Below are 69795 nucleotides of genomic sequence, written 5' to 3' on the forward strand. Positions count from 1 at the left end.
GGACTCCGCGCAAGGCAGAAAGCAGCTATTCCCCACCCCCACCCCACAACCAGCACCCCGCATGTGGCCAACACTTGCCCAGGCTTGTGCTGGTTCCTCTAAAGTGAATGGCCACATGGCTACCTGCTCAAGAGGGACAGCCCATCTCAGCAGTCCTGCCTTGCCACTGTGACCGGGGTTTCCAGGGAATCAGATTTCAAGTTGTGTGGATTTCACATGACGGCCCCTGGAGATGGGACCCCCACATCCTACCCACCCCCTCCTGGTTCTCCCACCTCATGTTGGGGAGGTCTGGCTCTCCCTCCTTTCTTAAGCAGCTGTGGATGTTGACCTGAAAAAAGCAGACCGCCCTCTTCCAGAAGCTGCCTCCCTCTTTCCAGCCCATTGCCCTGGTCATTTTGTGAATCGGGACTTGGCAGCCTCCCACCTTTAGGTAAACCTGAATGTTTCATTCAAAAGCCAGGAAAAGGAAGAGCTGAAAGCAGCAGGAAGATCGAGTCCGTTCCCCAGCACTTGGTTTCCAGCAGGATATTTATGAGTAATTTATTGTTTGCTATGTACATCTCATTATTTTCTTACTTTATTTATACCCCCAAATTGTATTTATGTATGTACATGAGGGGTTTTTTTTCTACATTAAAGTTTGTATCAAAAATTGCATTCCGCTATCCAATTAGAATATTTATGAGGGATAAAGGGGAAGGCTGGGGGCGAGGGGGTGACTTTCTGAGTGTTTGCTGTGTCTGGGACTGTGCTCAGTGATAGAGTTTGTGCTTAGCACACACAAGGTCCTGGGTTCAATCCCCAGTACTTCCATTAAAATAAATAAAACCTAATTCCTCCCCCTGACAAAATAAAAATACTCTTAAAAAAAAAAAAAAGAAAAGCCTGGACTGGACCCAGCTGCCCTTTGTGCCTGGGTGCCAGGTTCCTCCCGCCACATCTCTGCCAAGAGTCGGTGGTAAGGACGCCACTGTGTGACAAGCGTCTTCAGCTGCAGGAAGAAAACCCCAGCTGACAGTGGCCTAAGTCGAGGTGTCTGTCATCCCGCTCACACGTAATTCTCTGTTGGGGGCAGGTGCTCCTGAATGTTCTAGAATAAAGAGCAGCTTCCCCGCCTCTGATCACTATATGCCGGTAGCACCCCCCCCCCCCGCCCACCAGCATGACAAGATGCTCCTGCGTGTCCTTGAGGGGCAAAGTGACCACTGATTGAGAGCCACTGGCCTAAATATGCAGGGTTTCTTTTTGTCCAGTGTCAAAGCAGGCAGCAACATCGTTCAGGACCTAAGGGTACCCAGGCTGTGTTCTCCGTCACCCTGCTGGGGTCTCTGTCTTGTGGCTTTGTGGTCTCAGCACAGCTGCGGTGCCTTGAGCTGAAACGTGCGGTTCTCAAGCCGGGAACAAGGAGTCATTGCTGCACTGGCCTCTTATCTGCAAAGACACAAGCTTTCTTAGACCTGCCAGCAGGTGCCACTTAACCTCCAATGAGCTACGATGCCCCCCAGCTGCAAGGAAGGCTGGGAAAGCAGGTGTTAGGTGGGACACGCTGCCATTCTGACCAAAGAGGGGATCTGTTAGCATAAAAAAGAAGGGGCTGGGGGTATGGTATCTATCCATGGGATGACGTTACACAAGATCCACATCCTAATGCAAGCATGGGGATGTGGAACTGGTACTTGAAGTGAGCGTTAAAAGTCGTGACTAACTTAGGGGCTGCCAGGGGTTGGGGTGGTGTGTCTGTGAAGGTGATGGTGGGTCCACTTTGCAACTCATGAGGTGGTTGCATCACATTTACACATGGGATAAAATGACAGAACTACACACATACTGGACTAATATCAGTTCCATACACATATGCACACGCATGCGTGCACATGAGTGCACAGTCTTGTACACAAGCCCAGGCAGGTCTGCCCTGTACAGTTGTGCAGGCTGTGTCCTGCACAAGGGCTCTTTTGCCTGAAGTCCAGCCTGCCCACCGAATTGGATGCCAGGTGCGGGGCTGAGTCTGCCCAGAGCTAGGATGCCCTGTTCTCAGTTACAAAGGCACCGTATAGGCTAGTGGGGGCAGTGGGCATGGTAGGAGCCAGGAGCCTTGGTTCCCAAGCCCTGCTCAGCCTCAGTGAGCCAGGCTTGCTTAAGATGTATCCGTTGGGGGAAGCTGGGCCAAAGGGACAAAAGACCTTTTTCTACCGACCCTGCAACTTACTGCGGATCTACAATTATTTCAAAATAAAAAATAACCCCTCCAAACCTCAAAACAAAAACAACCTGTTCCCTGGCAACATCAGAACCACCACCGTTTTCCCCCTGAGAGCCCGTCCAGGCCGCAGATGCAGCCTGGCTAATGGTGCAGGCTGAGGGGCTTGGCCAGTCCCCTACCTCCTTGCTGTTCATTCTTCTAAGCATCAATTTCCTCATCTGCAAAGTGGGCCCAGGACGGGCCGAGGACAGAACAGCAGCACGCTGCCTGGCGTGGGCGAGTGCTTGCGGCCCTCGCTCAGCAGGGGGTTACCAGGTGCTTAGGTCGGCCCCTAAACGATTGAGATCATTGTTAAAGACTATGAAAGCCATCTCACCAGGCACCTCGCACCCCACCGACAAGGGGGCCCACCCTTTAAACCATCGGTCGCGCTGATGACACGCCCGAGGTGCCCAGAGATGGCCCCTGCTGCTTGCTCCCCAAGATGTCCTCTAACTCTTCAATGCCCTTGCCGTCCCAGGCAGGCAGGACTGCATGACACTTGCTGACACAGCGTCCTCTAGCCCTGTTTATGGATGCAGGAGTGCAGGACCCGAGAAGGGAAGACACTGACCCAAAGTTGCACCGCCCAGAGGCAGCATGGCAGGAGGAGTATGGGGTCAGGCCATCCTGGCAATGAATCCTCAGGCTGTTAACCAGCTGTGTGACCTTGAGTCAGTCGTGTCACCTCTCTGAGTCTGCACCCTGTACAAAGGGTGAGATGAACAATGTCTGCATTGCAGGGACTATTGGGAAAATCAAGAGGAATTATGTCTGCAGGATGCCGGGTACAGAATGGGCTGCCAGCAACAGCAGCCCTCACCCAGACTAGAACTCTCCACCCTGAACAATTATTTCCACTGGTTCTCAAATTCGGCTAGGGCTGAGGGAATGTCACCTGCCATTATCAGTAAACAAAGGGTGTTTCGGCCAAGCCAGCAGTCACTGCAGCCACCCTGACTCTGCAGCTGGAGGGGGCTGAGGATGGAGAAAAGCAGGATTCTGGCCCTCGAGAGCTGAGGTGCACATCAAAGGAACGATTTCAATGAGCCCAGACTCTTGCCTCTTCCCAGACATCGAAAAACGCGCTAAATTCTTTAACTTGAGATGTCGGGTTTTTCTTTCATTAACAGGAATCTTTTGATGTTTAATGTTTTGATGTGCCTACCTGGGCTTTTTTTTTTTTTTTTTTTTTTCCCAAAAACTCCTACATCTCCTGGCTCCTCCCTCACCTCTTCTGAGCTGTCCCTCAGAGCAATCTGAGAGGCTTAAGTCCTCAGGAAGCCTGCGGAATAAAACGTACTTCCCAACTGCTAGGCTGTGCATTTTTTTCAGTCGACAGGCTGCACACTGGAATCACCTGGGGTAGGATAATGAGACCCCACCTCTGGAGATCCTGTTTTCATTGGAGTGAGTGTGGCCTCCACATAAGGATTTTTTAAAGCTCTCCTGTGGTTCACCTATGCAACCCAGGTCGAGAACCACAGAGAAACATCCAATCCTTTGTACTCTGGAGACAAACATTTCAGGGGAAAGTGAAGTGCCTTCCTCTCTGGAGTCCCCTCCCTGTAGCACAGCTGACAATAATGAGTAAATGTACAACTTTGTAAAGTAATTCATACTAGAATGTGAGAGGTTAATATGTTTTTGCTCCAGGTCACATTTTCTCTTCACCGGGCTGCCAAAGTCATAATAACTGTCTCTATGGATACTGTGGGCTCTCTGGCCAGAAATGGGGAAGATTACTTTTTAAGGCTGCATCTTAGCACCCACCCCTCTGCCCTGCCTCCTCATAGGAAGGTGGCCCTACCCTCTTGCTGTGTTTCCCTTCCCTGCCTCAGCTAGTGTTGTCAATGTTAGCAAAGAAAACTCAGCATGCCATTAATGTTTTTTTAAATTGAAGTATAGTTGATTTACAAGGTTGTGTTAGTTTCAGGTTACAGCATAGTGATTCAGTTACACACACACACACACACATATTCTTTTTTGGATTCTTTTCCATTGTAGGTTATTACAAGATACTGAATACAGTTTCCCATGCTATACAGTAGGTCCTTGTTGTTTATCTATTTTATATATATAGTAATGTATGTATCTGTTAATCCCAAACACCTAATTTATACCCAGTTAAATTTGAATTTCAGATCCGCAATACCTGTTATTTAATTTTTTAGTATAAGTATGTCCCATGCAATACTTGAGACATACTAAGAAAGTATTCATTGTTCACCTGAAATTCAAATGTAACTGGTCTCCTGTATTTTATCTGGCAGCTCTAGCTTTAAATCCACACCACTGATGTGGGGTCAGATACTGTGGGAGCACCAGGGCAGAAGGCTCAATTGAACAAGCTTGTCCAGTGGTCAGAGCCCAGCAGCAGAATGTCAAAGACCCGAGGGGCAGGGCAGCCTTGGGAGATTCCCACTCTCTCTTCGGGCTGGTTCCCGCCTGTGAAGTGCGAACCCCTACACCGCTCCAGGCCAGTGGCCCGTGGGGCCGGAATCCGGACAGCATCGGACGTCACTCCTCTCTGTCTCTGTATCCAGGCATCTTCTCTCCTTGTGATGACAAGACGGTCCCCAGCAGCTCCGGCTTCTCTGCTGTCTCAGCAGGGGTGACACACCGTTCTCTGCCATCAACAGCTCCAGCAAGAGTGTCCCAGAGCCAGGTCTGGTGGACACGTATCACGTCCAGTCTTCATTCCCTGCCAGATCTCAGCAGCCAGGGGCCAGGATGCTCTGACCCACCAGCCCTGTGTGCCTTCCTCCAGCCGAGACGTTCTGGGACTGAGCGGGGTTGGTCACCTAGAGGAAAACCCAGGGGGACAAGAATTCCCTTGAGATGTCTACAGTCACCATCCAGTGCTAGATTCACCTTCCCTCTTCTGGATGAGGACGTGCCACCTGGAAAGGACCCAAAAGAAGGGGAAGTCCCAGGGGCGGGTGGGTAGAAGGCCACCCTGGATGTAGAAATGGCTCAGCCCGTTACAGAGGGCAGGATATCCAGCCTTGGGCTCAGACCCACCTCCTGCTATCAAGTTCACCAGAAAGTAGGCTCCACTCCAGGAATGGGGAGGGGTGGTGTATCTTTTGCAACTGAGCAGAGAGAGAGACAGAGTGAGAGAAAGACAGGGAAAGACAGTGAGAGAAAGAGAGAGACAGAGAATGGGGGGGGGTGTAGGGGAGGGGAGAGGGAGGGAAGGGTGGGCGAGGGGGAGGGGGAGAGTTTTCTTAGGGGCTGTCCTCTGCGTGTCACAACACACACACACACACACACACACACACACACACACACACACAGTTATCAAGAAAGTTAAGGGGGAGGGATGGAGGAAGGAAGGAGGGTTGATGCTGGATAAATGGATGGATGGATCCTTTGCCCGCCCCACTTTCTAACTACCACCCTCATAAGTAAGTACTTCCTCTGTGTCCGTCCAGGGAACACATCAGACATTGTTACCATTTTTTTCCCTTTTTAAAAGTGAAGCATAGCTGATTTACAATGTTTCAAGTGTAAAGGGATTCAGTCATACATACACACATGTAAATCTATTCTTTATCAGATTCTTTCCATTACAGGTTCCTAGAAGGCACTGAACATAGTCTCCTGTGCCGCACACTAGCTCCGTGTTGGTTATCTGTTTTATATCTGTTCATCCCAAACTCCTAATTTATCTCTCCCTCCTCTTCGCCTTTGGGAACCATCAGTTTGTTTTCTATGTATGTGAGACTTTTCTGATTGGTAAATAAGTACATTGGTATGATTTTTAAAGCATTGTTACCATTGTTTCCTTTTTTTTTTTTTTAAGTGGAGGTGCTGAGGATTGAACCCAGGATCCCACGCAGGCTAAGCACACGCTCCAGCGCCGAGCTCTACCCTACCCCTCTTCGTTGTTACCATTTTTGATTCAATGATCAGTATGATTTGAAACCTCTCACGGGGAGGCTAGTCTCATGGCTCTACCCGGGTTTTACCAGCCTGATGTTCCTTCCTTTCTGAAGTTCCAAGGCTTCGTCTTGTTTCTCTCTCTTCGGAGAACTTCCTTTAGCCATTCTTTCCTGGTAGGATTGCTAGTAACAAATTCCATTCGCATTCCTTTGTCTGAGAAGACCAAGTTCTCCTTCATTCTGGAGCCACTTGTCTATGGACATTTTGGAATTCTGTGATAGGACAGCCCTGCTAGACTAAGACAGAATTCAGCCACTCCCCTTTTCCTCCCCTATCCTTCCTTCCCTCCTTCCTTCCTTCCTTCTTCTTGATATTTACTCATCCACTCATCTATCATCATCCATCCATCCATCCATCACAATCCATCCATCCATCCATCCATCCATCCATTTATCCACCATCAATCTTCCTTCCTTCCTCCCTCCCTCTCTCTTAACTTTCTTGATAACTTTGAACTACCTGCTTGCTTTTTCTTCCTCCCATCTAGGGTTTAAGGCAAATGTCACCAACTGTTATCCTTTTCAGAGGCTTATGTGTGCAGGGGACATCTCCTGAAGGAAGCACAAGGAGGGAGCACCTGTAGGAGGCCTGTATCCTGTACGTAAACCTGTGTGTGCCAAGGACTGAAGTACGTTCCCCCAAAGCCCTCTGCTGACGCCCTAGCCCCCGGGTACCTCAGAACGTGACCGCATTTGGAGCGAGGGTCTTCCAAGGGGGCAAGCAGGTTAAAACGAGGTCATGAGGGTGGCCCCTCACCCAGCATGGCTGATGTCCTTGTAAGAAGAGGGAGAGACACCAGGGATGCGTCCACAGAGAAAAGGCCATGTGAGGACATGGGGAGATGCCATCTGCCAGCCAAGGGGAGAGGCCTTAGGAGGGACCGGGCCTTGGACTGGTGGCCTCCGGAACAGGGACAGTACATTTCCGTTGTTTCAGCTCCTCACTGGTGGGATCGTGTGGTGGTGCCCTTAGCAAACTGACAGACAGCACCACATACTTTTCTGAGACTGAGGCTGGATGAGAGAATGTCACCTGGACTTGGCCCAGGGAGCCCCCGGGAGGCCAGCTGCAGGCCACTCACCCGAGAGTGAAGCAGGGACAGTCCAGGTGAGGAGGGCTCCTCTGGGCCAGACTTGGGAGGAGGAATTTGGAGTCCTGGGGTCCTGCAGGCCCCTAGGAAGCCAGTTCACCCTGAGGAGCAGACGGGAAGGAGGGGTATGTCACCACAGGAGCCCCATCCACCCTGCTCCAGGACACGTGGGCTGGGATGCAGCCTCCATGGCTGTGGGGGCTGACGGACAGCTGCGCTGGGGAAGCTTGCTGAGGCGCCCTCACGGGTCGCAGCTCTAGCCCTGGCAGCAGACCCCCTTGGTCTTTCTGGGCCTCCACCTTACCGTCTGTAAAATAGGGGTGTGTGTCAGACTTGTGTCAGACTTGTGTCCTTGGAGTCCACATGACATTCCTTTTAAAAAGGTATGTATTACATGCACCCAGTGTTCACATCAGCACTATATACAATAGCCAAGACATGGAAACAGCCTAAATGTCCCTTTTCAGAGGACTGGATAGAGAAGTTGTGGTATATTTATACAATGGAATACAACTCAGCCATAAAAAAGAATGAAATACTGCCATTTGCAGCAACATGGATGGACCTGGAAACGTCATTCTAAGTGAAGTAGACACAGAGAAAGAAAAATACCATATGATATCACTCATATGTGGAATCTAAAAAAGAAAAAAAAGGACACTGAACTCATCTACAAAACTGAAACAGACTTGCAGACATAGTAAACGATCTTATGGTTACTGGGGAAAGAGGGTGGGAAGGGATAATTTGGGAGGTTGAGATTTATAAATGTTGGTCACTATATATAAAAACAGATTTTAAAAAACGTTTCTTCTGTATAGCACAGGATATTATGTTCAATATCTCATAATAATCTCTAAGGGAAAAAATATGTAAATGAATATATGCATGTATATGCATGACTGGGACATTGTGCAGTACACCAGAATTGACACATTGTAACTAACTGTACTTCAATTAAATTTTTTTTAAAAAAAACATGCATATTAGTGGGCAGGGTAGAGCTCAGTGGCACAGCTTGTGCTTAGCATGCACAAGGTCCTGGGTTCCATCCCCAGTACCTCCATTAAATAAATAAACAAAAATAAACCTAACCTCCCCAACCCCCCCCAAATCAATTAATCAATCAATCAGAAAGATGTGTATTATATATGAAATAGATCAACAATAAGGTCTTACTGTGTAGCACAGGGGACTATGTTCAATATCTGGTAATAACCTATAATAAAAAAAGAATGAACAGGAATATTTATGTATAACTGAATCACTATGCTGTACCCCAGAAACGAACACATTGCCAATTGACTCTATTTCAATAAAAAAATAAAAAATAAAAAGGTATGTATTTAATTACACCACAGCAAATTCTATGGGTACAGAGGAAGTCTGTCTCTCCCACCCCTCCCCTCCCAAGCCCAGGGCATCCTTTGCCGCCTGAGCCCCCACTTGCCTGCCCTCCTCTCCCTCCATCACCCGCCTTCTATCGCTCCCTCCACTCCAGCCTCCCTGGGCTCTTCTCAGCTCCTCCAACCTGACCACTCACTCTCAGGTTCTCGAGTGACCGCTGCCCAATCACATAATTTTTCTAATTAATTAGTTTTTTATTGAAGTAGAGTTGATTTGCAATGTTGCATTAGTTTCTAGTGTACAACATAGTGATGCAGTTGTACATATAAATTCTTTTTCGTTACAGGTCATTACAAGGTGTGGAACAGAGCTCCCCGTGCTGTACAGGAGGACCTGGCAGTTGAGCTGATCCGTGCAGAGTAGTTTGCGCCCCCTCACTGCAACGCAGCCCTTCCTGAGCACGCCGGCCCCCGCCCGCACGTGGCCGCGGCCCCAGGGCTCGCGGAGGCACACAGGGGGCTGCGGCACCTTCCGCCCACCCGCAGCGCGCTGGCGACACCCTTGGCCGCCCCTCCGTGCTCCCGCAGACATTTTCCCGGGGAGCTGTATCCCCTTCCTAGAACTGCCATGGACCCCACCACAAACCGGGAGGCTTAGACCCGCGCAGATCTTCCCCTCCCCAGTTCTGCAGGCGGGAGGCTTGAGATCTGGGTGCCGGCAGGGGCCGCTCCCTCCTGGGCTCAGCGGGAGGACCCCCCCCCCCCCCCGCCTCTTCCAGCTTCAGGGGCCGCAAACAATCCTGGGCTGGTGACCGCATCCCTCCAACCTCTGCCTCTGTCTCCACGTGGCCTCTTCTTCTCCCCCGCATGTCTCCTCTTCTGCCTTTAACGTAACACTTGTCATTGGATATAGGGCCAGGGCGGGTAACCCAGGGTGAACTCACCTCCAGATTCCTATGTCTGCAAAAATGCTTCTTCCAACTAAGGTCACATTCGCAGATTCTGGGTTTAGGATCTGTCTTCTTGGGGCCATCAATCAACCCAGGATGGACGGACCCAGACAAGTGGAATTGCTCTGCTGGAAGGAGCATGCCCATTCAAAGCCTTTCCAGAGGCCGCCAGGCTGCATTCGCAAGTTAATCTGTTTGGGGGCAGTTTTAATGCAGGCTTGGGCACAGAAACACGGACCGCAATTTACTTCAGGGAAGGCTGAGAACCGACGGTGATGGCAGCACGCCCAGAGTTTCACCCACGGCTGACACCAACCCTGGGCTGGGAGCCCCACCTCCCCATACACGAGGGTGCGGGTGAGGCCTGAAGCAGGCCGGGGCTGGTGGGGGTCACCTCCTTCCCTGTCAGTTGTTCTGCCCTGTGGCCCCAGGACCCCAGGTGAAGTGACTGACGCTGTAATCTGGACCCCAGCACCAGCCCCGGATGAGGAGTCTGAGGCCTTGGGGGTCCGGACCAGGCAAAGTTCCAGAAGATGAGCATCCCCCTGGGGCACCTGGGAGGCAGGGCTCCAGAACCCCGCTTCTCCCATCAGAACCGGGCAGCCTGCCACCTGGCCCATGTTTTCTTCTCCCCTCTGTGATCTGAGGGCTCTGAGCCCGCAGGGGCAATGGGTGGGCCCATCAGCCCCTAATGGGGGCCGGGTAGGCAGAGGCTGAGCGTGGGTGGTGGGTGTAACGAGAAGGCCAGGCAGCCTGGGGTGGCCAGCCCCGGGACCAGGCTTCGACATTTGCCTCTGAAAAGCCGCGTAGCCCTCCAGAGCCTCAGTGAGTAATGCTGATAAAATCTATCTCCAAGGCTGCTGCTAAGAACGACAGTGATAATCTAAGAAGAGGATCTGACACATAGTGGGTCCTTATCAGCGTTACTATGGCCTGGCTGGGGTCATGCAGGCTGGGGGGAATGTTCCAGCACCCGTCGAAGGGCAGCGAGGAGAAGGTGCCCGAGCCCTGGCTGCGGGGCGGCGGCGGCCCGAGTGGGGCGGGAGCCTGTCTGAAGCGCAATGGCGCCCCCCGGTGGCGGGTGTGCGAACGGCCCCGCGCCGACTCAGGATGCGAGGAGCCTGTCGGCAGCGCCTGCGCGCCCCCTTCCGCGGTCTCATCTGGTGGTTAATCCGCGCCCGGTTTCGCAGACACGGGGGAGAACCTCGGATAGTGGACCCTGGAGAGGAGGGCTCCATCCCTTCTGCACCGCGACATTAAAAATGTATGATATCTATAATGTTTTTGAATCGTATTTCCCGCGTGCCAGATACTCATCCTCTTACCAACTCTGCGAGGTGGGTACCAGTATTCCTCCCATTTTACAGGCGGGCAAACTGAGGCGAGAGGGAGGTGAGTTCCACTAATGCCTGGTATTTCAGATGCCGAAAAAGTTGGCTTCCTGGACCAGCACCACCCACGGAGCAGAGGGAAGGAAAGCCTGCCGAGAGGACTGCCCACCCTCCAGCCGCAGACCCCGCTCTGGGCTTGACTGGAGGTTTCGAGATGCCTTCCAAATGCTGCCGTCCAGTCGTGGAGGGGGATCTTCGGAGTCGGAAGATGTGACAAAGGTGGACCTCAACTCTCCTGGCTCTGGAGAAGGACCCCAAGGGAGGCTTTCTGCCCAGTGTGGGTGGGGAAAGGAGGGAGCCCCCCCTGGCTGGGGAGGACTGGGGGGACGCCTGGAGAGGGAAGGGCTGTGGGGGAGAAGAGGAGCAGTCTCGGCCATTGCAGCCCCACTTCTCCAACTGCAGGTGTCAGGAAATGCACCTGGCTCTGAAGGGTTGGCTCCCATTTTGGTAAACGGTCTTTAAGCTCTGAAAAAGAGAATCCTTTACCTGGGCACCCTCTGCAGGGGTGACCTTGCAGGCCATGGTCAAACACAGCCGAGGTGATGTCTGGCCCCTTCTCCCTCCAAGGCGGTAGAGGGTGTACCTTCTCATCCATGCGCATCCTCTCACTTATTCATTGAACAACCATCTCTTGGCATCTACTCTGTGCTAGACCCTGGGCAAAGTAAGCTCTGCAGTTTTGGTATCTGCTACCACTCAAATGTTCGTATTTTCTTTTCAATTTCAACCTTTATTGCCTTTGAAAATCACAGTTTTGGAGAAACTGCTGCCTGGCTCATACTGGACTCAGTGTAAGTGGGAAATAGCCTTTCCTGGGTGAAGTTGTGAGGGTGTATTTGTTATGCAGCACAGCCTAGTCCAACCTGACTAATACAAGGGTACACAGTGGTTTGCATGCCCGCTCAGTGGAAGTCCTATTGCCACACCTTTGTGCTACTTTCCCTGGATACTCTGCTTCTCTATCAACATATGACTCCTCTGAGACCAGCCTGGGTTTAAGGAATTTGGGGTGGGGGGGGTCTTGCCTACCCAGATTCTCCTTTCAAGAAAGGAAGTGGCAGCCACCACCTTTGCTTCTTCCTGCATTGGGGAGCAATGACTGTGTCCCTGGGGATCCCAGAGCAGAATCAGAAAGATGAGTGATTAGGAACTGGGGGTCTGGAATCACACCATCTGACCCTAATCTCAAAGCTTGTCCCATCAGCACTGGCCCAAGCCATGCAACCCCCCAGGGGTCCCTGCTGCTTTGGGGATGCGCAAGGCAGAGGCGGACCCCTGCTGGCCAGGGCCCTTCTGTAGGGGATGGGCATTTGCTCCTGGTCACTGGTCACAGCTCAGGCGCCCCCCCACCCCCCACCCCAGGGCTCCTGCTTGGTGGCTGCTGTAGGGTGCAGGGGTTCCTACGGGGCAGGTTGAAAATGGCCCTTCCAGACAGGCTCCAGAGCGCCCCCTTCAGGGAAGGAGTGGAGAGAATCCGCCAGAAATCCAGCAAGGGATTCAACCTTTGGATTCTTTGCCCCCAGCCCCAGAGGGTCAAACTTGGATTAAAGCCTGAAAAATTCCCCCTTTTCCAACTGCTTTTCATTTATTAATGTTAACTATAGAACAAGAGGGAGGTTTGTTTCCTGGAAGTGAGCTGTCATTTAATGAATTCCTTTCAAGAAATTGAATCCTTTTTTTTTTTTCTGATTACAAAAGGCGTTGTTAACTTTGTGATTAAAAAAAAATCAAATTCATAAAAACACATAAAGGAGAAAATAAAGATTGCTCATAATCTCATCAATCTTATTCCCCAGAGAGGAACACTCTAACTCCAAGATATGGATAGAAGTAACCTACGAAAGGAAAGAGATCCTATCCCTAGAGATGATTTTATTTTTTAATGGAGGCACTGGGGATTGAACCCAGGACTCTGTGCATGCTAAGCATGTGCTCTGCCACTGAGCTCTACCCCACCCCCCTTGCAATTATTTCTGAACATATGTCAAAACCAGTTGATATGCTAGCAGGTTTCTTCTTTAACTGCTGTAGGAGCAAATGACACATTTTGTTTTTAACTTGCTTTTTTTGTCCTAATAAAATGGATGTGTTTCCAGGTTAACCACGGTAGATGGACGTATCTGATTTGGTTTGATTAGTGTTGGAGGCTGCCTAGTATTTTGCTGCAAATATAAAAATTAAAAAAAAATCAATTCCAATAAGTCAACACTTTTCTATAAACTTTGATGAAATTTGTTCTTCATTTGAGTTATATCCACCTGGTTATCTTTAAACTTGAACAAGAATATATGCAACATTTCTATTTTTAAAAGTGTGTATTATTTGTTAATATAGTAGATTCCTAGGAATTGGTTATATCATCTCCTTTATAACTTTTGTTATAAATTAAATATTTAATAATAGTGTTTTGAAACCACTAGAGTAAGTACAATCAAGGCAGATTTCAGAGAAACTAAAAGTTGAAGCTTAGAAAGCTCTATACTTTGAACATCTTTTAAGATAGTTTCCATTGTACCCATACAAACCCTTTCTTATTCCATTCAATTAGATGGAGAATTTCCAGTTCCTACGACAAACACATGCAAATATCACACATAACAAGGAGAGATGTTAATTCAGATTTTTTTCCTGCCCACTTTTGATGGGTTTGGTTTGCTAAGATGGATACCAAATTTGAAACTTATTTAAGGATTTTGAGATAAATTATACTTGAACTTTGAAACTGCCTTTTTCTACCTTCAAGGCCTTATTTTTACAGCTCAGTTCCCTTATTTGGGACATATCTGTAATACAAGGTTAAGGGGGCGGGGGGGGAAGGGTATAAAGTTGTACATATCTGAAGATCATTTTTTTTTGTGAAAATTCAACGGAAAAAATATCTAACAAAATTAGCGAAAATTAATTGGTACCCAGAATGGTGGGAGAGTGGATTTGTTTCCTTATTTGCTTTGCCCTTTTTCCTACATTCCAAATGGTTGGTAATTTTGTTTGCTTAAAAAAAAAAAAAAACTAAAAATGAGAAGACACTTAAAGGACAAAGTCATAAAAAGTCTATTTCATCTTCCAAAAATATATTTTATTGGACTTTTCTATTCTTAAATAAGTAATTCATGTTCATTGTGCTAACATGGAATACTCAGAAAAAATATAAAAGAGGTAATTTAAAAATCACTGAATTTTAAGAGGGAGGGTATAGCTTAGTGGTAAAGTGCATGACTAGCATACACAAGGTCTTGGTTTCAATTCCCAGTACCTCTGTTTAAAAAAATAAACAAGCAAATCTAAAATTACCTCCCCCCTATTAAAAAATCACTGTAATTTCAAAATCTGTGATAATCACCACGATCATTTTTCTGTCCTTACTTTAGTTCTTTTTAAAAGCATAAATTGTTTACTGCTGTTGGAATTGGAGTATATGCAGAGTCCCCCCCCACCCTTTTCCTTAAACATCATGAGCATTCTCTGTGACATTACTCTTTTTATTATTGTTACTATGTTTTGAAGGAGGTACAGGGGATTGAACCCAGACGTCCCGTATCTACGCATGCGCGCTACCACTGAGCTCTCACCCCCCCCCCCCCCCACATTGCTCTCATTTCAAATATTATTTCTGGCGGTTGCTTAAGAGTCTTCAGGATGCATACTCTACCATCTGTGTGTCATCGTTCTCCCTTTTGTCATTGTAAGCTGATTTCTTTTTCTGGTTATCACGCTGCATCAAACAGCGTGGTACAAAAATTTTTCACTTCTCTCTAGTTATTTTCTTGAGCGGAAGTCCTATAAGTGAAATTACCAGGTTGAAGGGTAGAAATATTTAACATGTCCTTCCCACCTTCCCAAAACTGCTGGACCAAACGGCAGCTTTAACTTATGCGTCTGTGGGCACTGATAGTATCTCTCCATTCTAAAAAAGTTTTTTTTGTTTTTTGTTTTCTTTTTACAATTTTAAAAGGTAAAAAAATACAACTCGTTCTTTCGATACGCATTCTTTTACTATTAGTAAATCTGTTTTCTCTTTAACTTTTGTTTGCCAGCCAGCTGCAGTTCTTTTCTGTGAATTACATATTCAAGTCCTTGGCCCCTTTTTCTTTTTCTTTTTTCCTGTTAGGGCACATTTATTTTGAATCCATTTTAATAAGTTCTTTATAGACCAGAAAGATTATAAATTTAGTTATAATGTTTGTGGAAAACATATCTCCAGATCATTCTTTGGTTTTTGATTTTGCTCATTACCACCTTTGGCACACATGAATTTGCCTTGGTTTTCCCTTTGTGATTTCCTCCATGGTTTTGTGTGTGTGTGTGTGTGTGTGTGTGTGTGTGTTTATTTAAAAATATTTATTAAGTGTCCCTTACGTGCTGGGCAGTGGGGATGCAGCAGAGATAAGACAAACATAGCCCTTATCACCATCCTCCACGGTTTTTTACGTGTTAAAAATGCATCTGCATACTTACCTGAATGTTCCACTTGGATTTTTCATTTTTTTTAAAAAAAGTCTTTAATTTGTTTGGAACTATTCTGATGAGTGGTATGGGATATAAATGGAACTTGACTCTTCCCAAACCACAAATTTCTCTATTATAGTGATTGATTAATATCCCCTTTCACAATTAATTTGTGGTTCTTTTGATCACATGAGATTTTACATTTCATGTAGTCCTCTTCCAGGCCAGTCCACTCTTATTTCATTCACCTGTCTAGTCTTTTTCTTTTTTTTAATTGAAGTATAGTCAGTTACAATGTGTCAGTTTCTGGTGTGCAGCACGATGTTTCAGTCATACATACTCATACACCTTTCTATTCTTGAACCAACATGCGACAATATTTATATGGAGACTTTATCTTTTCATATCTGGTATAGCAAGTTCTCCAGATCAATGTCTTTTTCAAAAACATCTTAGTTATTCGTATCAATTTAATTCATCCAGATGAAATTTAGGATTTTGACGCATTTCCCCCAGATCCTGTGGGATCTGATTGGCATTGTGTTTCTTCCCATCCAGGGTGGTGGTATATCTGTGGTTTTCTTCATATGGCTCAAATCTTGTTCCCAAGAAACAGATTGTGACTGTGGTGAAGTGGATTTCCCCAGTCACTCCTGCTCAGGCTGCTACTAATGATTGTTAGAATAACAGAAAGCTATTTTTTCTAAAACTATTCATCGTGTATATAGATACTTACTGAACTCTTATTACAAATTCTGAGAGTGTCTTACATGCTTATTTGGGGGTTTTTGGGTGGGCCAGCACACCTACGGATAACGGTACTTTGTGCTTTTTGATAGACTTCTTGCCCAATCTTACTGGGCTGGTTGGGCCTCCCAGATGTGCTTACTGGGCTTATGATAAAGGTATTCTTGTTTCACTCCTGATTTCAACGGGGATGCTTCTGGTATTTCATATCTATGTTCCATTGGGGCTGATAGTTTGAAGTACCTTTTAAAAATCGTGTTCAGGAAGTATCTGTCACAGAAATGACAAATGGGAGGACCAAAACTAGAAGCTGTTTTTAAAAAATGGGGTGGATGCCTCCCGCTGGAGTGAGGGCCACCATTGCTCTTAATTACAAACCCTTCTCTGCTTCTTGATTCTACGTGAATTATGAATTACTCTGCTTTCGCTTTCAGAACCAACAACAGCAAGAATAAAAACACAAAAACTTTTATTTCCGTTTTCAAATAACTCTAAGATTTCAAGAACGGACGCCAACATTTATTAATGCCTTTCCCAGGGAGTGTTACGCCGTCCGGGCTGGTTCCCTGTCACCTGCGGCTGTTTCGGATTCCTCGGCATCGAGCCAGCCCCGCGCTTCTTGAACAAAGGCCGCAGTCCCTGGATTACTGTTAACGAATTTGGTGGCATCTCGGGCGGGGGTCTGAAGTCTGACGCCGGCCTGGAACGTGCCCCTGGCCGTGGGCCGGAGTCAGCCAGCGCGGGGCACCGGGCCACCCTCCCGTGGGCGCTGCCTCCACCCCGGGAGTTGCCCTTTCTGGAACTATTTCCCCCCAAACCCCACGGGCAGAGCCTCCTGGCCGAAGCCTCAGGAGGCGTTGGTTCTTCGGTAACCTTCCCAGTTTCTTCCTTTCTTCCCCAGTTCTTTCCGAGCCGCTTTCGGCAGTTCGCTTTTATGTGCTTAGTTTCGTGGAAATGAGGCCCCGGGTCACCGCCCCGCAGCCAGGTTGGACGCTCGGCCCGGGGACTCACTGGCCTCGGGATGGAGCTGGGGGGCGGGGCGTAGGCGCCTCGGGGCGGGGCCGCGTCTCAGCTCAGTCCGCCCAGCGCCGGCGCCGCGCACGCGCCCTGGCCCCGCGCTGGCGCACAATGAGCCCTCCCGTGTGCCGTCCTTACCCGGCCTGCCCCGCGCGGCCGCCCCCGGAAGTGGACTTCGCCTCCGCAGAAGCAGTGCATCTGTGTCTGAGTCTCGAGGGCCTGAGGCTGCAGCGCAAGGCAGCGGAGCCCGAGGGGCAGGGGCGGGCCGGGCTGCCGCCATGGCCGGGACTCAGGATATGTTCGACGCCATCGTGATGGCGGATGAGAGGTGAGTGGTGGGTCTGGGCCAGGACCCCCCCCGCCCCCCCCACTGTGGTAGGTCCGTTCTCAGCTGCTGTGCTGTGGCCGCTGCGGCCGCTCGGGCCTTGGGGGAGCGCGCTGTGGTCCTGAAGGCGGTCTACGCGTGAAGGCCCGAGATGCTATTGATTCTCCTTTACTCATCAGCCTCTCGGGCCAGCGCCACGTGCCCAGCTGCTCCTCCAGACCCGCCTTTCCCGTCCGGGACTGCCTCACGCATCTGCTCGGCCTGATGACTGCCTTCTCCTGGGACGCCCCGTCCTCGGGTGGGATGGACCTTTGCCATCTGGGCGCTGCCCCTTTTTCTTGTTCTTTAGTGGTAGGACATACGGCAGCATTCATGGACATGCTGATAGATGTGTCAGGTGTCATCCTTTAACCTCCAGAGTCCCTGGGGAGCGCCTAGGGCTGTGACGAGGGGGAGCTGTTGGTTGCTTTGTGGCTGTCTTTCCAGGGCCCGGCCCACTTGAAACCTCAATAGATGTCAGTTAAGAAAGAGTGAATACTTAACAGTCGGTCGCTGACATTTATCTAGAGCTTGCTGTGAATTGGACACTGAGCTAAGTGTTGTACCCGAGTAAGTGATTTTAGCCCTACTTGTGAAGTAGATCCTGTTACTAACCTTATTGTTCAGATCAGGAGGCAAAGTCACTCCTGGACCACACAACCAATAAGCAGGAGCTATACACTGTGCCTCACTGGGGGCACCAGCAAACACCTTTCACTTTGGTGACTGCAGGTTGTGATGGTGCCAATTCCACTGTGAGCCGTCGAGGTCGGAGGTGCATTTGGTCTTGGTGCATTTTGTGGTGATGTGATGGCATTTCCCCTGCTAGTCTACTGAGACACGATGGAAAGCCGTGTATATATGGCAGAGTTTTTTGAAGCACTTGGCCAAATAGTCTGGCTTACAGGCTCACATAACTTTGGCTCGATGACCTGGCTGCAGACTAGTCACCTGGGAGAGTTTGAAAAGTAGATTCCTGGGCCTTACTCCAGACTTAGCGAATGTGAGGGGTGAGGCTCCTGAAGTGGTATCTTTTGAGCTTTTCCTGTGTTTTTTTGGTATTTTACCAGATATGGGAATCATGTGTTTAGCCCATGTTCCTCACCGTAGAAGCAGTAAATTGGGCTTCAGGAGGGACAGTGACTTGCCAGAGGAGAGACTCAGAAAGGGGGAAAGCTGGGATTGCAACCTAAGTTTTCTGGCTTAAATGCTATCCTTTTTCTGCTGTACTGTGTCTTGCCTCGCTGGGGCTGGGATAACGTGGAAGGGAAGAGTTTTTCCAGGAAAAATACTCTTTCTTCTGTTTGTTTGCTCAAGCTTGCTTTCTCTCTGTCACAGGTTCCATGGGGAAGGCTATCAGGAAGGCTATGAAGAAGGGAGCAGCTTGGGCATAATTGAAGGAAGACAGCATGGCACATTACATGGAGCTAAAATCGGATCTGAGGTAAGTGGGAACCCCTCCGAGATGTGATTGCTTTTCTGTTACAGTTTGTTATTTCTTTTGATGATCAGTGTGATGAAGCCACCACTTCAGACCTCTTAAAATGGCAGTAGACGAGACAGAGCATTGGTGGAGACATAGTCTTAGGACAGAACCATATTTCTGTATAGAGACGGTGAAGTTGTGTGGGCTGGAGAATGAGAAAACCAGTCCCCCTGGCACCTCAGTTCACGTTGAGTGTTCTGGTGCTGCCTCATGTCTTAAGCCAGCTGAATGAATCCTCACCCGAAGAGTGAGTGCCCTGTGTTGTGGGGAAACGTTCCGTTTATAGTTACACTGAAATTCCCTAGAATCCACAATTTTCCTTTTCTTCTGCCCTTCGTCCTAGTTTGGCTCCAGGTCTCTTGGTGTTGGAGTTAAGTAACTCAGCCAGGATGTGGTTACTTGAAGGCTCAACTGGGGCTGGAAGAGCCACTTCTCTTGTGGCTTGCTCACACAGCTGTTATCGCTGTGTGGACCTCTCTGTCCACCTGGCTGCTTGAGTGTCCTCGTGACTTTGTGCCAGTAAGCCAAGGCAGCAAGGTGGAAGTGACCTTGTCCACCGACACCTAGATTCCAGAGTCATGTGCTGCCTCTTCCTTGGTGTTTTGCTCAAACAGGCCACCCCCATACAGTTGGAGGGACTGCACAGGGCATGGATACTCGGGGTTGGGGGAGACGGGGTACAGTGGGACCACCTTGGAGGCTGGCCACCCCCGATGACTTGACCGTCTGGCTTCTTTTGCCTGGTGCTCGGCAGGTGCTTCCAGAAAAGCATAGAAGGAACACCACCCCTTCTGCTCCCACCTTTTGTTTTGAGAGCTTGATAATTAGTTCAAGTATAACTTTGTTATTAACTTCACTTGTAAATGTCTTGTCAATTCACAGATCGGGTGCTACCAAGGGTTTGCTTTTGCTTGGAGAGGTCTTCTGCACAGTTGTGCCACTGAGAAAGACAGGTAAAGCCTGAGATGTCTTCCTTGTTTGGTGTCTGGACCAGGAGTTCTGGTTCCACGGCGCACTGTGACCTTGGGTGGTTAACGTTTCAGTCTCCTCATCTGTAAAATGGGGAGAATAATCGGGCCAGAGTTGAATGTTGTGTGATTTACAAGAAATAGTGAATTGAAAGTGCCGGGCACATTTTTGTTGTTCAGTGAATGTCTGTTCTTCTCAAGAGTTTGCGAACCACACCTGCCTTTTCCCTAGAGGCGTTAGAGCACTGAGTGGCTGTTAGGTGCCCTGCCAGGAAAGTAACGTTGAAATCAATGAACTCTTCTTGCTTATCTTTCCCTTAAGCTTCTAATAAACGGAGTACAATAGTCTTGGTATGATTAAGGCTCAGAAGTGCTGACTTCGTTGTCACCGTCTTTTTAACGCAGCCAGAAGGCCTGTGGATGAGGTGACACAGTTCATGTGTGCAACACACATCTGGTACTTGGAGGCACTGAGTAAAGGCAGCTGTTACTTGTATCGTTTGTAGCCTCTTGAAACTGCGCTTACCGTGCGCTGCTGCTGGAGCCCAGGGACCCTGTGGCACTGGTCTTCATTCTTAAGCTGGCCATGCACCCTTGCCCGAGGGGCCATCCTGCTGCTCCTGGGAGCTGACACTCGGCTTCAGTGGCCTCTGTGTCACCGTGATGCCTGGTGGCCTTGCCTAGCCTGGGAGGGGCGCGAGGAGGGTGGGTAACAGCAGGGAGGGTGGCGTCCCCCGTCCATGTGACTTGTCATTTTATTTGAAATATTTTGAAATTCTAGAGTTGGCAACAGCCCCGTATTCCCATGTAAGGGGAGGGGCGCTCACGCCGGAGCCTCGGCGCTGCTGGGATGACCTGTGCCTGCGCTGCTCTGTTTGCCTGAGCAGTTGGTAGTTGACTGGATTTGCCCGTTAGCCAAGGGCCACCTTCGAGGATTTTCCTCTGGAGACTCAGTGGGAGTTGTCAGTTGGTGATCCAGTTGGGACATAGGTTGGCAGCCCATGGTGCCACTGGGTGGTGGTCAAAGCCAAGTGCGGCTCCCCACTCTGGGTCCGTGAGAGGGGAGGTCGGAGCACATCATCTGGGAATTCTCGGTGCAGTCTCACCTTCTCCCCGCACTGGGGTCTGCGGCTCACAGAGGGAGCTGTACCGGGCGGGAAGGGTCCCACACCCAGGGCTGCCAACCCACGCCCCAGGGCAGGGGTCCCCAGCTTCTCAAAGCCTTGCACCCAGCCTGTCAGAGGAGCCCCAGTCTGGCCTGGGGCAGCCCGCCCCCCTGCTGCCCCAACCCCGCCAGCAGAGCTGAGGGCCCCTTTGAAACACAATCTAAGAGCCTTTATCTTAGAGTAATGGTTCACAGGTTTTTGGATTTTATAAGTCTGTACAATTTTTTAAAAATCGGTAGAAGGCTGATGGAGCATCTTCCACTTCGTTGATGCTCCAAGTGAGGGTGTGAACGAGAAACGCCTGCTGTCTGCTTCCTCATCCAGAAGGACAAGGGGCTTTTCACCCCGGAGACACCGTGGGGAGCACAGTGTCTCCCACTGAAGGCTGGTTCCCCCGTTGAGTGGCTGTCCCTTTCTGATCCCTGATACGCGACTCTCCCTTCCCGAGCCTGGCAAAGCCTGCGGCCCTGCACTCAGCCAGGGCTGAGCCCCGGGGCTCTGTGCCCACTTTTCCTCACGCCAACTGCGAGCAGGTCACACTCTCCTGACACGCACTGGCTCTGACGGTGCGTCGGGCTGGGTGTGTTTGGAGCAGCTTCGCTGACGAGGAGAAGGGAGGGTCCGTCGAGACTTACAGTTGGAAGCAGCGGTGTTCTTCGCGTGGCGCCGGGACATTTCCCACGTGTCGGCATCTGTCTTCCGTCTCCCAGGAAACCAAGCGCTTTGTTGCTCTAACTGACTCGCTTTGACCTTTTGCGGTATTGTGTTTTCTCTGAAAGGTGGCCATCGCAGTTTGTAAGCTGATTTAAAAATGTGAGCCAGTCCTGGTCCCTTTAAATTACTGTCGATCCATCTGAGGGGTGAGTCCTTGAAGGTTCTGTGGATCAGCTCTCTAGCCCTCTCGACACCCACGTGATCAGATGTGCTCTAAGGGAGGCTGCTCGCAGGGTCCTTGTATGCGCCCCAGGAGGGCACCTAAATGAATCGTTTTTAACCACCCCTCCCCCACCGCTGAACGGGGGCCCTAGCCCCCAGGACCTGGTGGAAGTGAGGAGACGAACATTTATTGAGCACCTGCTCTGTGGTAGGTTCTGGGCTTTGCTGGGATCATCGATCCCATGGAAGCCCGTGAGGTTCTGTCATCGCCCCGTTTGACAGATGAGGACGCCGAGGCTTGGAGAAGTGAAATCCCTGGGAGTCTGGGGGTGGTCGTGCTCCCTCCTGGCCGCCTCCCCAGGGGAGCTCTTGATCTCCTGGGGGGAGGGGAGTTGAACTGGAACACCAGGTGCTGGTTGCTGCCCTTCAGAGGGAGGGGCTTGCGAGTTTACCGGCTGCTGACCTCCCCGAGGCTGTGAGCGGGAAGGTGCGGGACCCTGGAAACTCCCCAGCTCAGAGCTCGTGGTCATGCCTGGAGCTCTCTCCTGTCTGGTTCTGTCTGCTCCTGGGTCAGACCTGCGGGGGAGCGGTGGGCCTGCTAGTTGTCAGATGCTGGGCCATGGGCCTGGGGCGGAGGCCTCCCTGCAAGCTCAGTACACACCTGAGGTCGAGAAGCGCTGATGGGGCCAGGTGGGTAAATGTCGTTCAGCGTGGTGAGGATGTTAGTCACTGGCTTCTGAGCGCAGGCACACCCCGCATGCCGCTGCCTTAAGGTGAGCGGCAGCGTCGTCACGCAAGCTGAGCCCATTTTGCACAAGGGACTAAAAGTCTTTATTTCTGTGTTTTTCAGCAAAAAATTGAAGGTCTTAGAATCGCTGATTGGAATGATTCAGAAATTCCCTTATGATGACCCTACTTACGATAAACTTCACGAAGACTTAGACAAAATTAGAGGAAAATTTAAGCAGGTTGGTGTCCTGTGTGTTTCTTTTTGCTGGGGCGCCGTTCTCAGACATGGCTGGGCCAGCCCCTGGGGCTCACTTTGCTCATGGTTTTGGGGCTGCATGTGCTGTATGGATGGTCAGTAAAAGCAAGTTGTTTTACATCTTGATGTAAGAAAACCCATGATGGTCTGTGGAACAGGTGTTAGAACTACTTTAAGGGTCGGTGACCTGGACGAGGAAAGCTGCAGCAAGAGAGAGAGTTATGTTCTAGTTCTAAAAACCATCCTTTTGCTTTTGTGTCTTCAGCTTTGTTCATTGCTAAATGTTCAGCCGGACTTTAAAATTAGTGCAGAAGGTTCTGGACTTTCGTTCTGAGGATGACAGATGAACAAAGACGAACATCAAGGAACAGATGTCCGTATGTTAAGTGTTTCAAAATGTGATTAAAGGCAAGACAATGACGGGGTATTCATTGTTTTGCGGGGAGGGTTCCAGCTTGGCCAGTGAAAGGGCTTCCTTCCCCCAGGGTCTGCCTGTGTCGCCTGGGCGCCCCCCACGGGGCCTGTCTGCACAAGCCTGTCCTTTGTTGGGCCCTGTCTGCCCCGTGGTCTGAATGCGGCCCCGGCAGAGCGCTTGCTGGGCTGCTCACTTCTGGTCCGGAGTCCAGCCCGCTGGCCTCAGGGGTTCTTGGCACCTGGCGGCCTGGCTGGACCTAGACTGGGCTTGGCTCTGGACGTGATCACTGCCGGAGCCTCAGGCAGTGCACAGAAGAACGATTTTAAAACCAAGAGCGGCAGAGTCGACATGAAGTAAGTTACCGGAAGTGGTGGCGAGAAGTGTGACGTCTGGCCAACCCTCACGCGCCGGCGCTGGTGACGTGCTTGCTGCCTGCTGTTCAGTCCTTCAGGACCCCCAAGGCGGGTGTCACTACCGCTTTATAGATGGGGACACCGGGGCCCAAGAGACTGCCTCGCCCGAGGGCGGCGGCAGCAGAGCTGGGACTCTGACCCCAGTGCCCGCCTCTCACCACTGTCTGGAGCTGCCTGTTCTGGAAGCCACAAACTTGGGGTCTCTGCCCGCAGGTCCCCGCTGTGCTCCCTGGAGTGTCCCTTGTGGCCAGCTGACAGGGAGAGAGGCCAGCGGGTCCCAAGGGAGCCGGGACATGCTCTTGCTGTCTCCAGGCGGGTGGGGCTTGGCAGCATTGAAAACGGTTGAGGGGAGGATGTTTTAAACTGGACCCTGAACATGGGCTGCAGTCTACCTGCAGAAGCTTTGGGAGCCAGGATGCTGCGTTCTCCTGAGTGTGAGTCCTTCTGTCTTCTATCTTCTGCTCGTACTTAAAAGGCGTCGTCTCTACACGGTGAGGCACAGGCTGGGGAGCGGGTTTCCCCATCAGGTCAGTCTGTGCTGCCATGATGGGTGCGTGATCATTTCTCTGCACGTGACGGCCCATGTCCAGGCCCCAGGACTCTCCCCATTCACCTGCTCCCAGCCCAGGGAGCAGATCTGGCAGCGATGGGTGAGATTAACGAGGGGTAGCTGTGGATCTGCGCCAGATTGCAGAATCATCGCATCTGAGTGAGCTGTGTTTCCCCGGTGTGCGGCAGGGTCTGAGGCCTGGCTGGTGTCCTCGCCCGGTGCCAAGATAGAAATGGCTTTTAGCTGTTGAAGGACAGGCCCTGGCCTCTGTCCTGCTCAGCGGTTTTCCGTGTGGGTTGCTGGATGTCCGGTCTGCGGCTGCACCTCAGTCTTGGGGAGCCCAGGGCTGCGTCCACGGCCTCAGAGGCGCCTTCGTCACAGAGACCGACAGCCTGTGGGATCCGGGGGCTTCTGTTGTGGTTTTCCTTGGTGGGTTTTTGTGTTTTCCAAGCTACCTGTTCTGATAATGTATTCTTTTTATAATTGGAGAAAAAAATAAATAGCGTATTTTAAAGTGAAAGGCTGTCTGGGACCATTTATGATGCCACGTCCCGCGAATTCATTCCTCAGTCGTGGGATTTGGGATTGAGGTACAAGGAGGGCCCTTGGCAGGCCAGCACCAGGCATCCTCCTGTGTGTTTTCTTAGCCCGTGGAGAAACAGCTACTGTGAGAAAGCGATGCCCCTGATGTGCAGGAAAGGCTCAGATCCTGCTCCCCATGGCTGGCGCCCTGCCCGCGTGTATTACTCATTTCTCCTGCCCCAAACCTCGCTCTCTCCCCACCTCTGCCCGCCCCAAGCTCAGCCTCTCCCATGCCAGGTGTTACCGGGAGCAGCCGGCAGCTCCTTTCTCCTCTCCCTGTCACCTGGGACCAGGCTGCCTCCTTGGTCTTCAGGGTCCCTGGACACCGGACTTGACCTGTGCTGGCCCAGCTCCTTCTTGGAGGGCGAGACCCAGTTTCCAGGAACCCTTGGTGGCCTGAGAAGATGTCCTGGGTTACAGTACAGACAGAGCCTGCCTTCCTGTCTCTCCCACGCTGTCCCAGGGAATGCCACCTGTGGCGACGGGGTCAGGAGAGCTTGCTGGCTGATGAGATGATGGAGGAAGTCCTGTATCCTGGGAGCTTCTGGGAAAGGTTGCATGACTCTCTCCTGAGAAGGTATCTCTTTTGGAAGTTGTCCCACAGGGATGTGACACCTGGAGATACGACAGGCACCTTGCAGCTGGCTCAAGACGGAGCCACACCTGGGCATGGCCGAGCCAGGCTGCAGGGCGCCCGGCGGCGATGACGGCGTGGAGCAGCTGTGCTGACCAGCCCCGTGTGTGAGCTGGGGAGTGCGCTGGCTCAGGGCCGCTTGGGTAGGGCGTCCGTTGTGGGCCGCACAGGCCTCCTGCTTGCCCCCTCCCCCAGCCCACTCCCTCCCATCCCTTCCTGTCCACCTGGACCGTCGGGTATAACCTTTTCCAGATGGGCCTGGAGTGCAGGAGCTCGCTGGTTGGGTTTCATCCCTTTTGGGGGGCTCGTGGGTTTCCCAGGGCTTCGGCCTGCTCGCTCTTGCCTGTTGGAAACTCCAGGAGTTTTGTGTCAGGCCAGGCGGTTGTAACAGATGCCACACGCTGGGCGCCTTAAACAGCAGATACTTTCTCACTATTCTGGAGGCTGTGATCCAGGGGTGGGCAGGGCTGGCGCCTCCCTAGGCCTCTCCTCGGCGTGGAGACGGCCATCTCCCCCCGTGACCTCACGTGGTCGTCCCTCGGCGTGTGTCTGTCCTCTTAAGGACCCCTTTCTGTTGGATGAAGGCCCACCCCAACTGCCTCTTTAAAGGCTCCATCTCCAAGTACAGTCTCGTTCTCAGGGCTCCAGTGTGCATTTGTGGGGCGGGGACACAGTTCAGCCCATAGTAGCCGCCCTGTCTGGCTGCCTGGGCAGACTGTTAACTTGGGAGAGAAAAAAGCCATTTCACTTAAAAGTTGAAGTTCATTTTCTTTTTCCTAGAACATTAGTCATTGGGAATAAACAGACTAATCAGCTCTTCACCTAAGCGTCCCACTTTGGGACTGCACTCTCTGGGGCACCGTGGTGGCCGAAGGGAACACCAGCCTCAGGCCATTTGCAGTCCGGGACACTCACTGTTTTTTATTTTTTTTTAAGTTGAAGTATAGTTGATTTACATTGCTGTGTTAGTTTCTGGTGTACAGTGTAGTGATTCAGATATATATATATATATATATATATATATATATATATATATATATATATATATATCCTGTTCCGTTTTCTTTTTCATTGTCAGTTATTACAAGATATTGAATATAGTTCCCTGTGCTGTACAGTAGGACCTTCTTGTTTATTGGACGCTTGCTTTTTATTTATTTTACATTCCGTCCATTGTTTTTCCCCACCCGGTGGTGAGAAAAAAATGAAATGATTTGGAGGAAGAGATAAGAAGCCTTATTTACCGAGTGGCTGCTCAGGGCCGCCTTGACCTCCCTCAGACACTAACCCTGGGAGGCAGGGCTGCTGCCCCCACCTCACAGATGGAGGCTCGGGGCCCCCAGTCGACTTGAGTGACATGCCGACGGTCGAGGGTCGCAGTAAGTGGCTGACCTCAGGCCTCACTAAGCACAGCGGGGGCTCTAGCAGTTTGCCTAAATTATCCTTAGCCAGAACAGAGCCTCATTTTTCTGATGATGAGCAGCCTGTCTTTGTGACCAGTCTTGCATCTAGCGGATCGAGGTGGAGACAGATGGATTTATGGGAAGGGCCCCTGGCTGGCTGCAGTAGGAGAGGCAGGGACTGAATGGGCTCACTGAGGGCTGGATGGGGCACCTGGGGAGCCTGGAGGTGTGTGCGTGGTGTGGGGTGCTCAGCTCTGCCTGGGGAAAAAGGGAGTGGGAAGGTGGGTGGGGAGACTTCCTGGAGGAGGTGACCTTGGCATGACTGGCTTTGTGAGCTTTCATCTGAGCTCAGCACCACAGAGGATCTCTCTCCTGCCCTACCTGAAACTCTGTGACTCAGAGAGATCGAAACCTGTAAGTAACAGGTGAGGCCATCCCAGCTCCACAGTTACTCCAGTCCCTGAGGAATGAGGTGAGGAACTGGCCTGCGGCTCAAGAAACTGGAATCACCAAACAAGTACGATCGATCTGAGAAAAGCAGGCAATGTGTTCAAGAGTCTTGCAGTTGCTGGTTAAGCCCCCAGAGGGGTAGGGGCCTGTCCAAGCCGCCAAGACTAGGGGGCTCAGCTGGGGCTTCCCTGTTCCGAGAAGGAAAGTCACTCCTTGCCCGTGAACTTCTCCATCGCTCTTTCTTCGGGGCTGATTGAATTCCGCACCTGACATCCAGGCCCTTGCTGGCCTGTCCCTCGGGGGCCCCCGTGGGGACAGCACTTCGGCCACACCTCCCTGGTGCCCTTCGCCAGGTCAGCAGGGCCTCGGGCCCCTGGGGTTGCAGGGACACTGAATGCGATCTCATTTCCACCCGCTCGGGCGTGTGATGGGCCGGGGGCTCCGAGCGCCCGACAAATGGCCATTGAACTGAAGACTTAGGTGTGGGCTGTTTCCATCTTTTCTGCAAGGACTGATCAAGCTTCCGTTGTTGTCAGTGGGTGTGGACCCTGAAGTCACGGGGCCTCGGGAGCGTGCTCCCTGGCTCTGAGGGTTCAGACACCTTGGGGTGGGGTGCTGATCGTGTCCTCTGAGGGGTCTGATGAAGTCCTGGCCCCTGGTGCTGTGAATGTGTCCTTATTTAGAAATGGAGTATTTGCAGGTGTGGCCCAGGGGCAGTTAAGGGGGGTTGTACTAGCGGTGGGTGGCCCCTCAGCTCGCTGCCCGTGCCCTTGAGGAGGAGAAGGCCACATGAAGACAGGTACACAGGAAACACAGCCATGCTCGGGCAGAGGCCAAGACCAGAGGGACGCGGCTCCAAGCCAAGGAATGCCAGGGGTTGCCGGCAGCCAGCAGAGCCGAAGGGGGCAGAGGGCCCTGCCGATGCCTTGCCTTCAGTCTTCTGGCCTCCAGGACTCTGAGAGAATCAATTCCTGTTGTTTTAGCCACCCAGGCAGTGGTCACTTGTTCCGGCACCCCCAGGACACTGATGCGAGGTCTAGGCTGTCATTTGCCCGTCTGCAGAGCGAAGATACTGGACAGGTGATGTCCAGACCCTTCTTCCTCGCCTGACTTGGGGATTGATGTTGGGGCTTCCCCAGGGGATTTGCCTCAGCTTCCTTGTCTCGGGTGCTCTAAGGAGCCAGTGGCAGGTGGCACCCACACCCCAGAAAGACGCTGTTGTCTCAAGGCACAGGAGCCCCCTTGGCTCCATTCCCCTGAGAGGCTGCTGCCTTTGGGGGGCTCTGATGATTCTGTATGGGGGCTGACATGGGGTCCGCCAGTGAAGGCTGGCTTGAACCTCTCCCCCGGTCTCAGCCCCTGCAGGGCCCCGGACCCCGCTGTTTATATCAGTAAGACGTACTTAACCTAGAAAAGGGAGAAAACCCGCACGCGGTGTAACAGTTAAGAGGCTTTGAAAACCAGATGTCAGGAAGTCTATGTCAAAGGGACTTGAACAGCGAGGAACAGTAATGGCTCCTGGAACAAAAGGGAGGCCTGAGCCAGCAACTTGTCTGGGGGTCTGGTACCCCCCATCTCCTTGCATGACCGGCCTCACACTCAGGCTCCACCCTGTGGCCGTGGCACCCTGGGCGCCCCTCTCAGGACAGCAGAAGAGCCGTGCCAGCCCCCAGGAGTCCTCAGGAACAGAGGGGAATGCTACCTGTTCCAGAAGCTCCAGAAAATACCTCTCCGAATCTCGGTGGCTGTTAGACTTCACATCTACCCTTGAACCTGCCGCTCTGTCCCAGGAGGCGGGTGTGCTGTTGGCTTTGAGCCCATTGGCATCTGTCCTAGAGCTGGGGGTGGGGTCAGTCCCACCCAAGCCACATAGCTGAGAATGGTGGGCTCTGCCGAGCAAAAGCTGGGTGCTGTCAACACCAGGAGAGGGGTTGGCGCTGGCACGGAGTCCAGGATGGCCAGCTCTATGAGCTGGAAGGGGAAAAGGAAGATGGCCTTGATGCCACCACCTGGGGGACCATGTTTGCATGTTGGGGCCTTTTTCTATGCCTGGATGATGCACGAGATGATGGTGCTGGTCCCACTGAAGAGACGGTGACATTGAGTGATAACTGTGTACAGGTGCTGCGTGCTTCATGAACATCAAGCCCCCAGTCCTTCCGTCACCCCAGGAGGTGTTCACTGAGCAGAGGTGGACAGAGCCCCGCTTCCGTGCTGGGCACATCATGGGTACCAGGCTGCCCTCCCTGGAGCTTCTGTTCTTATAGACATGTCTGTCCCTGTTTTATGGGTGAGAAAATTGAGTCTTGGAAGGTGAGTTCCTGGCTGTGGGATCCTGGCTCAGTCACATCACCTCTCTGGGCCCCAGTTTACTCGCCCACAACAGGGGTCAGCTACTTGCCCCCCTCAGCCCGGATCCAGCCCACTGCCCATCTTGGTGGATGAGTCCTGACCAGCGCATGGCTGTGCCCCGTCCTGTCCTGCCCTCTGTGGCCACCCTGGCTCCACACGGTGGAGTCGAGGCGTTGGGTGGAGACTGCTGGGGCCAGCAAAACCCAGAGCACTTGCGATCTGGCCTTTTGTGGTAGAGCCTGCTGGCCCTTGACCTAGAAGAGGAAGATAATTGTACCTGCATGAGCGAACGTGGGCTCCACGAGGCCCTCTCCCCAGGGTGTCCCCTGCCTGTCGCCAACCCCTTGGGTTTGTTTCAGGATCCAGGGAGAAATGGTGTGTTTGACACTTAGCACAAAGCCTGGTACCCTATACGGGCTCCTTGAACTTGAGCTATTATCCTCCTGCTATGGGACGAGGGAGGGCGGGCCTGGGGTCCAGAATGTGGGACGACCCTCCACCCAGGTCAGTGTGCTCTGGAGACCGACCGCCCTGGGGAGGCCATCTCAGCTGCTGGGAGCTGAAACTTGAAAGGATTAGCAGACGCTGCCGTCTTGGTAGGCTCAGGGTTGACGGCAGTCTTCAGCGGAGAGCTTCCCTGTCCCCCGGTGAGCCCCTGTGAGTGGCGGTGACAGGGCCCCCGGATGTGGGCCTCAGGCCTGCGGCCCCAGAGCTGCCCGCCCACCGGCCGCGGCTATTGTCTGCCTGCCGCGGTGTGGCTCAGGGCAGGGGCCTGTGGGCAGGGGGACTGTGGGAACGGATTAGAGGCCAGGGGCTTGCGTCCCCCCTGCATAAACTCCTGATCAAAGGCATTCCTGGGATGACAGAGCCTGTGTGCTGCAGAGGCCAGGCCAGGCCAGGCCAGCCCAGCGTGCAGGACACACGCCCTGCATAGCCGCCCCCCCCGGGAGCCCATCCTGCAGTGCCAATGGCTGGGATTGGCCTCGTGGTGGGATGGCTGTCCCCCACCACATGCAGAGCCAGCCGCGGCTTCCAGGAGGGACAGGCTGGGGGGGTGGTCGCCCACCTCTGCAAGCGTGCCACTGCCTCTCATCTGTGGACCTGGCAGGGAACTGACTGGCCTTAGCTCCCACGCTGTGTCCTGGGGCCTACTGGGCCTTGTCAGACAATGAGATGCTGCCTGGCCCCCGGGGAGCCTCCCAGTCCCAGATTCCTCACAGCCGAGGGCCCGCCCCCTGCACTCGGGTCAGGCAGGGCCTGGCCTCTGCGACTCACAAAGCCTGGAGTTCCTCCGCACAGCTCCACTCCTGAGCACCCACTGTGCGCAGGCTGGGAGTGGGGGCGGGGAGGGGTGGAGAGCGGGTGGGGGGAGTTGGAGGCTGGCAGAGAAGGATCAGTGAGACTGGCTGTCTTCAAGGGCTTATGAAACACGTGTGATGGTTCCGGGACCACCCGAATCCACCTGTCTGGGGCCAGGGTAGGGACTGCCTGTAGAAGACCTCACTGAGCCTGAGGGAGAGCAGAGGGGGAGGGACTTCAGGCACCGCACTGGAGGTTGGAAGTGGTCTGGGGTGAGGCTGGGGGAGACAGGCCAGATCCCAGGACCCTGGATGGAGCTGGAGGGAGCTAAAAGCCCCAGGAGGGTCTGGCAGAGGCTGCCTGGGAGGCAGGAAGACCCCGGTGAACCAGCGGGCCCAAGAGGGAACAGGCGTTCAGGCTCCCGGGAGTGGGCAGTGGAGGGTGCTGCTGGAAGCTTTTGTCTCAGAGGTCCCTCAAAAGCCAGCTTTTATGTTTGCCGTATGCATGGGGCAGTCCCGTCCCCCCCCCCCCGCCACCAGGGGACAAGGCCTTGGCTGCCACCCCACAAGGGGACACAGCTGCCCAAGGTAATGTCTGTGGTCTGAGAGGTCAGTGCCCACGGCATAACCAAGAGGCGCCCACTGACCCCTCCTCATGGGGGCTTCACAGGTGGAGAGATGGCCCTGGGGGACTTGGGACCCTCCTCACTCAGCCCAAACCCTCTGTGTACTTACGGCCACGCATCTTATCCCATCCTGGCTTCCTCCCTCTGCACCCCCTGCCCTGCCACCCCTCGTCCCCTCTGCACCCTCACTCCCTCTTCCTTCCCACTGTCTGACCCCCCAGCCTACAAATAGGTCTTCCATCTGAAACATCAGAAACCGTAAAACAGCCCCACGGGCCTGGCCTCCTGTGTGTAGAGCGGGCGGCTCTCCTGCCTCCTCTGCCTGGATTCTTGCTTGAATTTAATACAACCAGAATATTACTCCTGCTCCTCCTGAAACTGCTCCTCAGGGTACCCCGAGGCCACCGCTTGGGCCCTACTACATGCATGTGGTCTGGGGAGACAGACCATCGATGTCACCGGACACCCCCAGTTCTCCCCATGATGACACAGATGGTGTGTCCCTGGGACTGCACCGCCGCAATGCTGCAGTCATCGGGGACCTGGCCTTCAGGGCGCCTCCTGCGGCTCCGACTGTCCCTGGTCTCCTGCTGTATGGGACTCCTTTCTGAGCACCCCGCAGGCTCCAGGGTAGGGTCCTGGCCTCACATCCCATCTGCCCTGCCTGAGGCTGGCGCCCTGACCTCGTGGGTTCCCCCCGGACAGGTGGCACTTCCTAAAGGCTGGAGTGAACTGACCTGACAAGGAGGGACATCCTTGGCATGTGACCTGGCCCGCCTCCTGGCTCCCGCCTCCTGGCTCCCGAGCTCTCGCTGAATTCTCAGCGAGGGCTGGAGGGTGCATCAGGGAACCCCAGGCCCTGGGAAGAGGCCTCAGCCCCACAGAGCTGGAACCAAGGTTCACTCTCTGCTCCCCACCGCCACCCGGAGTTGGAAATGTGGCAGATGTCCAGAGGTGGGCGTCACAGGTGTCCACTCAGCCTCCCAGGTTGCTGGGTCCATGTGAAAGGCCACTGGACCACGCCCCGACACTTGAGTTGCTCTCCCTGAGCTTGGGGCACCTCAGGGCCATGATTGCACCAGAAGAGAGTTAACGAATGTAGACTTTATTTTCCTATCTGCAGGTAACCTGGGAGGGTGATCTGGCCAGACGTGGTCTGGTCACCAGGCAATGGTGTGGTCACATTATGGAGGCCAGAAGCCGTTGTCTGAGATGGTCGGGGCTGCCTGCACATGCCTCCCCAGTATCTTCTCAGTGGCCTCCCTCCTGGGGATCCACAGGGCCCTCCCACCACGTACCCAGCCGGGAGGGCATCTTATGCTCCTGGTCACCTGGGGACAGCTGGCTATGTCCAGAGACATCTTTGGTTGTCATCTAGTGGGTGGAGGCCAGAGAGGCAGCTAAACACCCCACAGTGCACAGGACAGCCCCTGATGGTGGATGACCTGGCCCTAGATGTCAGCGATGCCAAGGAGGGGCCCCAGCCTGTCCACCACCCCCACCCAAGGAACTGGCAGCTTGGGGCCTCCAGCCCCGACTCCCTGCCCACCCCAGAAACAGGCAGGCACTGCACTGGGGTTTTACCAATTTTATTTCTAGGCTTTTCACGTTTGTCTTGTTTCCTGCTGGAAACGTGCTGGTTACATGTCTGTGCTGGGAAACACCGTGGTGTGCGACGAAAAACACACAGACCCGAAGCACCTGCCTGCCGGGACCCTCAGACTCGCCGGTCACGGGACAGACTCCCTGCGCTCCCGGACCCCCCACCGGCCTTTGAGCACATACATGTCCACCCCCCACCACGGACAGACGGTCCCTCAGAGACCCCCGTTTGGTTCAGACAGAGATGCCGCAGGCAGAATGGTTGAGGTAAGCGGAAGCCGTGTTCCCGCAGGCGCGGGTAGGGCGGGCGGGCCTGCCCATGGCCTTGGCGCTCACGGGCTGGCAGACCAGCCGGTGCAACTCCTTTTGGTTCGGCAGCGTGCTAGGCGGCTCTTGGGGGCACAGCTCTGTGAGCTGGCTCCGTGGAGATCTGTAGTCTTTTTAAATTAGCATTTTGCTGTAATGAACAGAACAAGACAGAGAACACTAGTCCGTGATAACAGACTCAACACACCCCGAACAGTAACACCCCGAACAGTAACACATCGCAGAAGCTATTCCAATCACCCCAGGGACTGAGTCCTCAAGCACAGCACCACGGTGGCACGTGAAGGCGCACTTGTTACAATAATAATAATAATGATGATGATGCAACTTTTCATAGCTATACGCACAGGACGACACAGGTGTCAAAACCACTATGATGGGACATCCGAGGTCAGACGGAGAGTCCAGCGTAACAGGCACAGGGCAAAGGAAAGGTCACAGCCTGTCTTCCGAGACGCCCGGGGTCCCCAGCGGGGGGACCCACCACGCCCCTTCTTGGGATCGCGTCCGCATGTCTGTTTGCCGAAGCGGGAGGCCGTGGGTCAGCCGGAGCCTGGCCGCCTGGCCTGCACATGGCTAAGTGAAGCATGAGGTACTGTGAAACAGGGACCTTTTTGGAATAGAGCAGTAATCACATTAAGTCAAAACTGATCACATAAAACAAAAAAACAAAAACAAAACCTACCAAAAAAAGGCCTCTGTCATACATTTTTCTATGAGAAAATCAAAACGAGAACATGGTAGTTATCCGACATTGTAAAACAAACAAACCAAAAAAAACAAAAACAAAAACAAAAACAAAAAACCGATCCTCCAATAGCAGCAAAACAATGTGAAAGAGACACAAAAGCGACATGAATCTGTTTCCAAACCGGTCTGGGAAGTCATCGGTAGCAGCGAATAAGAAAACAAAGACAGCGGAGCTGCAGCCTGTCCCAAGCGTGGTCCCACCCGCCTCCCTCCCCACACTCCTCCCTCACCTCCTCTCTCCCTCCAGACGCCCCCTACATAATAATTACGAAAAGGTACATAGCCAAGATGTGCAAATCGTCTGTCGGTTGCTGTATTTTCCTTTGAAAGGAGGGGACGGGGGCAAGAATGCATTGGAACTGAACTTGTTTCAAGCATCCTAATGGTCCTTGGGACTCCGACGCCCTCGGACTGCGTCACTCCGGGAACGAAAACATGCCAGATCAGCCGAATCAATGTCTGTTTTTTTTTCCCTTGGGACTTAATTTTTTTTTCCTCTCCTATAAAAGGACCTAACTTTTATAAACTGTACTACACCTGCAACATCTAAGGCAGAAAGTGTGTGTGTGTGTGTGTGTATGTGTGTGTAAATCAAGGGGGAGACTGCATTACTTTATAAAATCATACTGGCCTTACGAACATCCTCTGCAATAAATATTCTTTTTAGCCTTAACTATAAATTATATATTTTAGTGTTTAAAACCCTTCCATTGTAAAACATCTAAAGATAACCCTGAAACTGTTGGCTCTCTAGGTAAACCTTTAAGGCCCCTACTTTCAAACACCAGTTGGCACCAAAGGATTCCTAAAACTTCAACTGCTCTACAGAAAAGGAAAGGAACACACCATCCTGGCAATGTAAGAATGCACATTTTCTTCTTGACCGGAACCTAGCCTTCCAAAACATCCCCCTTTCGCTCACACCATAGTGACATGCACTTGCCCTGTAATCCTGTCTGCACACAAGCACTGGAATATTCCCAAACCATTCCATTAAGAAACTGCTCCGCCCCCCCACCCCCCGCCCCCCTCCACACACGTCAGCAGAGATCGCCTAGAACTACGGGATTGAAAGTGCTTTGAAACGGAACGGTTTTGGAATATTGAGAAGGAAAAAAAAAAAAAGCTGTGGCTTTCACCTGGACGTGAGCAGGCTGCAGGTCTGTTGGGTGAAAAACCAGCATTTCATAAACAGGTAACTACAAAAATAGGAAGATTATAAAAATAGAATATATTAGGTCACTATCGCGGTTTCTCTCTGCGGTAGCGGACGCTGGGAGTCGGAGGTGGCTTTCCGTCCCTGCTACGCTGGCCGGCGCCCGACAAACCGCTCAGGTGGTCGGTCCACAGGAAGAAAGAGGATTAGCCCTCGAGGATGCTGAACTCTACGCTACGCCAGCCGAGAGGTTACATCAACCATGGGCAAGGGGAAGGTTACACGCCTACCTACGAAATAAAATAAACACGCACAAATGACTTATAAAGTGACTACATGCATAAAAGCAAGATACAGGATGCCTAGAACCGCTTTAAAGCTGTGCTCTGAGGAGAAGCACACAGGTACATTTCTCTATCTAAAACCCTCTTCTACTTTAAAAACGGGCTGTGGACTTTTTTTCTATTTTTTTTAAACCGTTTTTATGCTTTTTTTGTTTGTTTCTTTTAAACACATAAAGAATCAAACCTACTCCTCCCCTGTAGACTTGCTCCTTGTGTTAATAATGCCTATCCTTACAACAGAGACACGAACACATTAATATAAAAACTAGTTGATTATGGGGTATAAAATCCTCTATTTTTGTAGCACAACCCCCCTCCTGCCAGCTCAGGGTTACGCAAATACTATTTTTTTCTCTCCTTTTTTTTCTTTAAAGACCGGCTTTCGGGTACTTTTTTTTTTTCTTCTGCTTAAGTCAGAGACGGAAGGGAGAAAGAGGAAAGAGAAAACCAGCAGTGAGGGGCAGGCCGCTCTCCCTCAGGTCGTGGCCAGGACTGAGCGGCTCTGTCCCCGGAGTGAGCACCCTCAAATGTTCACGTCCCGCACGTCGGTGGGCGTGCAGGCCAGGTCGACCTCCTCCTCTTCCTCCTCCTCCTCTGCGGCCTTGGGGTCCAGGTTCTGCTGCTGGGCCTGGCGCAGGCTGGACTCCAGGAGGGCTTCGATCTGCTCCTGGCACGCACGGAGGCAGTCCTGGCGAGATGGGGGTCCTCAGAAGGGGGCCTGCAGTGAGGGGTCCCTCCCTGATGCTACCCTAAAACACCGCCTCCCCCAGACCCAGGGAAGGAAGACATGGAAGCTGTGGCCCAGGCTCCAGGACTGACAGTGTGGGCCCATTTGGCCACCAGCTGTCCCCCGAGGGGCCCCCACATCAACCAGGCAGTGGTGAACCCACTCAGGATGGAAGGTCTCCCGAGGACGCAGCTGCTCGCTGCCCGCCTGCCTTGCCTGCCCCGAGTCCCTAGCAGGGCCCAGGCCCCTCGCTGGAATTCCTCCTCAGGGCTCTGCTCTCCAGCTCCAGGTTCCCACCAGCCCCACCGCTGCCCCCAGCCAATTCAGCACCATCTGATCCAGGGCAGGGAGGCCCTCTGAGCCCTGCTTTTCGGACTTAACCTCTGCCACATCAGCCCTCGTGGTGAACCCAGCCGGCCGTGATGAATGGCCGTCAAAAGCGTTTGGCCGTGCATGACCGAGAATGAATGCTGGGTGGCCCCGGGGGGGACCCGGACCCTTTATTCCCCATCCTCTCCTGCTCAGGCCCGCGTCCTGGGAGATGCACTGGCCTTGCACATCTCCCACCCGCTGCAGACTTCTCCCCAAGGCGACCACCCTGCACTTTCAATGGGGAGGCGGAACCACGGAGTCCAGGGGGCTCTCCTGGTCTCACTGGGGGCCGATCTCCCAGCAGCTCGAAGGCGCCTCTTGCAGCCCAGGCAGCCTCGGCTCCCAGGTCTGAATGGGGAGGCCGCCCCAACCGCCGGAAGGCCACCCTCTACTCTACTACACCTCAACTCTAGAACCAGGTAAAGTCTCCTGTGCAGCGTGGGAAACAGACCCACGCCTTTCTCACAGGCATGGGGATCAGCCGCAGGCCCCCACGGGGAAGGGGCTGCTAACTTCCACCTAGCCAGGGCTGGAAACAGGTGGCCCCTAAGAGGTGGAGCCAGGCAGGAGGGCTTCTGAATCCCTGGGGATCTCCTACGTGTACAGGGCTCTGTGCCTTCCAGGTGGGGGGGGGGGGCTTTCCTCTCCACTCTCTGGAAATCCATCATGGCAAATAAGGAAGGCAGGGAAGGTGCAAATGGTCCTTCAGAAGAGGAAAGTGAGGCCCAGGAGGTCTGGTGTGGAACCCAAGACTCCTGATGGGCACCCCAGGCTCTGATCCAAACCCCCACGGCAGCCTCAGGGGAGATGGCTTACTTGCCCCTGGAACTCAGGGGGCTGCGGGGTGGAGCTGAGAGCAGAGAAGGGCAGGAAGGGCCAGCTTATACTTGGGCTCCCTGGCCACGACCTGGGGCCTCCAATGCCTAGGGTTTCCTGCGTCTGAGCTCAGTTGCATCTGTGCTCCAGGCTAATGAATTTTAGCCTCAACCGACTTCTCCTCCACCCATCAGCCGTGAGGCACTTTTGTTTCAGATCTAATTAAAACAATATTCAAATGAGGGTTCACAAGACGATGTCCTACAACTGTCTGTGGACAGCACACTGTTGGTGGCGTTTCCAGGAGGCTGACCTCCGGCAAGGATGCACCATCCCTCAGGTGGCCACAGAGGCCGAGAGGGGAGGCGTCCCGCCTCCAGGAGCTGCCTGCGTCTGTGGACAAGGACGCTTCTGCCTCCGGGGGGGACACACAGGCGGCAGCCAGGTGCCGTCGGCAGAGGACAGGCAGGCCTCCACCTGGCACCTACCTTTCCTTCCTCGAGCCTTCTGGACACTCGAGGGGGGACTACCAGGAGGCGGCCTGAGCCAGAGCTGACCTGGACTGGGGCCAAGGCGGTCACTCGCTCCCACCCTGCACACCAGCGGGGTCGCTGCTGACCTGTCTCCCCCTCACCCCCGAAACCTCGCTGGTCTAATTCGGTAAATGCCGCGAACCCTTGTAATTCTTATTTAAATTCTTTAAGAAAAAAAGACTTGGGAATAAGACAATGGCATTTTTAAGAAGAAAGATACAACCGACTGTGGCTTTAACTGCCGCGGCCCCTCAAAGGGCCGTAAAGACGAGCCGCCTGAGCTGGGCCGGCTGCGGGCTGCAGACCTCGCGGGGCCCTTGTAACGCGCCCACTTACTGGGCATCCACGTTGTCGCCGGACAACGTGAGACCGTGCCCCGCCCCGCCCACCGTTAGGGCGTAGGTCATTGACCCAGACTGCCTTGTGGCCCCTCTTCCTGGAGGGCTCCCCCTGGGAGGGGTTCATGCTCCTGGGAGCCCTGGGGACACCCAGAGTCTGTGAGGACCCGCCCGCCCCCAGACAGCCTGGGCGGAGCCGTGGCCGGGTCTCTGCCTCTGCATGCAAGTGGCTGCCTGTCCCCACGTGGCCCTGGCCCCTGCCGTTTCCCTCCAGCCACCTGCAGCTTCCCAGCCCGCCAACCCCAGGGCACTAGATGCTTCCAGTACCCAGAGCTGGCAGGTCCCCCCCCCCCCCAGGCCAGTGCGAGAGCAGTCACTTACCGGGTCACACCTGATCACTTTGGAAAGGAACCGCGTGAGGCGGTGGTAAGACAGGAAGCTGCTGGAGCCTCCCAGGTGCAGGCCTTGCACCGCGGCAACCACACTCCCAGCAGCCACCATGGAGGGCGGGTTGGAAATGAACTTCACGTCTACAGCAGAGGGAGAGAGGCAGAGGGGTTGTGAGTGGGATGCTGCGGGATCCCAGTGATCTGGGAACCCCTGAGCCCCTGGTCTGCAAACAGCCGATTTCGAGGGGGCCGTCAGGAAGTGGGCGAGGCTCCCCACACCCCAGCCTCAGTTGGTCATCATCCTGGGCACCAGCGAGGGCAGAAGCCAGGCTCGGACGAGAGCTTGTGATGCTCAATTAAAAACAGCAGACGAGCGAACGAGAAACAGCCGTGGGAAGATACAATGGGCGGCGGCCTCCGGGTGGGTGGGGGGTGTCCTTCCCTTCCTCCCTCTAGCCCAAGAGTTCTTACAAAAATAAAAGCCTGGAGAAAAAAGGGGAGGAGAACTCAGAAGGAAGCAGGAGTCCCCTCTACAGCACTGACCCCAAGTCCCTGCAGAGCCAGGTCATAGGGACTTAGCCTACAGGCCTCACCCCAGGGCAAAGCTACTCCCCAGACCCCTCGGGCGCACCGGGGTGGCCCCTCGCTGCAGCGAGCTGCGCGCCCCCACTTTACCTGCCTCCAGGGAGGCCGTAAGGGTGTAGTGATACCCCATTACTTTCGTCCACCCCCGTCAGCACCTCTTCAACTGCAGTGAAACCCTCCACCTCCAGCGGGGGCCCTGGTTCCCTGGGTGGCGCCAGGCCAGGGCCACCTCCTGGCAGTTCCCTGACATGGGAACGTTTTGCCTCCTGCGGGAAGCCTGTGGCCCCTCCACACCCGTTATGGAGATGGGGAAGCCATAAGGACACTGAAGTGGCCACACAGCGCCCATGGGCTGCCTTTCTCTTGCTCCCAGTGAGGAAGCAGCATCTGAACCAGGGGACCTGTTGGCCTGGAGCCCTACCCCATAAGGGCCAAGCGTGGCACCTGGCATCTGTCAGCCCCCATCACCTCCTCCTGCGCCACTGAGCACCCAGAAAAGGGGCCAGTGAGGTGAATGGGAGGTGATCAGGCACAGAGTGGGTGGGGCCCCCTCGGGCTGAGATGTCATCCCGGAATCAACAGCCTGGGCCTTGTTAAAGGGGGCGGGTGCCATTGGTGGGGCTGAAGAAGAAAGGCAGCCACCCCGATGGGGTGGAAAAGCAGCTGCTGGGCGCTCCGACTGCTTAAAAGGAAGCTCTTCCCAAGGCCACCTCTCCCCTTCAGATGAGAGCCACGAATGGGAGCTCTCCATCGAGGCCAACCAGGCCTGCACAGAAATGGCCAGAGCACAGGTTCTGACCTGTTGCACCTCCAGACCCCAGTCTAACTGGGGCGGAGCGGCAGGAGCGGGCTGTGTGCCCACGCGCCTTGGGGGGCTCGTCTGCTTACACCAGGCGCGTGTAGATTTCAACGCCAAAGCTCCAGCAGGGGTTCCTACTCGCTGCCCCGCTGCTCAGCCCAGTGGGCCACAGTCAGAGCGGGCATCGGAGCCGCGTGGCTTTGCTGCCCACACTCAGACCCACTCATTAAGCTTGGTCCATGCCAGCTTCAAAAAGCACTGTTAATTCTTCGCCTCGCCCGCTGCAACAGGAGGCTCTACTGCGGGTACACGTACGCACGCGTGCTAAAAGAGCAAAACCCAGCCAAGTGTGTGGGTGACATGCCCCCCGCCGCCCCGTGCACATTCGTGAACCCAGGTCTGCAGGGTGCACAGAGTGGGGAAGCAGAGCCTGCCCCCGACAGCCCCTTTAAAAGGGACCCTTGCCATGTGGAGGGCAAAATATCTCCCAGGACTTTTGCTCACGCCTCCACTTCACAAAACCGGTTTGTTTCTAGGCTGTAATATGTCACTCTCATCCTGAGGCCCCGTGGTGACTAAGGACACAGCTGCATGTCAGCTGCGTTCAAACGGTGCAGGACCAGGACCTGGGGGGCGGGTGCTGCTCCCCTCCCCTGATCTGCCTGTCCCCCGATGGGGCCCCACTCTGGAGTAAATGCATGCGAAAAGCTGGGGTTGCCCCCAGCCATCCCTCCACCTTCACCCCAGGTGTGCCCAGGTGTCGATTCCTCGGGCCGCAGCCCCAGGCCAGGAGTGCTTGCTGGGCCCAGGCTTAGCTGCTGGAGCTGGCACCAAGCACATTAACAGCCTCTGCACCAGGCTTCTGAGCTGCCAGCACCCCATGAAGGCTACACAACCCGCTCCCCAGGGGCCCTGGGAGACGGGGAGCTCCGGGCCGCCCTGGGGGGAGGCTGTGCAAGAACTGTTCCTCGCATTATCTACAGGAAACTTCGCTGTTTCTCTGCACAGCTTTCAGCTCCATAAAAGGCTGCCTGGAAGTCTCCGGAGGCCTCTCTTCTCGGAGGCGTCCCAGCCAGAGAATGCCTCCCTGCCCGCTTGCTGGGCTGGCCCCTGGAGGCCGAAGGGACGTGGGTGAGAGGCTCCCCACCCCCGCCCAAGGGCCTGTGCTGCGGGGCAGGAAAGCCTGGGGAGAGGGCGCCCTGAGCCCTCAGACCCAAAGAGGCCAAAGAAGTTTTTGGTCTCTTGTCTGCCCCTCCCCCAAAATGGCTCACTTGGAGGGACCCAGAGAAGGGGTTCGTGCCTTGAGCAGCAGAAGAGGGTAGAGGGGCCAGCAGAATCTTCCCAAGACTTCTGACCCATAAGTACCAGCCCCCCAGAGCTCTCGCGTATTAGGAAGGCACAACAAGATGTCAGGCTGGGGGGGTCTGTCCCTTCTGGGGAGGAGGTAGATGTCAACCCCCCTCTTTGGTGCTGTGGGGCCCTCAGGTCGCCCAGAGTGAGCCCCAAACAGATTTGACAGCTGAGGCCTGACCAGGGTGGCGGTGGCCCACAGCAGGGCTGGCGGGATGGGGGCATGGGCCCTCTGGTCAGGGTCTCCAGGTGTCCTGGGCCTGGCTCATTGGATCAGAGGGGAGGACGAGGTTGCAGGGGGGTCAGAGGCAGGGCTGGCAGAAGCAGGAAGCAACACTGTGGTCTGCGCTGGGTTCTGAAGACTGGTTGCCTGGGGGGCTGGGGACAGGGCAGAGCCAGGGAGGGGCCCCCAGGGACAGTCCAGAGCAGTGCCCGGGAAGGGAGGGAGGAACCCCTGCCGCCAACCACAGCAGCCCCAGCCCGGGCCCCTCTGGAGCCACTCCCAGGGCAGTGAGCGGAGCGGGCCTGCGGCGCCCCTGGCGGGGCCTCAGGCGGCCCAGCGCCTCTGTTGGCCGCCCCCGCACAAGGGCCGCTGCCGGCCGCCCAGAGCACGTGGTGCAGGCCCTGCCGGAGGCGCTCCCCACCCCTGTAGGCGCCCCTGGCAGGTGGCCCAGCCCGGGAGAGGCCAGGAGGGGGCCCCCGCAGCTCAGGCTCCTTGAGGACATGGGAAGGACTTGGTGGGGGCAGGAGGCAGGCTGACCGGCCAAGGTAAACGCCTTTCAGCATGGAGTGACCCCCGCCTGGTGTAGGGAGCAGAAGCCACAACATGGCTGGACACAGGCAGGCCACTGGCCACCCCTATCCCCATGGTGGCAGTGGCCAGGCTCAGCTGCCCCGCCCTAGGAGACAACACCCTCCCGCCCTCCCCGGAGCCCCAACGAACAGCCCAGATCTCTGCTACCCAGAAAGGGACAGAGGAGCACTTTTGAGAGTGGGAGGCGCCAGGGGCCAGCTCCTCAGATGGGGAAACCGAGGCAGAGGGCCAGAAGCTGCTTCCGGGGCGCAGGGGCGCGCGGGAGGCGGGGCCAGCACCCTACCTGTGGCACAAAGGGCGACGAAGGTCTGCGCGTGTTTGCGGATGATCTGTTTGTTCTCCTCAGCCACCGGCATTTTGGAGAGGAAGTGCTCGATGAAGTCGTGCGGGGTCATGGCCGCCAGGTTCCACTTGAGTTTGTTCACCAGGAGCAACTCCATTTGCTGCGGAAATCGGGGGCCAAGCATAAAGAGGCGCACGCAGGCGCAGCTCGCAGACGACCCCAGTGGGACCGGGTTGGGGGAGAAGGGACAGGGGTGTTGAGGGTCCTGGAAGTGGCGGCCAACGCGCGATCCCACATCAAAACTGAGAGGGTGCCGCTTAGTCTCCCGCTCTGAATTAAGCCGATCCTTCGCCAGTGGAGACCACAAGACCGCCCACACCTGGAACGCGAGGGCTGGTAATTCGTGCGGGCCCCGCGCGGCCGCCGCTAGAGGGCGCGCGCCGCCTACTTTTCGCGGCGCTAGGGGCGTAGAGGTGGTGGGAGTCGGAAAGAAAGTGTGAGGTGAGGCAGCGGGGATGGGGGACGGCGGGGGTCCTGCCCGCTCCTCGAGAGGGGCCCCACCAGTGTGGCCGCCCTCCCTGGGGCCATAAGGTCTGTCGGCGGCCCGCCGGGCCTCCTTGCTCTCTGCACCTCCCCCACTCCCGGGGTCCTGCGACTAACGGGGCGTCCGGGGGCGGTGGGGGTCCCGGGGTTACCAGCAGCTCGTCGGGCCGGATGGAGTTGTCAGTGTAGATGCACAACTTCTCGGCCGTCAGGGGGATGGTCTCCTTCATCTTCGAGGCCACGAACATGCAGGTGGCCCCCAGCAGCTGCAGGCGGCTCTTTTTCACGGGCTCCAGCGACAGGAAGCGGTCCAGGTAGTTCATGGCCAGCGGGAAGACCTCCTCCTCGCACTTCTGCTCCTCGCAGACCTGCCGGGGCACCGGGGGCCGTGACCGCCGCCGCCGCCGGGAGTGCCGAGCCCCCTCTGCGGAGACCTCGCGCCCCCCACCCGGATCCCGCCAGGGCTGCGGGTCCCCGAGCGCGTGGAGAATCGGGAAAGGGGGCTGGCAGGAGCTTCTGCTGATGCGACCCCTCCGAGAGCCCCCAATACCCACCCACCCCGAAACTGAAAGGGAAAGTCCCCGCGAGGCTGGCACAGTGGGGGCGGGAGCCGGCACGGCTGGGCGGCGTGCCGCGCGAGGGCTGCGGACCCTGGAGACCCCGGCCCGCGTGGGTGCTTCGAGACCCGCCAGGCCTGGGGTCGGCACCAAATGGGGTGCACGGCCACGGGGCGGGCCGCGGGGCTGGGCGCCGCGCTCACAGAGCCTGCGAGACACAAAGGTGGCGTCCCAGGCCGCCGCGCCGCATTTCCCCAGACGTCATCTTTTCAAAAAATATTTAAAAATATAAAAAAATTAACTAGGTACATAAAAAACCCCTGAAAATGACCCTCAGGCGGCCCTTTACCCAGCCTGGGGGTCAGGAGCTCGTTAAGGGCTCAGGGGAGAGCCCCAGGAAATCAAACTCGGGGGCCCCCCTTCCCCCTGGGCGCGGGCGCCGTTTCCCTCTCGCAAGGGCACCACGCCGCACTTTCAAAAATTATTTTAAAATACTTGCGGTGCCCCCAGGATCCCACTGAAGACCTGAAAAAGTGCCCCGGGTCCCCGACTCGCTCTAGACAGGTTCCCCAAGCTGAGACCCTGCAGATGAGGGTCAATCCCCAGCGTCTTGGGGGCCACGCGACCTTGCAGCCCGGCGTGCTGTCCGGCCCAAGCTGGCCGTGCGGGGCGCCCCGGGACTCACTGCTTGAACAAAGGGGCCCCCTTTCCCGAGCGGGGTCCCCCAAAACTGCCTGAGCTCTATCCCCGCGCCCCTCCCGCCGGTTCCCGGTGGCCGCGCGGCCCCTCGCGGCGGCCCCAAGCGCCTCGCCGGCCGCTCCCCGCCCCCACCCTGCCCCCAATTATTAATAAACACTTTTGCTTTGCAATAAAAGAACAAAGATGGCGCATAATACTGGCACGAGCGGCCCTTGCATACGTGTCCATGGATATTAATTTAAAAATCAAATCTATGCCCCCTCCCCCTGGAGCTGGCGGCTCAGCGGCCGCGCGGCCGGGAGAGGAGGCGCAGCGGGCTCGGGCGCAGGCGGGGGCTGCGCGGTGGCGGTCCAGGCGGGGGCCACAAAGGGCGCTCAGCCTGCCGGCCTGCACCCTGAAACCAGTTGGGGTGCTCCTGGCAATGGCTTTCCCCGGAGGTATCCCTCCTCGACCGCCCCCCCCCCAAGGGAATGTCTAATGACCCCACCCCCACCCCCTCCTCGTTCAAAAAATACCCGCAATATCTATATATTTTGGTATTACGATTCCCAGCAACACTCCTGCAAACTTCAAAGTTGGGGTGGGAGAGAAGGGAGGGAGATGAGTGGCAAAGAAATGTGGGTTTGCGCAACAAGTCGCAGCAAAGTGTTAACAGAGCCGCCCGAAGCCCCGCACCTCCAGCATCCAGGTGGCCACGATCTTCCGCATGGACGGCAGGATCTCCTTCTGCACACACTTGAAGTAGGACACGGAGGGCGCACAGGTCTCCTCCGCCTTGAGCATGGCCCGCAGCACCCGGTCGTTGAGGAGGTTGGCATCGGGGTACGCCCGGCGGATGGTCTCCACTTCGCAGCACAGGAGCTGGTGTGCCATGGCTGGGGCTCTGCGAGGCGACCTGGGGCGGCGTGGGTCCGGGGCTGGGTCCGCGCTCGGCTCTAGCTCCTGCTGCCCCGCGCTCCCTCGAGCTCTTCTGCCCCTCGCCGGAGCGCGCGGACGCTGCTGCTCGCTGCTACTGCGCCGACAGCCCTCTGGAGGCTCTAGGACTTTGCAACTTCCAACAAAACTCCCCTGTAGTCCGTGTGACGTTACTGTTGTTAAGCAGAGATCAAAGCGGGGCAGAGAATGGGAGCGGGAAGGGGGGGGCGGGCGCAGGGGGAGGGGGCGCGGGCGCCGAGCGCCGGGGAGCGGCGAGGGGCAGAGCCCAAAAGCCATCCCGGAGGCGCCGCGCAGAGCAGGCGCGGATTTGCCCCCGAAGCCCGGTTTTCATAGAAATGCAAATCGCCCCGAGGCTGCCTTTCTCCCCGCCGGCGAAGAGGGGTGCAGGGGGGCCTGTGCTCCCCGAGTGGGTCTCTCAGGATTTGGGGGGTTGGGTGAAGGTGGCTGTGCAGAGGGGGACAGCTAGGAGGGCGGGCAGGCCACACGCAGCCAGGGGAGACCGCCTGGAGGGGGGAATCTGGAGTTCGGTGACACCCTGTATCTGAACCAGGAGAATGGGCGCATTTCCGAGAACGCCACGAGGGCACCCACGGGCGGAGAGGCAGCCAAGGAATCTTAGCTTCTACATCTTCTTTCATTTTCATTAACACGTGTAAATTTCAGGAACCATTTAACATTCAGGGACGCAGGGCAGAGCCGGCAACTCTGGTGGAGGCTTCATTCCGGCACACCGGGGGGTCGTTGCAAATGCCCGAAGGGGTAACCCTAAACATTACAGAGATTTCAGCCTAACATGAGCTCGCTCAAAAAATAAAATAGAATAAATGCCCGAAAATTCCAGCAGCAGCCCAAGATGGTGGCCAGCATTTCCTCCATCCTGTCCTCCTCGCCTGGGGGGATCTGAGGGCTGTCTTCCTACCTTGGTTAGTCCATTCTTGGGGGGGTCCCTAATCCCCCCCAACCCCGCCCTATCCCGGCAATTTAATAGTTAGAAAAACATTCTGCAAGGAAGGCTGCAAAATAGTGGTCTCTGTCCTGTCTCATTTTTTTAAATTAAAAATTAAATCGCTGGAAATATTAGTCGCCTCTTCGCCGGGGACAAGACCACCGGAAGCTTCCTAATTGGTTTTGTTGGGGGTATGGACCTCTCTTCACCTTTAGAATTTGCCCTGGGGCTGCATTCGTAAGCCTGAGGAGGATGGCTGGGGCTGGCAAAAATCAGAACAATTACAAGTTAGGAAATGGGTGTATTGATCTGATGACTTTAAACAAAATCTATGTATGTTCACGGTTATACTAGAGAGCCCCAATATTATCGCAAACTTATAGGACATATAAAATAACATATAAAGTTTTTTAAAATTAAAGATCCAGTCTCTTTGGTACTTACTTTTTTAAAAATAAAGGACATTTTACCCAGTCTTAATTTTTTTTAGTTTTTATACTACCTGTCCCAAATTAATAAAACTGTTCATTTATTTCCCTTTGAATATAGTTTTGTGTCATTAAACCACCACATACCCTAAAGTTAAAGGCTCAAAGAAAACGGTTTAAAAAGCCCCCTCCCCTTCTCAAGGGCGCACGCAACAAGACCCCCCTCCCCTTTTGAGGGCTGATTCGTCCCGCGCCCCTCCCCCCGCCGAGAATTAGGGTTACTAATATTGCGGGTCCAGGAAGGGTAATTACCCCTGGCTCACTACTCGGAAGCGGTGGGTGGCCCGACCAGGGAGCACCCACCGCGGTGTCCCCTTCCCAGGGCACCCACGCTCCCGCTGGCCCCCGGCACGCAGGAGCCTCGGAGCATCTGCCCGCGCACGAGGGCGGGCGGGCTGCTTTTTCATTCATAAAATCCCGACCGGGCGGCCGCCCGGATGATTTATGGGGCTGAGCGCTACCACCGGGCTGCTTCTGTCCCGGGGGGCGAGGGGGTCCGAGCCCGGCGTGCGCTCCGGCCGGGCCTGAGGCGGGCTGGCGACGGCAAGGGGCAGCGGGTCATAAAGAGGATCGCCCACTCAGGCAATACGGGCTCCGGGTCCAGGAGGGAGCTTCCCCCTAACCCAGGAGAAAGACAGAGGAAACTGGAATTAGCATGAGCCAATGGGGGCGCGGCGCTGTTACTAGGCGGACCAGGCAGATCTCGACGAGGAACTTCGTTGATTTCCCCGCTCAGGGACGGGCGCAAAAGTGCAAGCCCGGCCGACGAGCGTGAAGGGCCGTCCAGGAACCCGCGGGGGAGGCGTTGGAATTTGGGGTCCAGCGGGGAGCTCCAGCCTCCCAGCCCCCACCCCCGGGAGCCCAGATCTGCGTTCTGCGGACACCTCGAGGGGCCAAAAGCCTCGGGCCCTTGAGAGTGGCTGTTTCTAGGAGAGCAGGGGACACGATTTTATTTAATTTTTTTTTTCAAAGAGAAAAGCAACCTTTAAACAACTTTCCTGTTAAAGTTTTAATTTTGCACTGCCTTTAAAAAACCCACCACGAAGCAGGAACTGCGAATTCTGGGCTCATTTGAAGTGCTCTGAGCTATTTCTCGGTGACTCTTTGGAACAAAGAGCCATTGGCCCAATCGGAAAGGAAACCACGTTGATTGGAAAGAAAATCCAAAAGTAATTTAAATCACCTTCCTGCTTTCCTAGTCCCCTGGCCCCCCTCCGAGGTGACCGCGGCCGAGGAAGAACGCCGGCACCGAGAGGGCGAATTCCGCTGCGGCGCGTTTGCCACCGTCCCTGGCTGTGGGAACCTTCATTCAAGGCGGGGGAAGGGAGCGCGTTCATTCAGGAACCCGCGCTCCGCGGCGCCGACCCCGGGACGCACCGCGGCTGCGCACCGCGCGGCCGGGGGCTTTGAGGAGGGGGTGCAGGGCCCAGCGGAGACCTTGCCGGGCGTCAACCTCCCGCACCCGCCCTCCCCGGAGAGGACTGAGCGGCGGGCGGGCGGGCGCTTGCAGGTGGGGTCACCTGCCGCCGCATACCTGGCGGCAACTTCAAAGGACTTGGCTTCAGCTCCGCGAGTTTTCCATTGTTAAGCCCTTAAGTCTCTCTGGAAAACGCTTCCGAATGCGGACCGCGGGGTTCCGGGGGGCGTTCGGGCTCCACTCCACCCCTCACACTGTTCGCTTTCGGGGCGCGTATGATGGTCCACGTGCTGAGGTAGCTCCGCCTTAGCTACGCGGTACCCCAAAGCTGCGGGAAGCGCCAAGGCAAACTCTGGTCCCGGCGCCCTCCCGGGACAGTAACACGATGGGAGCAGGGCAGCTGCACGTCCCACCGCCCCAAGCCACTGACATGCGTTTCCGCCTCTGATAAATTAATTTTAGCCGCACAGACTGATCTCTTCTGCGTCCCAGTATTCAGGCAGGCAGTGGGGACAGGATCCCCGCCTCACTCTTAAGGCCTTGGGCAAGGTGTGTGCAGGAGTTAAAAACAAACCCCAACAGGTGGTGGTGGTTGGAGGGGGGCTGGATCCCACAACGCCTCGCCTCTAGGATCCCTCGGGAGATGGTGCACTCTTGGGGATGAAAGATTCTAACTCCTTGACCTCCGCCCCTCAAAACGCATCGCCTGCTGCCCTGAGCAATATGGAGCCCCAAAGTCCTGTAGGAATTCCCTGGTCTCTTGGCTCAGGCCCCTGGCCAGTCTCTGACCAAGGGCCGTGTAGTAGGCGCCCAGGCTGATTACATAGATGACCACCTCCAACCAAAGCGAGGGAATCCAGAGAGAGGTGGGGGTAATCACTTAGGAGGCCATGCCCCTCCCGCGTCTCCCATGGCCAAGCCTGTACATGGCTGAGCAGAACCCCCGCCTCGGCCAAGGGAGCTGGGCGCAGCTGAGGCGACCCGCGGGACCTCGGAAACTTTCCGCGGCCACTCGCAGGAGCGGGACCATACGGGAGGAGGGCCCGCCCTAAGACCCTCGTTGGCTCCCGGGGCACCCCCTCCGTCGCCTCCAGGACTTGTCATTTGTTCCCCATCCCCGCCCTTTGCCGACTGTCTGCGGGGAGGACCCCGCATCCTCATGTTTTCCAGCCAGCTTCCTTGTGCCTTTGAAATGCCTGAAAGTGTTCTCGTCCTTCGTGTTGGCCCTGTGGGTGGGTGGCGAGACGGTCGGGGTCTTCATTACGCGCAGTCTACGAGTTCTAGGGCCCCTGAGTCTTGCCATGGCAGGGTGGCGGGGGGTGGGGGGTGGGGCGGAGCCGCGAGATGGAATTTCTTTTCTAGGTGCGGGAGTGGGGTTGCACCCCTTCCCTTGGGTCCCTCGGCCTCGCGCCGTCGGGGCTGGTGTAGGGATACGGGTTTGGACCTGCAGGGGAGTTCTGGGCGTGCGGGGATCCAGGGGCCCGATAGGCCGTGCACTGTCCCCACCCCCGCGGGGGTGCTCGCGCAGGGATCGCCTGCCCTAGGGGTCCCTGGAGACGGGGCGGGGGGCTGGGGGTGCGGTCCCGCTAGCGAGGGAGGAGAGGCGTGAGCGCGCGCCGCCGAAACCTGGGCCTTGGCCCGGGAGCCGCGCGGGGCCGCGCCGCGCATTCCACGCATTCCCGCCCGGCCTCGGTTCCGCCGCCACGTGGTCGCTGTGTGCGCCGCTCTTACCGTAAAAGTCTGAGGAGGCGCGCACACCCAGCTTCGGAGCGGGCGCGGACCTCCCAGGGTGCGGAACGCGGATGCACGGTTCAGCCCTTGCACCTGACCTGCCCACTCCTGGTGCCTAGACAGGGGTTGCTTTTTTACGTAACGAGGACAGTTGTACCGCTGGAGTAATGATACATTCATTTGTAAAGACAGGCAGGAAGTGTGCTCAGACCCCACTGGTTTCTGCAACAGGGCGACTGTCCATCTGAGGAGCGTGACGGAACCGGACCGATGACCATATGCCTTTCCAGCAGGGACAGGGTAGAGGAGGAACTGCATCCGTCTGATGGTTTTATTCTTCTTTTTCTGATTATTCAAAATCAGTCGGTGGCTCAGTCCAGTATCCTGCGAGACTGGGAAACAATCCGCTTAGCACATAGGAAACGTCCATAAAGACGGCCATACTAATTTTTAAAAAAAATCCTGGGGGATCTTTTTTCTGAGGATCAGTTCAGGATAAGGCATCGAACAGCTGGTGAGCAGCTGACTTTAACCAACAGGATGCCTGCCTCCTGGGGCCACTGAGTTGGGCGGCGATCCCGTCCCCCAGGCTTGGATGGGTGAGAGGAGTTACTCCCCACACCGCCAGCTCTCCGAATCCCTACGTGGATGGAGGTCTTGCCCCACAATCACGCGGAGGTGGGGATGGGGATGCAGGGGTGTCTGCTACAAACACACCTCTAGCCCCCAGTCTAAGGGAAGCATGTCTGTTTGCTCTGAAACTGTCTCCTGTAGGTTTTGGAGAAAAAGCCTTCATTCAAGTACCCGTCCTCATCTCCTTACTTCTGCAAAGTGTCTTCCCCTTTGTCACTGTCATGCACTTAACTTTCAAAACAACCACCCGGAAATGCACTTAGTGGGTCAGTTACTTTGCCCAGGGTCACACTGTTGGCCGCCGTGATGACCTGACTTCTGAGCCCACACTCTGAACCATCAGGCTGCATCTCCTTTGGTGTCATGGGCAGTCAGAACAACTCCTGAAGCTGGTCAGGATAACAATCTACTTGCCCCCCAGAATTTATGTAAAAGCAAACCACTTTTTCAAGATGCCAGGAAGTTTGCAAGCGTGTCTGTGAAGCTGCACAAGAGTGTCACACACAGACCTTTAACTGTGTAACCTTGCGCAAATCTCTCTCCTGTCTGTAAAAGGGGGTATGAGTGTCCACTTCTGAAGGCTGTGGAGACGAGTAATTATGGTAATGTGTGTGCGGGGCTAGCACAGGGCCTGGCACATATCAATGCCTGTTAGATTTATTCATTCACATATTTGTTCTTGTGCAGAATGAAGGCCGTGTGATGCATGCTTATGTGGAATTAATTATAAACATTTTCGGTTTATAAAAATGGCTTTATAGTCTATAAACTTGCTTTTATTTGCTCACTCCTCCTGAGTTATCTGTGAGATTTAAATCCTAGAATATGCATTTAAATAAAAAAATAAATTTAACCACATTCACCTTCCCTTCTTACTTCTCATCCTGTAAAAGGAGTAAAAAAGCTGACAAAAAAATGGACACACATTAATTAAGGGCACAACAATCAACGCAAGACGGGGGTCGGACAAAAAGGGAAGGATCTGGAGGGGCGGGAGAGGGGGTTAAAGTGGGCAGACAGCGTAAGGCCCTGCCCAGATCTCTGGATGGGTGGGGCCCAGTGCCTGTCACCCCATTCACAAAAGGGAACCCTCCGCACCAGCGGAAGACGGGAGGCGGTCACAAATGAAACTGACCAAAGGTGCGGGTCAGCGACACTGGTGGAGGCAAAGAAGCAGAAGTGTCCAAAAGCTGTCGAGGCTGAAGGCACTGACGTGTCAGCCCATGGCCAGAGCACAGGCTGCCTTCAGTGTCCTGCTGCATGGAGGGAAGGAGAGGGGAGGCTGGTTCAGACATTTAGCTACAGCTGGAGCCTGCATCCCAGTGCCCCCGGGACTCTGGTCATCCATTCTCTTTCGCTCCTTTGGACCAGGTTTTCTAGATACCTTCTAACCTGAAGATGCATCAGCTGGAAAGCTTCCGGGCAAGATGCAACCTCAGTGCCAGCAGCTGGGCCAACAGGAAAATATTGTCCCATGAGCCCTTGTGGAGTGAGATGGGTGACCTGAGTGGTCACCTCTCCAACATGAGCCTCAACCCTCCTTTGGCTGGGGTGACTCAGGCAGTGTGTGAGTTTCCCAAGGCTCCTGTAACTGAGGACCACATACTGGGTCCTTAATAGAAATGCATTCTCTCACAGTTCTGGAGGCCAGAGTCCGAAATCAAGATGTTGGCAGGGCCCTGCTCCCTCTGCAGGTTCTAGGGGAGAATCCTTCCTGTGTCTTTCAGCTTCTGGGGGCTCCAATGTCCCTTGGCTTGTGGCCACATCTCTCCAGTGTCAGCCCTTGTCATCCCGTGACCTCTTCTCTGTGTGTCTTGTCCTCTTCTGTCTCTTATAAGAACACCTGCCATTGGATTTAGGGCCCAACTGGATAATCTAAGAAGAGCCTTAACCCGATTATACCTGCAAAGACCCTATTTCTGAATCTGGTCATATTCACAGGCTCTGGTGGTCAGGAGGCAAACCAGGAGGTCTTTTGGGGACCACTCACTACAGGTAGAGAAAGGAGAAAGATGGGGACAGGGTTTGCAGCAGCAGCTTAAAATACGCAAGCCAGTCCTTGTGTTTGATCAGGACTTGGCTTGTGTCAGGCCTCGTTAGCTATTTAGGGGCAGGGGAATGGGGCCCAAACTTGTCTCAGTTACAGTCTGTTTTCCAGGACTTTCCATGGGGGCCCTGAGAAATGATGCATGGAAACTTTTTTTTTTTTTTATGCAAGTTCAAGGCCAAATTGACAGGTGCCTTCTGCAGGCAACCACTACACATGTCCTGCTCACTCTGTCCCAGAGGTAGACAGGGGACAGTCTCGAGCAGGTCCATTGCAATTAGAACTCTGAGGAGGGGTAGAGACAAAGTCTTCACCCAAGAGTGCAGAAGGGCAGAAACTGAACAGGCAGAGAAGGAGGAGGGACTGTCCTGGATGTGCGAACAACACAAGTGAAACCCCAAAAGGAGAAAGTGCAGGGTGTGCCCTTGGCTAAGAAGCAAAGAGCCTCTGACCCCTTTAAGGCAGCATCGGGTGGAGCTCTGCCCCTTAGTCGTTGCCGTTGCCTGACAAATTCATGTTTTTGTTTTGGAACTTTCTGGATTTTAATTTTTTTGGAATACTTTTTGATCCATGAGTGGCTGAATCTGAAATGTGGAACCCATGGATACGGAGGGCCAGCTGTAAGGAGAGTATTGATATCACAGGGTGTTCACAGAGACCAAAAGAGTTAGTGTAGGCAAATCTGGGCACACAGCATGGGCTGCCATTATTAGCCAAGATTCACAATAAATCCCACCCTCTGAAAACTGTAGGCATGCAAAGCGGGCGGCAGTGGCTGAGACCACAGGGTCTGGTGACAGGATCCGGGCCATGGCACTCGTCCTGTGGGTCCGGTGCTGGTGGCGGGTGGTTCGGGCTCCTTCTGAGACAGCATCAGGGCATGGTCTGGTGGGGATGCAGGCTGCCTTCCCTCCCTTATTCCTGCCTGTTTTCTCCACCTGGTTTTCCTTCGCTGCTGAAATCCACCAGCATTGGTTTTGGTCGCCTGCAACCAAAAACTTGGAAGAGGAGGGCAAGTCTGCAACTTGCATGAAGACCTATGACCTCACTGCCAAATACTATACTATACTTACAAGAGTCACCCGGGAAATGATCTAATGTCCAATAATAGGGGACGGCAGATTATGGTCTTGTCAGAGGGTGGAAGAACAATAAGTGAAAAAAACCAAGACACAGAGGTGCACGTACTCAGCTATGGGACAGACGTAGTGTGTCCCAAGGTCATGGCATGGAAGTTGCTGAGCCTTGTGGGCTGACAGGAGCGATTTTCTCCTTTCTCCTCTGCTCCATCATGTGCTTTCCATGTACTGTATTCTCTTATGAACAAATATAATTTTTAAAACCAGAATAAAAAAATCCAACCAGAAACAATTCCAAAAGATAGGCCTCCAGGCCCCCTGGCTCCCTCGGAACCCCTGAACCAGACCCCCTGTGGCTCACGGGTAACAGCCACGCGGGGCTCTGCCCATCAGGGAGATGCAGCCCAGCTCGGCCCCAGGTACAGTTAGTTAATGGAGAGCTTGTCCATGTTCATAGGCAGGAAGACTCAGTCCTGCCAAGATGCCAGTTCTTCCCAGCTTGAGCTGTAGATTCAATGCCATCCAGTCAAAATCCCACCAAGTTATTTTGTGGATATTGACAAACTGATTCTAAAGTTTATATGGGGAAGCAAAAGCCCACACAACATGAAAGGAGAAGGACAGAGCTGGAGGACGGACACCACCCGACTTCAGGACTTACTATGGGGTGGGTGTAGCGCAGCGGTAGAGCGCGTGCTTAGCATGCCCAAGGTCCTGTGGTCAATCCCCGGCACCTCCATTAAAGATAAATAAATAAAAAACTAATTGCCTGCCTGCCCCCCTCCAACCCCCATCAAAAAAAAAAAAAAAAAAAGAAAAAAAGAAAAAAAAAGAGTTACTATAGAGCTGCGCTGTCAAGTGGAAGCAAGCTGTTCAGTGTTACCGCGCTCGCCAGCTGGCTTGGAGGCAGGACTCTGCTCTGGATGTAACTGCTCCTCTTTCCCACTCATCTCATGTGCAGCACCTGAAAACTCTATCTCATGATGCCACAGGTACCCTCAGCTGCTCCCCAAGGCCCCCGAAGATACTCTAAAACCACTGGTCTGGGCTCCAAGGCCCTCTTTGCTCAAGTCAACTTGTCCTCCCTTGTCTCCCACTCCCCCATCAAACCCTCAAACATCCGCCACTCCCCTGTCCTTGGCATTCAACTTCCCTTTGCAATGGTATCCCCGCCCCCAAGTGCATTACACGTTGACCTTCACACAAGACCCCGCTGCCATCCAACCCCTTCACAAAGCCCGCTCCACCTGTTTCTTCGGAAGTCTTCGGAGTTTGGGAAACCCACTCTGACTTTTGGTGCGGGGAGGCAGGGGGTCTGCCCGTGAAGGTGGCTCTTTGGAAATCATGACAACCCAGAGAGCTCATGGCCTGCCTGTGCCACGTGGTCAGATGCCGGGCACGTGGGGGCGGAGCTGGCAGGAGGCCTCTCGGGATGCTGGCTGGGTGGGCGGCCCTCTGGTGCGCTCAGCTGGGGCGTCTTGTCATTGCTGCTGTTCTGTTTGCCACAGGACTCTGGCTCGCCATGCCCACAGCGTCCTCAGAAGAACACGAACCAGGAAAATTAGAGGGAGGCTGCGGCAGAACTTTGCAAAATTGGAAAAATGAGTGCGCGCCCCGTTGCAGAGGGCCTGGCCCAGCCTCCTGGGCCTGATTAAGGGGAGTTGGTGTTTGTGGGGGCGTTCAGCAAGAGGCCTCTGATTGGGAGACAATTTTGTGGCTTTGGCCTGTAATTTGGATTCGGGGGATCAGGCACAGTTAATGTGATAAACTCGCAAACCTCCGATTGTGACCAGACTGGGGGTGCGGCCCCCATGGTGCACACGCGGGGCTCCTGTGGCCGGGCCAGGTGGGGCCGGGCCTGGAGGGCTGGGCCCCTGTAGGCCATGGAGAAGCCCTTTTGTGGCTGGCTTTGGAAGTCTGGAAATACAAGTCATTCGTCTGATTTGCCACCTCGTTCTAAACACACACTGCTGACAGGCTTCATTTTTGTGGGACCCTGGCGTCTGAGGTTATCCGTGTCCTAGACAACGAACTTCCAGAGACAGGAGGGGAAGCAAACGTCCCCTGTCCTGGGTCAGTGGCACAGTGGGGCTTTACAGGAGGGATGCACGGGATGCAGGCCTTTGGCTTGAAGAGTGATGGCCTTCAGGGCATTTCAGGTTTGTGTTTGCCCCAAGAGGTCTTCTGGATGGCCAGGGACATTGTGTAGCTGAGCAGGACCCTGTGGGGCCTTCCTGGGGTAGCCTCCTCTCCTGTATCCTCAGCTGTAGCTCCTCCCTGAAGTACCAGGCCATAGTATCTCATGTACATTTCCCGAGTATTTCAGATGCTACAAACCGCCACCGAAGGGAAGGAGGTAATTACTTGATGACCAAGGGCACGTGGCCCCAGCCCTTCTGGCGCCTAGGGGTTGATAGTGTTGACCACCCTATTCCCTCCACACCAACCAGAGAATTGTGCCCGAGCTGATCACGCACCCCCGGCCCACCCTCCCTTACCTGGCCTTTAAAGATGCTTTGCTGAAAACTTCTGGGGAGTTTGTGGTTTTCCTGGACATGAGCCACCCCGTCCTCCTTGCTTGGCCCTGCAATCAACCTTTCCGTGGCCCAAACTCCGATGTTTCTGTTTGTCTGGCCTCACGGTGCGTTGGGTACATGAACTTGCATCCGGCAACAATCTGATTGTCACCTGGAACACAAGGGTTCTTTTTGGCTAGTGACCACTTTAGTACATTTCTCTTGCTTCGTAAATCACCAAGAGCAGGCTACTGAGAAGCCAGACAAACTCTAAGTGTGTATGAGTGTGTGTGTGTGTGTGTGTGTGTGTGTGTTTTAAATGTTGTGGGAAAGCTGAGAGGGATGGTGTGGAAGTGGTGGGATGGGGTGAGGGCAGAATGGAGGGGGTGGGGGAATCAATTTCCACAGCGGTGCGTCCCCGCCCTCTCTGTCTCTACAGGGCCCCCGGGCCTGCGTTCACCACCACTGCCCTTGTGATCATGTCATACTGGGATGTGTTCATGTAGTCGTCGATGCTCTGGTTTTACACTTATATTTCTTTGGTTCAGCTGTCCCTGCCACCCCCTGCCACCACTGGTGACCAAAGTAGGGTGAATTCCTTCTTCCCCAACACTTGGCTGGCAGAAGATTGGAAATTTTCAAACAAGAATGCTTTCTAGGGAACTGAAGGCAGACTATGAGACGGACTAAGACATGGTGTGTTTCAGTGCTAATTTCCCTTTTTTCTCTTACCGGGTTTTGTGAGAATCCTCCTATATTTCAAAGTGAGAGACACTTTGGCAGAGTTCAGCAGGTGCTCTGTGCGACTCAGCGGGTTTGTAGATGTCATTCTTGGTGTATTTCCTGGAGAGGGCGAGCTGGGAGTCTCTCTCCTCTGCAGCCTTGGCCCTGGTCCCGGGGCTAATTTCTGATCCTAACTCGAACTAAGATCTAATCAGGGGTCAGTTGGCTGAGCTATCATGGAGGCCTCCATTTCTTCCCTTTTCTAAAGGTTAACAAAGATACGCACACAGTGAGCGAGAAGTATACTTTCTGGCTTGCCTGCCACGGGGCATGTGATTTTTGATAACATCTCTGGACGAGATGATAATGGAGTCTGCTTGGTTTTTCCAATGAAACAGGGACCCCTGAGCAATTGGAGCCTAGGAAATGGGGGTCTAGTGACAAGCCACAGGCCTCTATTCCTGTGTACCTCTTCCTTAATGACTTTAGTCAGAGGTCAAAACAGCATGCTCATCTACCTGGCAGACGAGAGAAACTTACACTCAAAGGATTTCTTACTAAAAACAGCTGAATTGGACACCCTTTCCTATGCTGGGGTAAATTCAGCTTGTTTCAAGGTTTTCACTTTTATAAATAACATCTTTCTACAAAATACTTCTCTTATCCTCAATCTGATCACGAGTGGCCTCGTGATCTATGAGATGTTAATATAGTTACCATAAAAAAAGATTCCAAGGGCCAATCACTTGGGGAAACGCTGCACACACTTGGAGGTTTGCAGCGCACACACTGTGTAAAGGCACTGAAAAGTCCTGCAACAAAGAAACATGCTCATTTGTGACCAGACACTCTTTTTACGTCATAGCTATTGACATCCTTCAGCAGGGTCCCAGGAACGTTCCTGGGAAACCCTGCTGCAGAACGTGTTTTCTGACATGATATAAAAGAATATTTTAAATAAAGTTTTTATCTTTTTCTCAATAAGACAAAAAAGGCCGTCAGAATACTTGCCAGACACAACCAGATTCTGGAAGGCCCAACCAGCAATGTGGAGATGAGGAAAGATTTTTCCCCTCAGTTCCCCCAACACAGGGTCTTGTCGTTTTGTGTCTTTCAGCTGGATTCACGGAGGTCTAACAATGCCTTGCCGCTGTTTAGAATTTTATTTCTTTAACTGCTAGTGAGGAAGTTTTGCACTTTCCCACGTGACAGCGTGTTATCTGAATTTTCTGGCATACGAATTTTACTTTCTTCTTCTCTGGTTAATTATTAAGTCAATGTTGGATATTGATCTTGTGTATGTTATGGCAATAACTCATATATGTGGTGAGTTAACCTTTTATTTGTTTATTACACATTTTCCCAGTGGCGTCGCTCTTTTTAAAATTTGATCATGCGTATGGTTAAATGAGAGGTTTACAATTTTTTAAAAATGTTTTTAAACTTCTCCGTCTTGTCTGCAAGAAGCTGTTTCCATTTCTTTAGTCAGAATTTGTTTCCTTTAAACAGATGGGAAAAAATGCTGTTCTATTTTCTCCTAGCTTGTTTAAACAAATCTGAAAAAAAAAAGTGTCTTCTCATCATACAAGCAATATGTGTTTGTTACGGAAGATAAAAATAAACAAACATAGGAAGAAAAATAAGCACCTGTACTCTCACCACCCAGAGAGCACTGGTAATATTTTTTGTAGACCTTTTCAGACTTTTCTGTGTGTATCTACAGGTTTTTTCAGCTTTAATTTTTGAGGTGTGGACACCTATGCACACACGTGTACGTCAATGCACACGTGCAAACAGGTGCACACACGCTCTTCAGCAGGAATTTTGGAATTGCACAATTTGTTTATCGCATTGCTAAGAGATCCAACAAAAGCCTTCGGCCTTTGATCAGATTTGATGGTGTGCGGGAAACAGGCTGTCCGGGAGGAAAAGCCCTGATTCGTGGCTCGGCCGACTTGGATTTCAAGCTCTCTGAGATCTGACAGATGGCTGGTGAATTTTCTGAGTATTTAGCACGTGGTTCTTGCCCTCTGGCCCATCAGCTCTACTGCGTTTCTGTTTCCTGAGGAGCAGAATAAAGTTCTGCTTTTTGCCTTCTTTTGTTCTGTTAAGGTCTTACCACGTGTTTTGTGCTCCCAAGCAAATGGATACTCAATTATTTGTTTATCTTTTAAACAAAATTGCTCTTAAAATCTCTTTTATTTTACAGGCGTTTTCTAGTTGCTTGATAGTATATAAGATGCAGTTGGTAAACATTTTTTCTTTTCTTTTCTTTTCTCTTTTTTCTTAGGGGAGGTACTGGGGATTGAACCCAGGACCTTGTGCATGCTAAACGCTGAGCTATGCCCAGTATGTTTTTCAGTCCCAGTATTTTTCCTTCTGTACCGTGTCCCCCAGAGTTCATTTATAGCTCTGCTGGTTGGTCGCTGTCCTGGGCTCATGGTTGCGACTGCAAGAGCTGATACTTGTATGTCTTCTAGCCCTACATTTATATGTTTGATTTCTTTTTCTGATTAGACAGCTTTCACTGGTTATTTCTAGCTTTATTTTAAACTAGGCTTGATCACTGGACAGGACGCATCACAGGACGATTCTGATTTTTAAGGCGAATGATTTATCGCCTAAGTAATATTAGCTTTTGGTTTTAAATCCACAATCGTCATCATGTTTAGAGTAAAAACTTCATTTAGTTACATGAATTTTTATATAGCGATTTTTTTCAAATGGCTCCTTGACACCTATTGAGATAATGAAGTGATCTTTTACCATTTCTCATGCTAATATGAAAAATAATTTTCCCACTTTATTCTTGGCATAAACCCTACTTGGTTGCTGTAGATGCTTTTTAAAAAAAACATTGGGAGTCTCCGCTTGTATTTGGAATTTAAAAGATGCACGTTTTGTTTAGGAATAATTTAGATAGCACAGGGGGCTTCCATACATCCCTCGGGAGGCATTCCTGTTGTTAGCATCTTACATGACCACAGCACGCGCGTCGAAGCTGAGAAACCGACGTCAGGGCATCGCTGGTAACTGGACTCCAGGCTTGATTGGATTTTGCTGGTTTTCCTTAGTGTCTGGGTTTCTGGGTCAGTGTTTATGATTGATGTTAGCCTGTATGTGTTCACTGTTCTTTCCAGTTTGCTTCAAAACTCTATGTGTGTCATGCTTCTCTGGTGTACCCCATACATTTTTTTATATATATATAAAATATATATACTTATTTATTTATAATAGTTTATTGATGCAAGAATTATTTATTCCTTGAAGGATATGAATTTTCCACGATTCAGGCCTGTGGACAAACATATGTGGAAGGTTAACGTGTTGTGTTAGTAATCTGTGCTCTTGCTGCTCAGAAGAAGCCAAGGCACGAGAGAGTCCTTTCCTCTTCGTCCAGAAGGCGAGCACATCCTCGAGACAGGGAGCCAGGGGCTTCTCCGCCCGCAGGGAAGGGCTGATTCACTCTGGCTTTATTTATTTATTTATTTACATTGAAATATAGTCATTTTACAACGTTGGGCCAGTTCCTGGTGTACGGCATAACTTTTCAGTCATATGTGTACGTACATATATTTGTTTTAATGTGCTTTTTTATTATAGGTTACTACAAGGTACTGAATTGTATAGTTCCTTGTCCTATACAGAAGAACTTGTATATCTGCTTTATATATGGTAGTTAGTATCTGCAAATCTTGAACTCCCAGTGTATCCCTTTTCACCCCTTTTCCCTCCTGGTAACCATAAGTTTATCTTCTGTGTGAGTCTGTTTCTGTTTTGTAAATAAGTTTATGTGTCTCTCTCTTTTTTGATTGCACATCTAAGTGATGTCATATGGTATTTTTCTTTCTCTTTCTGGCTTACTTCACTTAGAATGACATTCTCCAGGAGCGTCCATGTTGCTGCAAATGGCGTTATGTTGTCGGCTTTTATGGCTGAGTAGTATTCCATTGTATAAATATACCACCTCTTCTTTATCCAGTCATCCGTTGATGGACATTTAGGCTGTCTCCATGTCTTGGCTATTGTAAATAGTGCTGCTATGAACATTGGGGTGCAGGTGTCATCCTGAAGTAGGGATCCTTCTGGATATATGCCCAGGAGCGGGATTCCTGGGTCATATAGTAAGTCTATTCCTAGTCTTTTGAGGAATCTCCATACTGTTTTCCACAGTGGCTGCACCAAACTGCATTCCCACCAGCAGTGCAGGAGGGGTCCCTTTTCTCCACAGCCTCTCCAGCATTTGTCATTTGTGAATTTTTGAATGATGGCCATTCTGACTGGTGTGAGGTGATGCCTCATTGTAGTTTTGATTTGCATTTCTCTGATAATTAGTGATACTGAGCATTTTTTCATGTGCCTATTGATCATTTGTATGTCTTCCTTGAAGAATTGCTTGTTTAGGTCTTCTGCCCATTTTGGGATGGGGTTGTTTGGTTGTTTCTTATTAAGTCGTATAAGCTGCTTATATATTCTGGAGATCAAGCCTTTGTCGGTTTCACTTGCAAAAATTTTCTCCCATTCCGTGGGTTGTCCACTCTGGTTTTAGAACAGTGCTGACATGGCACAAGGGCTGGGGAGGCCAGGGTCTGCATTAGGGGAGAGAAACAGTGGTCAGAGCTGCAGGCAGCTGGACCTGGTAGGCAAGATGGGGCTGTAAGTAAAGGGGGAGTATTTAGAGAGCAGGAAAGCCCCTTGCCCTGTTTCCCCACAGCATCCAGAACAGTGGCAGCTCCTCTGGCACAGTGGCACCTGGATGCAGGGCTGGGGACAGAGGAGGGGGTTTTGGGGGTGTACTTGGGGCAGAGCATCCCTGTGCCTACGCCTTCACCACAGGGTGCAGCTCTGCCTTCAAATGGCCAGTGAGGGCTCGTTGGCGACACGGATGACCCAAAGACTGGTGGCCTCTCTCCCATCCCAGAACTGTGTAACCCCCCGAAACACTCTCTCGTGCGACGTGGATGATGCTGACTTCATCTCCCTGGAAGGTCCCTGCATCCTGTCTTTCTTCTGTGGATGCCCACTCCCTCTGCGATTCACCCCGGCTCAGGGCTGTAAATGCCGTCGCGATGCTGATCTGTGCGGCCGGATCGCCTGCTGGGATCTCCACATTCATTTATGGGGCTGCTCTTTGACACCTGCCCTGGCCACTGGCACATGTCCCAGGCCAGCATTCCTGCAGCATCTCAAATGTGTCCACAACTCCTGACTCCCCCTCCGCCTCCCCCGCCTCCTCACCCGAGTCTTCCTGGTCTCGGTGGGTGGAAGTTCCATCCGTCCAGTTGCTGGAGCCAAAAGCTTTGGACCCAACCTGGACTCACACTTTCCCGCCCATCCCTCGTCCAGCCCGTCAGCAAGTCCCCCTAGCTTTACCTCCAAATATCCTGGGACCCTGCGCTGCGTCAGCATCTCTGCTGCTATTTCTCTTGTCTGAGCCGCTGTCATCTCCCGTCGGGACGGTCCCGATGCCCGCCAGCCGGCTCCTCAATGCCTCATTCAGGCTGGGTTGTGCTGTGGACACAGAACCGTCACCAGCCTCAGTGCTGAAAACAAGCAAGGCTTCTTCCTCACCCACCTGGGCACCTGCTGTGAGTCTGCAAAGGGCTGGGCTCATAGAAGTCCCTCAGGTACCCAGAACACCCAGACCAGGCAGGTCCCCAGGCGGAGAGGGCACAGGCTCCGGTTCTGAAAGTATCCATTCAGGAGGGACATCCCTTTTGCTGGCATTTCACTGGCCTTCACGTGGGGAGAAAGTGCCTGGAAGGAGGCAGAGCTGGAGCACTGGTGGTGGGTTCCAGTGCCCTTCTGGCCTCTCCCCACTTCACTCAGAGAATAGCCAAAGTCCTTTCAATGCCCCCCGTGTCCTGCGCTGCTTCTCCCCTCCCAGATGAACCCTCCCCACTCTCTCTTCCTCCCCTACAGTTTCCTGTAGCCCCACCGGCCTCTTTGCTGGTCCTCTGACAATCAGACACGGTCCCAAGACCTTGGACGGGAGGGGGTGTGTCTGCTGCCCCCTCTCGCCCGTTCTGGGGGTCCTCCTGATGCTTCTGCTCCTCTCCCGTCTCTTCTGTGCCCTCTGCTGTGGTGCCCCAGCACCCTGGGTTCAGGCACTCACCTGAGAGCTACTGGGCATCTTTCTTGGTCCTGGGCTTGGTGGGGCACCGCCCGCTTTCCCCCACCCAGAGTGTCTAACCAGGTGGGCACTTGAACCCTAACACAAACCATCACCAAACAATGGACAACAAACAGAAGACAGAGGGGGCACACAGAGGAGAGGGCGGTCAGGTTTCAGGGCGTGGGGATGTTCCCGTGAGCGAGGGCAGCTGGAACTTATGGGAGGGTGGCGTTCCCCAGAGGGAAAGGTGGGGAAAGCAGGAAGGGTGATTTCAAGGAGCGGGCAGGACCAAGGTAGGGCGGCAGGGAGCCAGGCCAGGGGGCTTGGGGCTTATCTCAGGGATGCTGAGGGGGTGCCCGAGGCTCTGGTGCCTCGTCCACTGTGCCGCCTGACCAGCCCTGCCCAGGCCCGCTTGGCAGAGTGATGCCGAGGGCCCTGGTCTCTTAACAGAGATTTTCTGTTTCTGACTTCGTTTCTGGTTCCTTTGAAGCGAGGTGGTCTCCCTGAGTGAACTTCGGAGGAAGTGACCCTGCTCGGGCTCCGGGTGCCCACCTAGTGCCCAGCTGGCAGGGAGCATGAACACCTCAGTGACGCTCTGGGAAAATGACCGCCATGGTCAGGGCTTGCAGAGCCCTGAAGCACCCTTGCCACTGTCCTTTATGTCCCGACTTTGGAGAAGTGGGTGAGGCTGGGGGTCGGGGAGAGACAGGGAATCCACTGCTCTACGGACATTGAAAGGTGAAGTTGCCCGGCTTTCCAGGCTGCGCCGCCACCGCCTCCCTTCTTTGGGGTGTTGTCTGGTCTCCCACCTTGCGCCCCATCCCAGTGCCACCTGGACCCCCTGAGGTTCCCAGACCCCTCGCGGTCCCCCAGATCCTTCTGATTTCTCTCAGTAAAACAGTGGTCCCACAGCCCTTCAGACACCCTGAGGCCTCCCAGACTCCCCGAGGCCCCCAGACTCCCTGAGGCCCCCCAGCAGACCACTGAGGCCCCAGATCCCTGAGGGCCCCCAGACCCTCCAAAGCCACCCCCAGCTGCCCTGCTCCCAGAGCAGGGAAACGGCGGGCTCCTGCCTCTCCCTTCCCTCCTGGGACAGTGGGCAGAGAATTCCCAACTTCCCTCCTGCCCCCGATGAACGAATACTTTTCTTATCAGAATGTTCCTTTCAGCAAATTGTACCGTCAAAGAGGAGAATCCTACAGAATGCAGAAGAAGAAGAGGAAGAGAAAAAAGCTGTGTCTACACTCTAGAAAACCACCACAGCATAAAGGCAACCTTCCTCGCCCTGGAGGCTGGGGTGTGGTCCTAATGATCCGCGATGAGCCCGCTGACTCGATGGGCATCTTCCTTGCACAACCCTGGACCTCACCTGAGTGATTCTTCAGGTAACCGGGGGCCTGTTTGGGCTGGTGGTCCCAGATTCTCAGAACAAAATTTGGGGGTACTGTCTAGTAGGCAGAACTGGAGGTTTGGAATAAGGGTGACTCCCGTGTGAATTTTAAAACTTTCAGTGGTGGGGAGGGTACAGCTTGGTGGTAAAGTGCATGCTTAGCATGCATGAGGCCCTGGATGTCATCTCCAGTCCCTTCGTTAAAAATAAAAAAATATAAATAAAGAAAACTCCCACCGGCTTGCAGTATGTTCTAGATCTCAGGGACTTTGTGTTACGGGCGGCACGTTGTCCAGCCGCGTTGACTTCTGGGTACCAGCACCGCGGAGGCTGGGCTTGGCGTGGGAGCGTGTCGTGAGATCCAGTCACACTCACACACGGGCTCCGACTTCTCGATCTTCTCCTCAAAGTCTGGGAACGGAGGTGACCCTCAACTCTGTCACATTATTATCTGCTTAAACGTCAGTCCCTGAATTTAAAATCCAGGCAACTGTCTTAGTTTATTGCTTCATAGTTAAGATGTGACCACCATCATGATTTATCCATTTAACCAGCTGAGCCTCAAACAGATGCCTATTGTTTGAAAGGCCTTGAATGGGCTTCCCCCTCGCCGGCTGTGTTCCCCGTCCGTGTTCCCCATCCATTACCCTTGCTCACTGGGTCTCACTTCCCAATAAAGAACTTGCAGGTGGGCCATTGTTTTGGACTTTGCTAAGAGCATCTGGCCAAGGTGGTAGGTACCCAGTAGTCTCTGAAAGCACAGCCCCAGGATGGGATTTTGCTGTTAGATTGCTCACCAGTCGGGCGGCTATGAGGACCCCGTTCCTGGAGGTAAACCGGGTGGTGACATTCCTAGAACACCATTGCCAAGGCTCTCACTTGTGGTAGAGCTGCGGTGAGGTCCACCAGGAGAGGGAGGCGCTGGGTTGTGCAGACCGTGGCCCCTGAATAGCATGGAGTCAGTGGCCTTTTGTTAAATAGCTCTGGGAGCCTTGAAAAAGAATGTGATAGGCTTACTTCACTTAGAAGCAGGCCAGACAGAGAAAGAAAAATACCATATGATGTCACTTATACGTGGAATCCAAAAAAATGAGACAAATGTACTTATTTACAAAACAGAAACAAATTCAAAGACATAGAAAACAAACCTGTGGTTACCAGGGGGGAAGGGGAGGGGCTGGAGAGGTAAATTGGGAGGTTTGGATTTGCAGATACTAACTACTATATATAAAGTAGGTAAAAACAAGATCTTACTGTGCAGCACAGGGAACTATATTCAGAACCTTGTAACAGCCTATAATGAGGAAGAACATGAGAAGGAACATGTATGTGTATGTATGACTGAATCACCATGCTCTACACCAGAAATTAACACAACATGTAAACCAACTATACTTCAACTGAAAAAAAAAAAAAGAGTGATAAGTTTGGGGCAACCGGCTGTCAATGCAAGTCACGCTGTGGAAGCCAGAGGGCTTCTGGCAGCACTTAGAGATGCTTATCTCCTGCAGGGCAGACTGTATCAAAAGTCAGACCCAGGACCTGATTGGACGAGTGGCAGACATCTTTAGTAAGGAGACGGGGTAGCCTTGGTCCAAGCCACGGCCCTAATGGGAAAAGAGGGGGACTCTGAGGTGCAGGATGAGAACCCTGTGGTGAGGAGCCTGAAGCTGTCGCACCTCCGGGTTCTCCCAGGCCCTCCACATCAGCAGAAGCAATCTCCTTGTCCTTGACAGCGGATAGACATCCCCTTTGCCTAGAGATTCCGAAGAGCCTCCCTCAAGGCACTAGACACTGTGTCCCCACTGCTCCCCAGCACCTCGAGGATGATGAGGCTGGTAACCGGGGCCAGCCCTCAGCATGGTCCAACAGGCAAGGACATTCCCGCCTCCAGAGGGAAGAGCTCAGGCGGCGAGGAAGGCAGCAGCTGGCAGCGCGTGCCCACGGGGACCAGGGACACAGACGTGGTGGGGGGTCCAGCTCAGTTTGCATACCCACACTCCACTGATTAATTAATGAGAAGGAAAGTTGGGGGTCCCCTTGAGGAAGGATCCTGTAATGTCACTGCCAGCTTATGCAGTAATCTTTTCCCCAGTCCTTCCCCAAAGTGGCTATTTACCAGGCTACCTGTGAATTGAGAAAAGAGGGGTAACCAGACATTCAGGGGTCATTAGATGTAGGGTCTGACATCAGGAGACCTGAAACTCCATCGCTGTCCCCTGGTTACAGTGGGGGCTTGTGGAAGCCAGGTGATAAATGGAGTTCTTGCCCAAGTCCATATCACAGTGGATCCAGAGGCTCACCCTGTGATCACTTTCTTGGTCCCTTATTGTGTAACTGGGGTAGCTGTTCTTCAGAGTTGGCAGGACACTGGCTTTGATTCTGTGACGTGTAGAAAACAACCCATTTGGTGGGAGGAGCCAAATGGAATCCCCCAAAAGTCTCCCCTCTTGACTAAGACAGCAAGTCAGAAGCAATGCCACCCTAGGAGGAATTGCCAAGACTGAGTGCCCCACAAACCCTTAAGGGTACAGGTGCTGCCTCGTCATAGCCCCATTTAACTCACCTGTCTGGTCCCTGAAAAATCCAGGTGGATCACATGCACGATGTTATTGTAACCTGCGCTAGACAGGGTGTATTTACTGGAGGAGATTGACACAACCTCTGACATTGGTACGTGGTTATTAACTCACAAATTTACTGGTTCAGGCACTTTTCATTCCTTCCTGTAGACTCTTGTTTCCAATTGGTTAAACTTCAGCCTGAAGAACACCTGGTAGTGTAGATCTGCTGTCATTAAATTTTCTTAGGTGTTACTGATGTGAAAATGCGTCTATTTCAACTCTTGGTTTTGATGGGGTTTGTCCCTGAGTATAACATTCTGAGTTGATGGGTCTTTTCTTTTAACACTTTAATTATTTCTTTCCACTGTCTCCTGGTCTCTATTGTTTCTGATGAGATATCAGCCGTCATTGTTGGGTTGTTGCCCTGTTTGTTTTGTGCTTTCTTCTCTGGCTGCTTTCAAGATTTATCTTTGGTTTTCAGTAGTACTATGATGTGTGTATGTGTGGTTTTGAGGGTGGTTTGTTTTGTTTTGTAATTATCCTGTTTGGGGTTCATTGAGTTTCTTGGAATGGTAAGTAGTTTTTTTCCCCCCTATTATCTGGAAATCATCAACTCTGGTAATTTTTTGCTTTGTTTCTTCAATTTTTTTCCTGCCTCATTTTTACTCTCTTTTACTTCTGGGACTGCAATTACACATATTCCAGGCCATTTGATTTTGTTCCAAAGGTCTTTGAGCATTTGTTAATTTTCTTTCAATTTTTAAAATCTCTGTTTTTTTTTTTAAAAGATAGGCTAGTTTCTATTGATCTGCCTTCAGATAATTTCTTCTGTCATTTCTCATCTTCTTTTAAGTAAATCTACTTTTCCACTTATCATGCTTTTGATTTCTAGAATTTCAATTTAGTTCTCTTTTCAAGTTCTAATTTCTCTGCTGAGATTCCTTATTCATTCACTCATTTGGGCCATATTTTCTTTTAATTCCTTGAACATATTTGTAATTATAGCCTGAAAGTCTACGTCTGCTAAGTCCAACATCTGGGCCATCTCAGGGTCAGTTTCAACTGACTACTTTTTTATGGGGTCTGAGGCACATTTTCCTGGTGCTTTGCATGTCTAGAATTTTTCCTATCATTTGGAACTTCATATTGAATATGACATTGCATATGACACATCATAGAGATTTGGGATTCTGATATTTGCCTCTGAGCAGTGTTGGTTTTTATTCTTGCAGGTGGTTGGATCCCTGGCTGATAACTTGAACTTGCATAGACTTGGATCTGGTGTTTCCCAAGCCATTGTAAGTTGATTTGGCTCATCCTCTGAATTCTGCCTGCTAGTCACATGAAAGGTCCTTGTCAAGACTTGGTTTAAGGCTCTGATAGAGTGCAGACTAGACTTTACTCTAGGTTATGGTCTTTACTCCTAAGGCATAACTTTTCTGATGTCTCTTGTGTCTAGAATAGAAATAAAATCTCTCCTTTCAGGCTGGCCAGGAACTTCAGTATGTCTCAGCAATGGCTGGCCTCTCAACCTCACAGCAGCTGCTCTCACGTAATTCTTGTGCAGTCTTTCCCTGTGTATGCACAGCCCCACCCTTGGCCAAGGACTTGCAAGTGATTTCTGCACAAGTGTCTGAGGCGCTGCTGCTTGGTGCAGCTCCCTCCTTGCTGGTGCCCTGACTACAGACTTGACTCACTTTGTCAGCCTCTTCAGCTCAATAAGATTGCCCTGCCCTGTCCTGCCCCAGCCCCCTGCACACAGTCAGGAAATTTTCCTTAGGCAGAGGGAAGTTAATGGGATTGCCTCATGCATTTCCCTTCTCTCGGGGATCACAGTCTTTAATGCCTGTGGTCCATTGCCCAAACGCAATTGCTTTGTGTTTTTTTCTCCCAATTTCATGGTTGTTTATGGCAGGAAGGTTAGTCTGGCAGTTACCTCTCCGTCTTGGAGCCAGAAATGGAAGTTGAATGATATACATCCATTGACACAGGAACGTGTTCTTCTTCAGCTCCATCAGTGAAGAGGGTAAAAAGTGGTCTGTCACATACAGCAAAGATCGCAGTAGGCATTTACCATCGTGCTCCAAATCTGTGTTAACTTTCCTGTTCCCCAGTCAAGGCAGCTCACCGGGACCGGCGTCATCTTGATATTCTATAGCTCATGCCGACCTGCTAAACTGATAACATGTGTCCACCGGATGTGGGGAGAGGCAGGTACCAGAAAGCGGGAGACAGACTCATGGCTGTTCCAGGGGCTGCCCGTCCGTGAAGTGAGTAGGGCCCCAGTGTCCGGGGCGCGCTGGGACAGCCCCTCCGAGGCAAAGGACAATTTGCGGCCCCTCCTGCGTCTCCTACTACTAAGAAAGAAGCATCCACTGAATTTTTTTAGATTTAGGGGGGCAGTATACGCCACTCTTGGACATTTGGTTTTAATCAGTTTACTGAGTTGACAGGCTTTCTGTTTCAAGTGAGACCCGG

General features: G+C 53.2%; 2 protein-coding genes across 3 annotated transcripts; one reads left to right on the top strand and one right to left on the bottom strand.

Annotated features, from left to right (window-relative positions):
- The first annotated feature begins 17334 nt into the window (after positions 1 to 17334).
- Positions 17335 to 24923, top strand: LTO1 (LTO1 maturation factor of ABCE1). Its single transcript, XM_031448186.2, has 5 exons — positions 17335 to 17508; positions 18883 to 18988; positions 19913 to 19983; positions 22891 to 23008; positions 23291 to 24923. The coding sequence occupies exons 1-5, from the start codon at positions 17459 to 17461 to the stop codon at positions 23357 to 23359; spliced, it is 414 nt and encodes a 137-aa protein (XP_031304046.1). The 5' UTR covers positions 17335 to 17458; the 3' UTR covers positions 23360 to 24923.
- An 8398-nt stretch (positions 24924 to 33321) lies between these two features.
- On the bottom strand, positions 33322 to 45849 carry CCND1 (cyclin D1). Of its 2 annotated transcripts, XR_010383289.1 has the most exons (6): positions 45408 to 45849; positions 43629 to 43844; positions 42934 to 43093; positions 39095 to 39243; positions 35567 to 36615; positions 33322 to 34287 (listed from the first exon to the last, which is right to left on the bottom strand). XR_010383289.1 is itself a non-coding variant. In XM_031448069.2 (5 exons), exons 1-5 carry the CDS (start codon positions 45603 to 45605, stop codon positions 36451 to 36453), a joined length of 888 nt encoding a protein of 295 aa, XP_031303929.2. In that variant the 5' UTR covers positions 45606 to 45849; the 3' UTR covers positions 33322 to 36450. The 2 variants fall into 2 exon arrangements, 1 of the variants encoding a protein (XP_031303929.2); XM_031448069.2 differs by having other exon boundaries at positions 33322 to 36615.
- Between the last annotated feature and the right edge of the window lie 23946 nt (positions 45850 to 69795).

The sequence above is a fragment of the Camelus dromedarius genome, chromosome 12 (genome assembly GCF_036321535.1).
Source record: "Camelus dromedarius isolate mCamDro1 chromosome 12, mCamDro1.pat, whole genome shotgun sequence".
Lineage (NCBI taxonomy): Eukaryota > Metazoa > Chordata > Mammalia > Artiodactyla > Camelidae > Camelus > Camelus dromedarius.

Coding starts and splice junctions, on each gene's coding strand:
- LTO1 (XM_031448186.2), top strand. CDS start 17,459: ATGGCCGGGACTCAGGATATGTTCGACGCCATCGTGATGGCGGATGAG. Junction 17,509..18,882: donor ATCGTGATGGCGGATGAGAG/GTGAGTGGTGGG, acceptor TCTCTGTCACAG/GTTCCATGGGGAAGGCTATC. Junction 18,989..19,912: donor GAGCTAAAATCGGATCTGAG/GTAAGTGGGAAC, acceptor GTCAATTCACAG/ATCGGGTGCTACCAAGGGTT.
- CCND1 (XM_031448069.2), bottom strand. CDS start 45,605: ATGGCACACCAGCTCCTGTGCTGCGAAGTGGAGACCATCCGCCGGGCG. Junction 43,094..43,628: donor TCCGGCCCGACGAGCTGCTG/GTAACCCCGGGA, acceptor CGATTTCCGCAG/CAAATGGAGTTGCTCCTGGT. Junction 36,616..39,094: donor AAGTGATCAGGTGTGACCCG/GTAAGTGACTGC, acceptor CCATCTCGCCAG/GACTGCCTCCGTGCGTGCCA.